At 33.5% G+C, this 72089-nt stretch overlaps 4 protein-coding genes, 1 long non-coding RNA gene and 2 pseudogenes across 5 annotated transcripts; 4 read left to right on the plus strand and 3 right to left on the minus strand.

The window, feature by feature from the left end:
- Positions 1 to 2343: 2343 nt before the first annotated feature.
- Positions 2344 to 7385, plus strand: LOC104895335 (protein GAMETE EXPRESSED 1). The gene is given in 8 exon segments (XM_057396057.1): positions 2344 to 2850; positions 4140 to 4466; positions 4468 to 4725; positions 5696 to 5822; positions 5904 to 6090; positions 6171 to 6318; positions 6757 to 6824; positions 6827 to 7385. Coding segments are annotated over 8 exon segments (1797 nt in total). The 5' UTR covers positions 2344 to 2374; the 3' UTR covers positions 7033 to 7385.
- A 332-nt stretch (positions 7386 to 7717) lies between these two features.
- LOC125498236 (cytochrome P450 89A2-like) lies at positions 7718 to 11408 on the minus strand (annotated as a pseudogene).
- An 8378-nt stretch (positions 11409 to 19786) lies between these two features.
- LOC104895333 (cytochrome P450 89A2) lies at positions 19787 to 21596 on the plus strand. The gene has a single exon (XM_010681803.4). It carries the CDS (start codon positions 19841 to 19843, stop codon positions 21389 to 21391), a length of 1551 nt encoding a protein of 516 aa, XP_010680105.2. The 5' UTR covers positions 19787 to 19840; the 3' UTR covers positions 21392 to 21596.
- A 5413-nt stretch (positions 21597 to 27009) lies between these two features.
- On the minus strand, positions 27010 to 28683 carry LOC104895334 (cytochrome P450 89A2). The gene has a single exon (XM_010681804.4). The coding sequence runs from the start codon at positions 28606 to 28608 to the stop codon at positions 27052 to 27054; it is 1557 nt and encodes a 518-aa protein (XP_010680106.2). The 5' UTR covers positions 28609 to 28683; the 3' UTR covers positions 27010 to 27051.
- Positions 28684 to 30402: 1719 nt separating this feature from the next.
- LOC125498901 (protein GAMETE EXPRESSED 1-like) lies at positions 30403 to 33983 on the minus strand (annotated as a pseudogene).
- A 4465-nt stretch (positions 33984 to 38448) lies between these two features.
- LOC130591734 (uncharacterized) lies at positions 38449 to 39814 on the plus strand. The gene is made up of 3 exons (XM_057395546.1): positions 38449 to 38629; positions 38806 to 39153; positions 39591 to 39814. The coding sequence occupies exons 1-3, from the start codon at positions 38449 to 38451 to the stop codon at positions 39812 to 39814; spliced, it is 753 nt and encodes a 250-aa protein (XP_057251529.1).
- An 18092-nt stretch (positions 39815 to 57906) lies between these two features.
- On the plus strand, positions 57907 to 60470 carry LOC104895337 (uncharacterized). The gene is made up of 3 exons (XR_008969778.1): positions 57907 to 57968; positions 58098 to 58223; positions 60143 to 60470. It is a non-coding gene; the product is annotated as an uncharacterized LOC104895337 (long non-coding RNA).
- Positions 60471 to 72089: the final 11619 nt, after the last annotated feature.

The following is a 72089-nucleotide window of genomic DNA, read 5'->3' on the forward strand; positions in this document are numbered from 1 at the left end:
GTAAATCAGATCAGATCAGTTCAGATCAGATCAGAAAAAATAAATTCAAATCAGATAAGTTCAGATCAAAAAATTTCAAGTGAACTAAACATAACCTAAATATACTTACCAAAAAGAAGATATTAGAATTGCATATATGAAAGTCGTTGTAAATCATTGGTAATTGGTATTATCATGTACGTAATTGTAAGATTAAGAACGACTATATAATGGAAGGTCAGTGCTTTGTAGTATATAATTATGCACGCATTCATTGAACATTAGTTGTATTATAATCTTATCCACCCTAGAGATGATGTTAACATTAGCAGTCAACTCAATGGTTAGTTTTCTAAGTCTATTTTATCCTGTTTCATACTCCCTCCGTCCCATAATATAAGTCTTATTTCTTTATAAGGTGTCTCAAAATATAAGTCTTATTTCTATTTTCAGTCAATAATTATTTCCAAAATACCCTCATGAAAATAGTTTAATTCCCAAAATATCATCATAATTTCAACTTCCAATGCACCATTATTAATGAAAAATGGAATCTTTTACCCCATTAAACTCCTCTACACATTAAACCATGCAATATTAAATGACAGTTTTTATTTTTTGTTAAAAAGAAAAAAACAATGCAAGTGTTTCTCAATAAAAATAAATTTTTTTATTCAAATAAAACAAGATTCCATTTAACCTTAATTCCCGCGTAAAAACATAATCATGACTTATATTATGAGACGGAGGGAGTATTATATTATGAATCATGATAGTTACCTACTGTATTATAAAAGATAAAATTTGCATCAACACCTTGAAGTATAGCACGGTTGTAACAAACGGTCCCAACTACAACTAATAGTCTGAACACCACAAAGTACGGACATGGGTGCAGTCCGTACCATAAATGAGGTCAGTGCTAGAAAAATGTATTGTTTAGAAAAAGTTTTTTTAAATAAATTGCTCTTATTAGAAATAAATTCTGTTACCAAATAGAGAAAACTAAAAACTTAGGTTTAATACCATCGAGAATTTTATTTTTGGGTTATTGAAAAGAGGGTAAATTTCCCATTTCAGATTTTGCAAAAGTAAATATTTACATGAGAAAGAGAAAAGAGAACACAAAGTAACCGTCGATTTTTCTGTTTCTCTTTCCCGCCAATAAGCCTTGCGTCTGTTCACAAATCTCTTAGTCATATTCACAAAATAATTTATTTATTAAAAAAAGAAGAGAGAAAGAGTAAGAAGACGAAAACTGATCAACCATTCTTCACATCTATATTCTACTACATCATAATCAGGTAATTAGCATCAAGCAATATCTTCTTACTTCTTTTTGTCCCTTAGTTTTTCTTTTGTATGGCAGTTTTTTTTTTGGCATTATATATGAATCTCCGTTTAGAAATAGTTGCACCGTTTCTATAGCATTTACTATTCGCATGTTACACTTTGATTGTTTTTGATGATTTATATTATAGAAAAAATATGATCACGTAGGATCTAAATGCGTCTGAACATATATTTCTTTTAGTATCAACTTTTTATAATTTTCACTTATTGATAATCAAGATATTAATGGTTGAAAACATACATTGACAAGCGTGAGAATATTGAAATAGTGCAATTATTTTTAAACGGGGAAGTATATGTATACCTTTTTTAGAAGTCTTTTGATTTTAACACCCGCGAAAATATGAATATTTTTTGCATTTTTGCAACTGCGCAATTAACTTTACAAGTTAAAAACAAGTACCAAATTGTTTACTGATTTTTTCGCTTTGCTTTGATGTTGTTCAATAGTTTGTCTAATCCTAGATCACTTGTATACTTAAGTAGCTTATTGTTAAGAAAATAATTCACATGTGAGTTAATTAGGCTCAGTTCTCCGACATTGAAGAATTAGAAAAAGAATGACGGACATATAGATTGATGGGTTACTCCGCTTATCGCCAATTGGTTTTAGGATGGGATTTCGACAACCTTGTATGTAGTCAAACTCTCCGTCAACTCGAAAAACTTAGTGACATAAAGATTATTGTGAGGTTAGAGAAGACAGAAGAATAAAAAACTAAAAGCTTGCATTTATTTTGCTGAATACGTCAAAATAAGTTGAATTAAACATGGACAATTGGACACAATAAATCTTTGGATAGTTTTTTTAACGGAGGTTTTTAATGTCAATATTAAAAGTTATTGCTTTGTTGAGATAATATAGACACAAGCAGCAAATGAAATGCATATGATCATGTAACATTTGGTAAGAATGAAACTTATGCAATGTATACTATAAATGCTTACTAATTTTAGATCATCATATACTTTGCATATATATGCAGGAATCATCAGTCTTTACATACAGATTGTGAAGTGATCTTCATCCACAAAATCGAAGATGGGAAATCATACTTTTATCTTGTTTCCACTATTATATCTAACACTTTCAACAAAAGTTCATTCATTTTCATGGAACTGGTTTTCTTCTTCTGATAAGCACCAAAATTCAAAGCATAATACAGCAAGTATAGATGGTTTAGTTGCTGAGTTTTCTATGGAAGCTTTGAATGATCCTAACGCTGTTGAATTACTCGAAAATGCGAAAATGAAGTTGGAAGGATCGAATCCATGTTGGTTTTATGCATATAAGAGTTTATTTTCTTCATGTACAGAGATTTTTGCTGAAGAGGAAAAGAGAAGTAGACTTGCTTGGCTTCTTAGTGATTGTTTTCAAAGAGATTCAGGGAGAAATTCTTTTCCTCCTTGTAGTATGAAAACTGCCATGGTAGATTGTCTTCGAAAGTTGAACAATGATGATCACAAGACTTACTTGGAGTTTTACCTTGAGACTAACTCTATTTGCCACCAATTACAGTTAAGTTATATTCCTTCCATTACAAGTTAATATACTCATCAGTGTTACTCCGACACCTTCATTTGCCTTCAAAATGGGGTGTCGTGTCGTTGTCATGTCTGACACGAATACACGATACTTTACTTGGATACTTCATTTTAAATTAAAAACTTGACTTTTTTCTACAAAATAGTCGAGTCGTACACTTAAACACCCATATCCGAGTAGACACTCAATTTGTGTCTGAGTAACATATAATATACTGCCTCCAATCTATTAGCATTGTTCTATTGGGTTTGTTTCATCAAGAAAACAACTTTTATGTTTACTAATAGAATGTGCGTTAAAGGTATTAATGGTAAAAGTTGTGTGTTGATTGTCAAGAGTGTGTGAGACTAATCAAACTCGAACCACGCACTCTCAAAAAACGAGATTAATCCCCCCCCCCTCTTCTTTGTACTTTGTATTGCTTTCGTGGCTCATATGGATCAAAAAAAACTATCTGGGTTTGTTTGTCAAGAAAACAACTTTCATGTTTACTAATAGAACGTGCGTTAAAGGTATTAATGGTAAAAGTTGTGCATGTGTTGATTGTCAAGAGAGTGAGAGACTAATCAAACTCGAACCACTCTTAGAAAACGAGAGTGTAATGTTTTGTTCTTAGCTTGTCAATACGACCATACCTTTTGAATTGATTTGTCTATATATATATATATATATAATATATATAGAGGTAAGATCATATGAGAATGCTCCTTACATGAGAAATGAGAATGTATCTCAACCACACGATTGGATTAGAGTTACAACACTTGTTCATTAGAGTTATACCCACCTAAAAAAATTTGGAGCCAAAAAAAAAAAGTTTGAATTTTGAATTTTTGTTTCTAATATACTTTTTTTTGGAGTTACATCACTTTTTCATTAGAGTTACATCACTTATTCATAAAAGTTATAACGCGTAAATATCATTCTCATTTCTCATGTAAGTATGCATTCTCATATGAACTCACTTCTATATATATATTATAATATATATATATATTATATATATATAATATATATATATAATTGTTTGGCCACTATTGAATTAAAATCAATTATAGTTGTGCATTGATCCTCAACTTATATTATGTGAATGAATTGACCAACTTATTTTCTTTGCTTGTACATTTTTCTTTTGAAGCATATTTTTAGTGAATCAACTAAAATGTATTCATTTGCTAAATGCTGTTCTGAAATTTCCTACTAACGCCTTGTGTTTTTAGTGAAGCAATAAGAGTGAATTTTCCCCCATTTCTTTTGGTAGGTCAAAGGCTTTTAAGGTTCAAGTTGAAAGTTTGGTGAATAACTTGAAAGATTCAGCATTATCTACAGAAGAAAAATTACAAACCATTGAAGAAAAATCAGATACTCTTCTACATAACTCAAACCAAATACAAGAATCAATAATATCCATTGATGAACAAACACAAAAAGTGGGAGAAAATTTGAGGAACATGTTAAATGACATAGGCATTGTAATGAAGCACTCAAAAGAGCTTAATGAGCAAGCTAAGGGTATTGCCTTATCACAAGGAGAGTTATTAGAAGGACAACATTTAATGAAGGAGAAAATGGAAGAAAGTATTGTAAAGTAGAAGAATCTACAGTGATTTAAGACAAGAAATTGAAGTATTGCAAAAGAAAGCAACTGAAGTTGAAAAGGAAGTTACTAGAGTTGGAGAAACTTTGTCTTTAAAGTTGCAAAATCTTCAAGGAAAAACTGATGATATTGCTGATATGGCTGGAATTTCAATAGAGAAGCAGCATCAACTTCTTGCTAGTCAGTCTGAGGCACTTCAGGGTCTTCAGTTTCTTACTGACTTTCAGTCTAAAGCTCTACAAGAAAGCAGGTAAAAAAAAAGCGGTGGGAAAAATTCACAAGAGAGAGTTCAACATTACGGTATTACCCATTTTCTTTTTTAAGTCCCAACTATGAATTATTCCCTACAGGTCCCAGGTTTACTATCTTGTGATTTTCGTAGAACCTGAGTTATTTATAACCGGTTTAGAAGGTAAGATTTTTAAATGTTTACCATCTTCGAACACTTTCAGCAAGTGACAAAGACTTATAAAACAGGGCCAACATTTAAAAATTTTACCTTTTAAACCGTTTATAAGTAATTCGGGACTTATAAAAATCACAATATGGTAAACTTGAGACCTGCAAAGAATAATCTATAGTTGGGACCTATAAAAAAAAATGGGTAATAGTTGGACCGTCTCTTGTGAATTTCTCCTAAAAAGCGACTCTTAAGATTATTTTTTTGTAACACAAGTTTTTATTATTTTCTCTTTGACATTTACTGCCACTTTTGCTTATTGATACTGATTTTTACAACTTAACTATTTTCCATTGTGTGGATTAAACCGTTTTCTACATACACCTAGATTATACCTGCATGTTCAGATGTTCTTCTATAAGTATGTTCTTTTGTTACACTATTCTGTTTTGTGATACATGTTATTTTGTGGATGAAATTTTCTTAACTCTATATTCTTTTACTTTGAATTGTATATGCTTTCAGGAGCATGATGCACAAGATATAATTTTCGGATAGTGGTACTTCAATAAAATTTAAAGGCCAGTTACATATGGTTCAGTCTGATGAGCCACTTCGAGGCCATTAATACAATCCGCAAGATAATACTCCAGACAGTAACTAGGAGGGTTGGGATTACTGATTATTGCTTACTGTCTTGTGTGATCACTGATGTTTACTGATCAGACTCTTTTTGTGCTTATAATTTTGAAAATAATAATGCCTAGTTTTTGATTACTTTGTCTGTAGAACTTACTGAATTCTGCATTTTTTCCACCAGGGACAGTTTACAGCAAATAGTAGGATTTGCACATGGACAACACGAAGAACTTAAGGAGCAACAGGAACAGCTACTGCAGGCTCACAATCTTTTGGCTAGCAATTCAAGATCAATGTTAAAAGCTCAGGTTTTATATATTGATGACCTCAAGTGAAAGATAATATTCAAAAGTTTATCAACTGAAATAATCTGGTTCTGAATTTCGTAGGAAACTTTCGAGACGAAACAAGCAAATATGTTTACTGCCATTGATAAGCTCTTTGCTCTCCACAATGCCATGTTGCTTGAGTCAAGGCTTATTAAAGCTTTCTTTATTTACTCCCTTCTAATCGTTGTCCTTTACATGTTCACCAGCACAAAACAAACTTACTCTGTAAGATGTAGTCTTTACATAGGTATGTAATACTTACGATTTTCAGTATGTATATATATACATGGTTTGATTATTTACTTTAACATCTCACATATTTTTCAGGTCTATGTATTGCATTTGCAATAGAGTGTGGAATACTGCAGTTTACAACTATCGAAACTGAACAGAAAACTCGACTTAGAACCATAGTGAAGTCACTTCTTGGTGTTCATTCTGTGATCCAGCTTCTATACTCGTTCGTTACTTACAGGTATGCAGAAAACAAGCAAAAATTGTCTTGCATCAGTTACACCGCGTAGCAATACAACCCTCTCACGAGTCACAATTATGCTAGAACCACATACACCCATGTAACTGATGCAGCCGAAAAATTTGGGGCAGAGAGCATACTACTATAAAAACAAGATTAGAAGTCACTTAAAATCACGAGTACGAATGCAATGCATGTACATAAAACTAGACATATGGATACATCATTTTTTGTTATACTAATCTCAGATTACTGGTACCTTCTTTGAGTTAGGATTTCATATTGAAACTTATTTAGTCTACCATACAAAAAAAAAAAAGTACATGGTGTTCAAAATTTATGCACCTTCATTCTAGGCGACTTTTCATCCGATCCCAAGTCTCTTTTGAGTTGCTATAGCGTATCGTTCAGATGAATTCATCTATTGGGATTTTGCAGGGACTATGAAGCACTCAATCATAAGATGCTAGCAACTTTGATAGACAAGGTAAACAACATTCAAAAAGTAAAACTATTTCTTCAGATGATGAGGAAGTGGATAGTGAAGTTGATTGGCTATCATGGGTGGAGACTGAATTGCCTGAAGATTTAAGCATTACTGAAGATCCAGACTATAAATCACCAGTTGAAGATGAAGGAAAGTCTCAAAACTCTATTGTGATTAGTGATGGAAGAAAGTACAATCTCAGGCATCGCAAGAATATGAAACGATGATTTTGTTATGTAATGGACTTGTATTGTTAAACTATTAGGATGTATGATGATCTCAATTTAGAGATGTGTTTAACAAGTAGTGTTTGATGCTTGAAATAGATGCAGCAAGTAGGCAAAAAAATAACGTTTTCAAACATGAGAAAAGCTATACATGTATATAATCAAAGTGCGGTATGTGAATAGTTTCAAAAGTCAAAATGAAATAACAAATAACAGAGGGACTGAGGGAGTATATGCTCAAAAAATAAAGAACCTCAAGTATCAACAACCAAAAATCCCAACATATATAGCATGTTTCCTAGCAGTCACTAGCAACTTTCCTGAACAGTGTGTAACAGCAGCAAAATCCATGATATGAGAGTATTATGATTATACTTCCTCCGTTTCATAATAAGTGAAACACTTACTATTTTAGAACGTTTCAAAATAAGTGAAATATGTCTTAAATGGAAAAAAGAAAGTTATAAATGACAAGAATACCCATCACAAACTTGTGTGGTTTGCTTTTCTCTCCTCCTTTTGATAATGAAAAGGGTATTTTGATTTTTGGCTTTTGAAAGTGATGTTTATTAATCTTGTGCCCAATCCCATGTTTCACTTATTATGGAACGGAGGAAGTATACTAAGAGAGAGTATTATGATTATACTAAGGACATGATAATTATTGAAAAAAAGGCAATTAAGATCAAGAATAACCACAATGCTGCAAAATGCAAATTTCTAGTAGCTTTTCCCGTTTGACGGGTAAATTACTAGGAGCTAACAGCTAATAAGCAAGATCAACTAAGATCAGATAGTAAAATAAAGGGCTATTATATTTACTTGTGCTAGGAGAAATTGGACATTGAGTGGATACTTCATCACAGTAGTGAATTCTTGCTTCTCAGATAAATCCACATTATCTCCATCCACAGCTTTCCATTCAAAGTTCCAGACTAGATTGGCCACATAATACTCCAAATGAAGCATGGCCAAGCCGAGTCCTGGACAAATCCGCCTGCCTGCACCGAAAGGCATCATCTTAATTTCCCGGCTTCCTGTAATATCAAATTCTTCACAGCTCCCCTCAGCAGATAAAATCTCTCAGGCTTGAATTGCATCGGATCCTCCCACACCTCAGGATCCATATTTATATCAGCAACCATAAAATTTATGATCGCGTTCTTGGGAACTGTGTACCCACCCAACTCTGCATCATGGGAACAGTATGTGGAAGAACAAAGTGACCTGGGGGTGTCGCCTGAGTCCCTCTAATACTATAGCCTTCAGATAAGGCATCTTTGACAGTTCATCTTCCGCAACTTCTGCAGCTTGTTTCCAACAACTCCTTTTATTTCCTCAAAAAGCTTAGCCTGAATTTCCGAGTACTTGACAAGATTGGCCATAATCCACTGCAGGCTGTCGAGGTTGTATCAGTTCCAGCATTAAGAAATTCAGAACAGAAACTCACCAGTTGTCTCCTCATTTAACTTTCTCTTGCTGTCCATTTCTGGGATCTCCATCATCAACAAGCTATCCACATAACAATTAACCAACCTGTTTGAATCTGAACGTCAGGGATTTTAGCCTCCTCCAGCAGGAGCTTCCGTGCTCTAATCTTAGGAACTAATATATTTCTTGTTTTTTCCTCATCTCAACAACTCATTCCAACGACTTCGCAGCAGAACTCGAGTCACTGAAGGCCACAGGTTAAGTATTTGAAAGCGATTAAAAGATGTCAGTAATGTGTGCTGAATTGCTTCAATCTCTTTGATCTGAGATTCATCTAGCTTGTCTCCAAAACACATGAAAACAAGCAAGCAGAACATAGCAAACCGAAAGTGATCCATCACCTTAATAGCATTATCATGATTACTACCACTGGATTCCCTTAGACTGTTGAGGAGGATTTCGAGAGCCCAATTTCGAGCATGACAAAAATCCTTAGCCTTAGAAGGGTGCAGAATCTGAGCAGTCAGATTTCGCCTAAATAGTCGCCAATTAGGCCCATAACTTGCTGAACTTATATTGTGCTGGTTACTGCTGATAATCATAGCAGTAGGGAGTGGCTTAGGACGGTCAGCAAATACAGCCCCATCATGTACCAAGGCCTGGTGAGCTAAAGTACGGCTAGAAATAAAGATGACTGGAAATCGACCAATAGGTAACGTAACAATAGGGCCAAACTTGGAGCAGAATCGTCTGAGTGCAGCTTCCAGTTCTGTTGATGATATCCCGAGCCATTGGATGCGGCTTATGATGGGAAAACCTCGAGGTCCTGGAGGAATTTTTGACTTGGATTTTGAGCATATCAAAGTAATCAAAGGCTTAAGCACAGCAGCAAGGCATGCTGTTACAATGATCATAAACCACGCCTCCATGTAATGTTTGTTTAGCAATATGTGCTTTTTCTTGTTTTATCTGTTAGAAAAAAAGATGTTTCTTCAGCCATAATATTTTGAGATGTTTACAGGACTATAACAAAAGGTATAGTATGTATAATGTATGGCATACAAGTTTCTTTAGTGATGCATCTCCATACAAACAAATGTCTTAGTCAGTGCTGATAACAGCATTGTGTATACTGCCAATGATGTTGGCCCAGGGAAAGAATATAAATCTAAAGTTCTGGTGAGAAAGAGGTAGCTTTTTTAAAGGAACTAATCAATCATACATAATTTTTGATAAGAGAACATCAACAACCACCACCACACAAAAAGGGGAGGGGGTTTACTACGTATGAAGCACGAAAACCTCTAGGACCTTATTCTTAAAATGTTCCGTTCTCAAATATAAAACTAGAGTAATGGTTAAGGTGTTATAAATCGTAACGAGTAAAATTACATTGAGCCATTTTCTTGATTAAAATAATGAATTTTATAGTCGTGACGTAATCGTAACTAACAATTTATTTTTGTGTGGGGGGAACTTTGTGTCAAACCAAAAGGCTCAAGTTTTGCTAGATGGAGGAAGCAAATGAAAAGAACTTTGAGTGAGGGTGAAAGTATCATTTTACCCTTCTAAATTAAAATTGTTATGGCTTTTATGCTTTTCCTATGACAATTATTCATCTTTTCCTACGAAAATTGGCCTCAACACTCTAAAATATAGCTATGGTACACCTAACACCACCAACTACGACTAGTAGCCTAAACACCACCAACTATGGAATGGGGGCTTTCCGTACCCTAAGGAGGCCGGTAACCTAAAATGTTGCCGAAGACGATGGATTTTTATGGTACAGAGTGCACCCCACGTCCCCACCACATAATTGGTGGTATAGAGTGCACCCCCATGTAGTTGGTAGTTTTAGGTTACTAGTTATAGTTGGTGGTGTTGGGTACACTCAAGCTATATTTCAAAGTGTTCGGCCCAATTTTGCCAGAAAAAAGCAAGAAATTAAATTTCTCGAAAGGAGCCTAATGCAATATTATCCATCAACTAACCCATACTTCCTCCCTTTTTTAAGAAAAAAGAGATAGATAGATATATAGATATAAATATATTACAAGGCGTGTATAACAATGTATACACGTCACGTGACATCTATGTTCTTTCACTAGAATTGTCCAATGAATACACAAAGTCATGTCAATTAACAAAAGTAAAATTAACTTGCAACAAGATTTGAACCCGTGACCTCTTGCAATTATATATGACACTATGACCGTCTCAACGAACTTTTAATCATACTTTAAGTGACCACATTATTATATTTATACCTTTTAAATATTGAAAAAAAAATGTATATTTAATTCGTGAAACAGTACCAATCCGGAGCAACGCTCGGACATACTAATAATCATATAAAAGGAGGAATTAATATGATAAGAGAAAGATAGAGAGAACTCGTCATTGACTTGAGTAATAACATAACGATACAAGTAATATGCAACTTTATAGGAGGGAAATTAATGATGTGAGTATAAAAACGATGAATATTTAGCTTGAACTAAGTACTCATATAATTAAAGAACAACATTTCCCTCAAACAGATGCGTCATAATAGATTAAAATCGATGGATTCAAATTAAAAACAAAAAATTTTATACTGTCTCACGTCAATCATCCACCTTAACGAGATTGCCAAACATAAGTTTTGTTATCCACAAATTTAGGAAAAACAAAAAAAAAAACTATAATAACGAGAAGATGGACAAAGAATTAAAATTTGATATTTGTTTCAAAATAACTAAATGTAATATTAGTATAAAGGATAAGAAAAGGATGAATAAAAAAAGGTTACCTTAAAAGTTTGAAGAAATTGAGAGCAGAACAGAGTGATGAGTTCCTGGCCTTCTCGCATATAAAAGTCACATAGAATAATAAGAAGAGGAAGATTATATATATATAATTTCTTCGTTTCGTTTTATATGCAATAAAAAAAATATCTTATATTTTACAAATAATATATTTTATTCAATTAAAATAAAAAAAATGGTTTCTTTTAGAAGAAGTCAATAAAAGCTAAAAAAAACATTTCTTTTTTGACAAGAAAATACTTTTATTTAATTGAAAAAATAAACCTAAAAAAAGATATATATTTTCTTTGGACCAGCAAACAAAAGTTAGTCTGTGTAGGATCAGTATAATACTCTTTTGTTGCATTTAAAACAAAAATAAAAAAAAAGCATATATATTCAATTCAGTTAAAATAAAAATAAAATGGTTTCTTTTTGAAGAAGTCAATAATGGCTAAAAAATACTGTACTTTTTTCTTTTTTGACAAGAAACAATATTATTTAATTGAAAAAATAAACCTAAAAAAAGAGATATATTTTTTCTTTGGACCCAAGCAAAGAAAAGGTAGTGTTTGTAGAATCACGAAATAAAAGGTAGATGGATAATTGGAGCATACGTCAGGAGTTGTTTCACTTCACAAATGTACAAAGATTAAAGATGAGAATTCGATTAAATTAAATTAAATAAGATAAAAATACGCATAATAAATTGTTTAGAGGGTGACACGCATAAAAAAAAAACTTACTTGCGATGAATGAGAAGCAAAAGGGATAAGATTATGATTGGTGACACTAATTTGATTTTGTCCTATTTTCCCAAGAGATGAAATCAAAATATTTTATTAAAATGTATGGATAAAAATTATATTTCCTTTATAATAAAATAGATGTTACACTTTTAAAAACACGTTTAATGTAATATCTATTTTGTTACGGATTAAATAGTTAATTTTAGTCCCTTTGTGTAGTTGTGTTGCATCCCTTCGTCTCGTGTTTTTTTAAGGCCCTTGAAAGTGGGAGGAAGGAATCGTGTTTTTCATCCATATGAGCCACAAATGTAGTACAAAGTACAAAAAAAGGGAATGGGTATTCAAACCCGTGACCTGTCGTTCACAACACCTCAATCTTAACCATTAGGCCAAAACATCCTTGATTAGGAAGGAAGGTCGTATTATGAGATACAAACCTTGTCACTAGACTATGTGCTACTTGGTTTTCCTTTCACGTGCTTACATTTATATGTTATACTACCTCCGTTTCAAATTAAGTGTTACACTTTGACATTTTGCACTATTCACAAATTGCACTTTGACTCTCGTTTGTGATTTATACGTGAATAGAAACATAGTCATGTGGGATCTTGTTAGATTCATATTAGTATTTTTATTAATATTTACTTTTTATAATTTTTACAAATACAACACTAAAGATATAGAGAACGTATTGTGTCGGACTCGTCCGATCATAATCTTTGGTCGGACGACTTTCAGGTGGTTCCAATTTTTTTTCAGTTAGTCTTAATTTTTTTTCAGGTAATCTTCATTTTGTTTTCAGGTAGTCTTCTTTTTTTTCAGTTGGTTTTTGTACTTCAGTTAGACTTACTTTGGGTTTCAGTTGGTCTTTATTCTTTTTCAGGTAGTCTTCATTTTTACACCCTGGATTAAGGCTAAGAACATGTATGATGTAATTAAGAGAGCAAATATAGACATATAGTATCTAAGAGAAAAGAGTGCTTACATGAGATGAGTTGGATGAGATAATTTTTTCATAAATAATGTTAAATGTAGCATGGAGATAATTGTGGAGGTCAAAAAAACTGGTTCGGGAAAATAATGTAGCATATAGTAGTGTTTGGGCTCATTTCTTGGACCAGCCCACCTAGGATAAAGTTACTAAAATGTCCCTGCATCTAGGGAAGCAAATCCTCCACTAGCTGGAGCTGACCAAAATACCCTCATTTATTGGGGCTCCTCTCCTCTATAAATAGGGGTTGTCTCACCAGACAAAGGTAAGCGATTCTAAGCTGTCAAACCCAGAACATCTCTCTCTACATTGATCCCTTTCTCTCTCTACCTCAATCATTTACTGACTTGAGCGTCGGAGGGGCGATCCCGGGACCACCCCCGGGGTAGGCTAACCTTACCTTTTGCAGGATTACGATGTACGGATAACGGAGCTCAGGCGTACCTTCTTGGGGCCCATATCAAGTTTCTCAACATACATCAACACTTGTGATCACCCTCAATTTCTTAGCAGAAACAAGTAGTATTATATAATTAAAAACATTGACTTTCCCTTTTAAAAACAACATTGACTTTGACATAATAGAATAAATATTAATGGAGATGCAAGATAATACAAGTACTTCTATATAATACAGTATTATTAGTGGCATTATTTGTCCATTGGGTGGGAGGAAAACTAGTATAAGTAGGGTTTCAAAGGGCATCTCTATATATCTTCAATAAAACCAGTACAAAACTTTTACTTTGATATTTTGCACATACATTACAAGTAATTTTATATAAAAATGGTAGCCAAGCCCCAGAAAATCAATGTTTTTGCAGTTCTTGTTTTTCTCGCATTAGGTAATTAAGAATATTTATTTTTAATCCTCATTTTATATTACTGTCACTATATATATATATATATATATATATAGTGACAGTAATATAAAATGAGGATTAAAAATAAATATTTACTAATAAATAATAAAAGATATCAACTCAAAGTTATTTGTTAATAAGTGTGAAAGTCAGAATATTATAATAAGTTTTTCATGAAATGTAACTTATTATGAGATGTCTTTACAAATTGATTTTTTATTCATCACTTCAAAATTACTTAAAATTTTATTCATCACTTTAAAATTACTTAAAATTGACCCAAAAAAATTGAAATTACATTTATAAGTTTTTCTTTATTTTTTCCTAAATCACCATCTCTTACCACCATCCACTTCCTGCCACCACCCTCATTGCCACAACCACCCACCAGCAGCCCCACTTTCCCTTACCCTACAACCCCACACCTCGCAAGCCCCACGAGCAAGCTGCAAAAACCAACAATTTTTTTGCCTCGTCCACCTCGGAAACAATAAAGTTGGGAATGTTTGGTGAAAACGGGATGATTTTAAGTAAGAGATAGTATCGTGTCAGACTCGTCTGACAAACCATTCTCGTTGGACGTCAGACACAGAGACCATATGAAAGAAAAAAAACACAAGTTGAAATAATTTACACACCAACTAAAAGAACGCTGAAGACTAAATGAAAGAAAAACAACACAAGCTGAAAGAATTTACACACCAACTGAAAGAACACAGAATACCAAATGAAAGAAAAATAACACAAGCTGAAAGAATTTACACACCAACTGAAAGAATACAGAAGACCAAATGAAAGAAAAACAACACAAGCTGAAAGAATTTAATCTCACTCTAGAATCAAATCCATTTATAACTTACATGTGCTTGAAATAACTTATACGCCTACTTTAGTGAAAACATAAAACATAAAACATAACTTACTTATAGCCAATAGAACTTAACCTGCGATTTAGTTCTACCTTTTTCTTAAAACTCATAAACATGTATTTTAGAAACCATATAGTACACAAATCACATTTTTAATACAACACAGGTTATAGGAAGAGACGAAAGAGTTATTAATGAGGTTTTTTTCTAGAGAATCAGAGGAGAAGAATAAAAATACCAAATAGAAATTAATCTCTTTAAATTTGCATCTAACATTACACTTGATAAAATTAGAAAAAAATGATCTTTAATTAGATTTAGGTTTTTTTACACGAATAAGTAGAATTCGATCCTTATATTTTGGGGGCCCTGCAATTACTCACACTGTACATGACTTAGCCGCCTCGATCTTTCATTCCCTTGTTGTGACGTAGTCTTATAGTACAAGATTTTAGTCGTTATGCAAACATAGTATTCTCGTGTTTATTGTCTGTAGTCGAATCTTAGTTGCATAACTTTTGTTTTTCTCTAAATATTCCATTTTATTGTGTGATTTGTGTCGGTAAAAGGTCGGTTCCACACCTAAACACGGTTTCTATTGACAAAGGCAAAGCTTATTGGTCTATCTTATAGAGTTTCGCTAAAATTCTAGACAATCCGGACTCATCCCTCCTTGTTCTGATTCTTTCTATCTTCGAGATAGCTTGTGGTACTCTTTCATTTACTCAAGTTGATAACTAAGTATTTACATTCCAATGTTTTATGATGTGTCAAAATAATGATAATTAGCTTAAAAAATTAGTGGATATGGACATTTAAACCATACTCTATTTTAGTCTTTTAGACCAACACTCAATTTTTTTTTTTTTGTTAGGGGTGACCAACACTCATGTTCGAGTTACATAATCCTTTGATTCAAAAAATAAAATAAGAGTAAGAAAATAATGTTCAACTTTTGTCTATGGTCTTCAATTGATCATTTTCTTGTAGTTGTACATTTGCAACATATAAATTGAATAGAGTAGAAGTTTTAATCATTTTTTTTTTGTAGGCAAAGCTCTTTCTATCAAAGTAGCTACTTCTTCAATTTCCTTCTAATGTCTCTAATTGGATTTTTGTTAGACAGAGAAAAAGTCAAATTAAAAACATTGAAAGAAAACGAAGGGAGTATTAGTAATGATAGAGAAGGGAATCTTAACTGGTTAATGCGTTAAAAGTACGCAACTTTTTATCTATTTTGAACTCTAATAATGCCAATAATTTGACCTAGTTTTATAATATTATTTCTACAAAGTAATTTTTTTCCTCATAAATTACTATATGAAATTTAGTAAGCTTATCTCTTTGGCTTCGTATATTAATTCCATGTTTATTATTTTCATTTTTCCAATCTAAGCAGTTGTTAGGACGATCGATGTGTCGATAATTTAATAAAACAACACAAAAGTATTGTTTTGAGGTTGGTATTTTGTAACAAACATAGTCATAAACTCATTACTTGCCGTTGCTCATTGGTGGGTGGATAACTATCTACAAAATGAGAGGTTAAGGATTTGAGAATCAAGAATCAACACAAAAGGATTTGATAATTACATCATACATGTTCTTAGCCTTAATCCAGGGTGTAAAAATGAAGACTACCTGAAAAAGAATAAAGACCAACTGAAACCCAAAGTAAGTCTAACTGAAGTACAAAAACCAACTGAAAAAAAAGAAGACTACCTGAAAACAAAATGAAGATTACCTGAAAAAAATTAAGACTAACTGAAAAAAAATTGGAACCACCTGAAAGTCGTCCGACCAAAGATTATGATCGGACGAGTCCGACACAATACGTTCTCTATATCTTTAGTGTTGTATTTGTAAAAATTATAAAAAGTAAATATTAATAAAAATACTAATATGAATCTAACAAGATCCCACATGACTATGTTTCTATTCACGTATAAATCACAAACGAGAGTCAAAGTGCAATTTGTGAATAGTGCAAAATGTCAAAGTGTAACACTTAATTTGAAACGGAGGTAGTATAACATATAAATGTAAGCACGTGAAAGGAAAACCAAGTAGCACATAGTCTAGTGACAAGGTTTGTATCTCATAATACGACCTTCCTTCCTAATCAAGGATGTTTTGGCCTAATGGTTAAGATTGAGGTTTGTGAACGACAGGTCACGGGTTTGAATACCCATTCCCTTTTTTTGTACTTTGTACTACATTTGTGGCTCATATGGATGAAAAACACGATTCCTTCCTCCCACTTTCAAGGGCCTTAAAAAAACACGAGACGAAGGGATGCAACACAACTACACAAAGGGACTAAAATTAACTATTTAATCCGTAACAAAATAGATATTACATTAAACGTGTTTTTAAAAGTGTAACATCTATTTTATTATAAAGGAAATATAATTTTTATCCATACATTTTAATAAAATATTTTGATTTCATCTCTTGGGAAAATAGGACAAAATCAAATTAGTGTCACCAATCATAATCTTATCCCTTTTGCTTCTCATTCATCGCAAGTAAGTTTTTTTTTTATGCGTGTCACCCTCTAAACAATTTATTATGCGTATTTTTATCTTATTTAATTTAATTTAATCGAATTCTCATCTTTAATCTTTGTACATTTGTGAAGTGAAACAACTCCTGACGTATGCTCCAATTATCCATCTACCTTTTATTTCGTGATTCTACAAACACTACCTTTTCTTTGCTTGGGTCCAAAGAAAAAATATATCTCTTTTTTTAGGTTTATTTTTTCAATTAAATAATATTGTTTCTTGTCAAAAAAGAAAAAGTACAGTATTTTTTAGCCATTATTGACTTCTTCAAAAAGAAACCATTTTTATTTTTATTTTAACTGAATTGAATATATATGCTTTTTTTTTATTTTTGTTTTAAATGCAACAAAAGAGTATTATACTGATCCTACACAGACTAACTTTTGTTTGCTTGGGTCCAAAGAAAATATATATCTTTTTTTAGGTTTATTTTTTCAATTAAATAAAAGTATTTTCTTGTCAAAAAAGAAATGTTTTTTTTAGCTTTTATTGACTTCTTCTAAAAGAAACCATTTTTTTTATTTTAATTGAATAAAATATATTATTTGTAAAATATAAGATATTAACGAAACGAAGAAATTATATATATATAATCTTCCTCTTCTTATTATTCTATGTGACTTTTATATGCGAGAAGGCCAGGAACTCATCACTCTGTTCTGCTCTCAATTTCTTCAAACTTTTAAGGTAACCTTTTTTTATTCATCCTTTTCTTATCCTTTATACTAATATTACATTTAGTTATTTTGAAACAAATATCAAATTTTAATTCTTTGTCCATCTTCTCGTTATTATAGTTTTTTTTTTTTGTTTTTCCTAAATTTGTGGATAACAAAACTTATGTTTGGCAATCTCGTTAAGGTGGATGATTGACGTGAGACAGTATAAAATTTTGTTGTTTTTAATTTGAATCCATCGATTTTAATCTATTATGACGCATCTGTTTGAGGGAAATTGTTGTTCTTTAATTATATGAGTACTTAGTTCAAGCTAAATATTCATCGTTTTTATACTCACATCATTAATTTCCCTCCTATAAAGTTGCATATTACTTGTATCGTTATGTTATTACTCAAGTCAATGACGAGTTCTCTCTATCTTTCTCTTATCATATTAATTCCTCCTTTTATATGATTATTAGTATGTCCGAGCGTTGCTCCGGATTGGTACTGTTTCACGAATTAAATATACATTTTTTTTTCAATATTTAAAAGGTATAAATATAATAATGTGGTCACTTAAAGTATGATTAAAAGTTCGTTGAGACGGTCATAGTGTCATATATAATTGCAAGAGGTCACGGGTTCAAATCTTGTTGCAAGTTAATTTTACTTTTGTTAATTGACATGACTTTGTGTATTCATTGGACAATTCTAGTGAAAGAACATAGATGTCACGTGACGTGTATACATTGTTATACACGCCTTGTAATATATTTATATCTATCTATCTCTTTTTTCTTAAAAAAGGGAGGAAGTATGGGTTAGTTGATGGATAATATTGCATTAGGCTCCTTTCGAGAAATTTAATTTCTTGCTTTTTTCTGGCAAAATTGGGCCGAACACTTTGAAATATAGCTTGAGTGTACCCAACACCACCAACTATAACTAGTAACCTAAAACTACCAACTACATGGGGGTGCACTCTATACCACCAATTATGTGGTGGGGACGTGGGGTGCACTCTGTACCATAAAAATCCATCGTCTTCGGCAACATTTTAGGTTACCGGCCTCCTTAGGGTACGGAAAGCCCCCATTCCATAGTTGGTGGTGTTTAGGCTACTAGTCGTAGTTGGTGGTGTTAGGTGTACCATAGCTATATTTTAGAGTGTTGAGGCCAATTTTCGTAGGAAAAGATGAATAATTGTCATAGGAAAAGCATAAAAGCCATAACAATTTTAATTTAGAAGGGTAAAATGATACTTTCACCCTCACTCAAAGTTCTTTTCATTTGCTTCCTCCATCTAGCAAAACTTGAGCCTTTTGGTTTGACACAAAGTTCCCCCCACACAAAAATAAATTGTTAGTTACGATTACGTCACGACTATAAAATTCATTATTTTAATCAAGAAAATGGCTCAATGTAATTTTACTCGTTACGATTTATAACACCTTAACCATTACTCTAGTTTTATATTTGAGAACGGAACATTTTAAGAATAAGGTCCTAGAGGTTTTCGTGCTTCATACGTAGTAAACCCCCTCCCCTTTTTGTGTGGTGGTGGTTGTTGATGTTCTCTTATCAAAAATTATGTATGATTGATTAGTTCCTTTAAAAAAGCTACCTCTTTCTCACCAGAACTTTAGATTTATATTCTTTCCCTGGGCCAACATCATTGGCAGTATACACAATGCTGTTATCAGCACTGACTAAGACATTTGTTTGTATGGAGATGCATCACTAAAGAAACTTGTATGCCATACATTATACATACTATACCTTTTGTTATAGTCCTGTAAACATCTCAAAATATTATGGCTGAAGAAACATCTTTTTTTCTAACAGATAAACAAGAAAAAGCACATATTGCTAAACAAACATTACATGGAGGCGTGGTTTATGATCATTGTAACAGCATGCCTTGCTGCTGTGCTTAAGCCTTTGATTACTTTGATATGCTCAAAATCCAAGTCAAAAATTCCTCCAGGACCTCGAGGTTTTCCCATCATAAGCCGCATCCAATGGCTCGGGATATCATCAACAGAACTGGAAGCTGCACTCAGACGATTCTGCTCCAAGTTTGGCCCTATTGTTACGTTACCTATTGGTCGATTTCCAGTCATCTTTATTTCTAGCCGTACTTTAGCTCACCAGGCCTTGGTACATGATGGGGCTGTATTTGCTGACCGTCCTAAGCCACTCCCTACTGCTATGATTATCAGCAGTAACCAGCACAATATAAGTTCAGCAAGTTATGGGCCTAATTGGCGACTATTTAGGCGAAATCTGACTGCTCAGATTCTGCACCCTTCTAAGGCTAAGGATTTTTGTCATGCTCGAAATTGGGCTCTCGAAATCCTCCTCAACAGTCTAAGGGAATCCAGTGGTAGTAATCATGATAATGCTATTAAGGTGATGGATCACTTTCGGTTTGCTATGTTCTGCTTGCTTGTTTTCATGTGTTTTGGAGACAAGCTAGATGAATCTCAGATCAAAGAGATTGAAGCAATTCAGCACACATTACTGACATCTTTTAATCGCTTTCAAATACTTAACCTGTGGCCTTCAGTGACTCGAGTTCTGCTGCGAAGTCGTTGGAATGAGTTGTTTGAGATGAGGAAAAAACAAGAAGATATATTAGTTCCTAAGATTAGAGCACGGAAGCTCCTGCTGGAGGAGGCTAAAATCCCTGACGTTCAGATTCAGAACAGGTTGGTTAATTGTTATGTGGATAGCTTGTTGATGATGGAGATCCCAGAAATGGACAGCAAGAGAAAGTTAAATGAGGAGCAACTGGTGAGTTTCTGTTCTGAATTTCTTAATGCTGGAACTGATACAACCTCGACAGCCCTGCAGTGGATTATGGCCAATCTTGTCAAGTACTCGGAAATTCAGGCTAAGCTTTTTGAGGAAATAAAAGGAGTTGTTGGAGAACAAGCTGCAGAAGTTGCGGAAGATGAACTGTCAAAGATGCCTTATCTGAAGGCTATAGTATTAGAGGGACTCAGGCGACACCCCCCAGGTCACTTTGTTCTTCCACATACTGTTACCCATGATGCAGAGTTGGGTGGGTACACAGTTCCCAAGAACGCGATCATAAATTTTATGGTTGCTGATATAAATATGGATCCTGAGGTGTGGGAGGATCCGATGCAATTCAAGCCTGAGAGATTTTTATCTGCTGAGGGGAGCTGTGAAGAATTTGATATTACAGGAAGCCGGGAAATTAAGATGATGCCTTTCGGTGCAGGCAGGCGGATTTGTCCAGGACTCGGCTTGGCCATGCTTCATTTGGAGTATTATGTGGCCAATCTAGTCTGGAACTTTGAATGGAAAGCTGTGGATGGAGATAATGTGGATTTATCTGAGAAGCAAGAATTCACTACTGTGATGAAGTATCCACTCAATGTCCATATTTCTCCTAGGCACAAGTAAATATAATAGCCCTTTATTTTACTATCTGATCTTAGTTGATCTTGCTTATTAGCTGTGTAGCTCCTAGTAATTTACCCGTCAAACGGGAAAAGCTACTAGAAATTTGCATTTTTGCAGCATTGTGGTTATTCTTGATCTTAATTGTCCTTTTTTTCAATAATTATCATGTCCTTAGTATATAATCATAATACTCTCTCTTAGTATACTTCCTCCGTTCCATAATAAGTGAAACATGGGGATTGGGCACAAGATTTAATAAACATCACTTTCAAAAGCCAAAAAGTCATAAAATACCCTTTTCATTATCAAAAGGAGGAGAGAAAAGCAAACCACACAAGTTTGTGATGGGTATTCTTGTCATTTTATAACTTTCTTTTTTCCATTTAAGACATATTTTACTTATTTTGAAACGTTCTAAAATAGTAAGTGTTTCACTTATTATGAAACGGAGGAAGTATAATCATAATACTCTCATATCATGGATTTTGCTGCTTTTACACACTGTTCAGGAAAGTTGCTAGTGACTGTTAGGAAACATGCTATATATGTTGGGATTTTTGGTGGTTGATACTTGAGGTTCTTTATTTTTTGAGCATATACTCCCTCAGTCCCTCTGTTATTTGTTATTTCATTTTGACTTTTGAAACTATTCTTTTTTTTTTTTTTTTGGTGAAATGCGGAATATAGATTAATTGTTAATGGCTAGAAGCCTTAGTACAAATTCGTCCCATAAGTTCAAAATATAACTAGGGGGGTTGGGGATAAGCCTAGTTACATTCACATTTAAGTTGTCCTTCCTTCCTTCTTTAGCAAGTTTATCCGCGACTTGATTTAGCTTCCTTGGGCAATATTGGACCTTCAAACCTTGGAAGCAATGGCTTTGAGCCCTGCACAACACAGTGACATTGTCAATAATAGGGTCAACTTTCGCTTGATGTTGGAGGATACTTGCGGCCTTCTTGCAGTCCGTGTATATACTTGGGTGGGTGACGCCATATTCATTTGCAACCATAAGGGCCCAGAGGACCCCCAGAAGCTCTGCATGAAGGCTGCTATTTGCATAGAGCCTACGTTGAAAACCTGTAATCCAAGTACCTGGAGAAACATAAAGAATACCCGCAACACACGAAGGTAAAGAAAGACTAACATAGGATGCATCGACACTAATGGTAGTCCACGGTGGGTTGGGGATGGCCAATTTAGTTGGCGGTGGTATTGGAAAATGTTTCAAAAATTCAGCAGCGCCACGGAAGGCTTTTTGTAGGTATACTTGCGGTGGGGGTGTGGGTGTTAACTCAAAAACCCTCCTATTTCTTTGGGTCCATAACTCCCAACAAAGGAAAGGGAAAATGATGCAAGAAGGGATGCCCTGAATGAGGTTCGTTGAGTTGAGATTATAATGCAACCACTCCTCAATGGATGTGTGAGGTTGGGGGTGAGGGAGAAAATTTGAGGCTAGCCACACCTCTCGAGCCACTGTGCAGTCACGAAGTATATGGGCGACAGACTCTTCCTCGCAAGGACAGACGGCGCACACCTCCGAGAACACAATGTTTCGGTTTTTTAGCATTGAATTAGTAGGGAGACGGTTCCACCAAACGAGCCACAAGAAGAATTTTAGCTTGGGATTAGTCGAGCATTTCCATAGCCAATCCAAATGAACGATGGGTTTTCTGGGTGAAGTGAGAGAGTTATAGGCCTTGACAAGGGAGAACTTTTCGTTTTCGGCAAAAGGAGAGATAGGGTGGTCTGCTTGCTGCAGTGGGTTGGGAGGAATAGGGGTCTCGAGGATGCGCGTGTAGATGAAATCAGGGAGAGGGGAAGAGATGCGACTAAGCTCCCACGAAAGGTTATTCCACAAGTCACAAAGTTTAAGTTGTTGATCATTTAAAGATAGCGGACCGGGCATAAGTTCTCGAAGGGACCCTATCCCTAACCAATTATCTTCCCAAACTGAAATGTCCTTTCCATCGCCAATAACCCATGTTTTATTGTTATTTAAGAGAGGCCAACCCATTCCTATGCTTTTCCAGATCTTTGAGCCATTTTTGAAAGGGATTACTTTGTTTGGGTGGATGTACTTGGCCCGTATGCACTTTGTAGCCAGGTTTTCCGTTCCTTGACTCAGTTTCCAGCCCAGCCTTGCCATATATACAATACTAAGGTCATGATGGGATCGGATGCCCAAACCCCCCTGTGATTTCGGAAGAAAGGTCGAGTCTTTTCCAACAAGGTGAAGGCGGTTTTTCGAGTCTTTCGCCCCCCAAAGGAAGTTGTTGCAAGTTTGGTCCAAGTCCTTTAGTGTGGTGACCGGAAGAGTCTGAGTTTGTAGATAGTAGGAGGGAATTGAGTTGAGTGTTGCATTTATTAGGACAAGTTTGCCCGCTCTAGAGAGATAATTGGCTTTCCATTGAGCGAGCTTTTTCCTAACCTTATCTACAAGAAATTGGACATCTCTTCGTTTTGGCCGTTTGTGTGACAAAGGGATTCCCAAATAAGTTCCTAAGTCCTTGGATTCAGCGACATTTAAGGTTTCCGCGAAAAGAGAACGATGTTCAAGGGAAGTGTTTGGGGAGAAAAACAGCCGGCTTTTTTGTTCATTTATTTTTTGACCCGATTCTCTACAGAAGGCAGCAAGAGTATCACGCACTGAGTAAGCTGTATTCTCATCAACTCTCCCAAAAAGAAGGAGGTCGTCAGCAAACAACAAGTGGGATACGGGCACTTTTTTTTTTCCAACCCAAAAGGGGGTCCAGTTTTTAGTGAAAGTTGCAACATTGATTTTATTGGTGAGGCTTTCGAGGCAGATATTGAAAAGGTAAGGTGATAATGGGTCTCCCTGCCTAAGTCCCCTAGAGTGACAGAAAGGTTCAGTTTTAATTCCATTAACCAAAACAGTAGATGAGGCTTGGGAGACACACTTCATTATCATTTCAATGGAATGGTTGTCCATCTTGAGATTACTTAGACATTGTTTTAGAAAGTGCCATTCAATTCTGTCGTAAGCTTTCTCTAGATCAATTTTGAGGACAAACCAACCATTTCTACCTTTCTTTTTATTCATCGAGTGAAGGATTTCAGTTGCAACAACAATGTTTACCTCTGGGCCCCTGCCCTTAATGAACCCATTTTGGTTATTCGAAATCCATTCGGGGATTATAGGTTTGATTCTCTGCACTATAATTTTTGTGACAACCTTGTAAATCGTATTGCAAAGACTTATGGGCCTCAATTGTTTAACATTGGAAGGATTATCTACTTTTGGAATTAGGCAAATAAGAGCGTTACAAAGATGGTTTGGGACCGTAGCCAAGGTGAACCACTCTACTATTGTGCTATGAAGCGCTGAAGACGTTGTGTCCCATGTTTTCTGAAAGAAGAGGGGGTGGAAGCCGTCCGGCCCCGGTGCCTTAAGGGGCTTCATAGAGAACAAAGCAGCATGGACTTCCTCTAAAGAGGGAGGGTGGCAGAAGGACAAGAAGGATGGGCTTTGCTCACGTTGGTTGGAAACATATTGACATGAGAGGGCATCGGAGGTAAATAAGCTGTAGTAGAAGGAGCGGATATGGTCACTCAAGTCCGACGGATTGGTAATTAACTCCCCTACATTATTTTCAAGTGATAAAATTTTACTCCTATGTCTCCTAATTTGAACGCTTCGATGGAAGAAGGCTGTGTTACGTTCCCCAAGAGTACCCCAGTCCATCCTACTCTTTGTAAGCCATAGCATTTCTTCCTGGTCAAGAATGGTAATAATCTCATTTTGTAATTCTTCTTGCAGCTCAAGGTGGAAACGAGAATCCGGGTTATTTTGGAGGACATTTTCAGTACCCCTAAGCCTACTCAAAGCTCTTTTTTTGCGGTGATAAATGTTCCCAAAGTAGACTTTGTTCCAACTAATAAGGTGTGCTCTCGTTTGATCCAGCTTATTATCTAAGTGAGGGGCCGAGTCCCAGGCTTTTTTGACAACAGATTGGAAGGAGGAGTCGAGCACCCACATAGGCTCAAAGCGGAAAGGCTTAGGCCCATTGCGAGTGAGTGGAGTATCCATTCGCAACAAAAGAGGGCAGTGGTCAGACGAGATTTTTGGGAGATGGGTAATTGAAGAATTTGGAAATTTGTCATACCAAAGGTCATTGACGCATCCTCGATCTAATCTTTCATGAATTGGGGCATTCTTACGCTTATTCGACCATGTAAACTTGGGACCATTAAAACCAAGGTCCAACAAACGACAATCATCTAACATTTTATTGAAGATATCAGTTTTAAGCTTTGATATAGGACGGCCCCCCCATTTTTCAGCCTGGCATGACACCTCATTGTAATCCCCTAAAGCTACCCAGGGTATATCAATCGAGACCGCAGTATCACAAAGACTTTGCCACAACAATTTTCGAATATTAAACCTAGGACTAGCATATAAAGCAGTTAAAAGAAAGGGGGGAAGAAGAGTCGAAGTTACCTCCACCAGAGCAAGGATGCTTTGAGAGTTTTCACTCAGGATTGTGAGTTGAACTCTAGAAGAATTCCACAGCAATAGAATTCCCCCCGCAAAACCAATAGGGTCTACCAGGTACCAGCTATCAAATGGTAGGGATCGGGTAATTTTTTGAGTAGTTTCACGGCTAGAATGAGTCTCAGCCAGTATAACAATGTCGGGGTTATGGTCTCGTACAATATGATTGAAGTTAGGCTTGAAAGTCGAACGTGCAATACCCCTAGAATTCCAATATATAACAGACATATTATAGGGGATACTGGGTTTGGCCATCAAGGCCTTGACAATCCGTGACTTTTTCTCGGCCCACGGATTTACTTCTTCGTTTGTCTGTGGGTCGATCCAGCAGTTTCGTTGAGGAAACGCTCTCATCAAGGTTTTGCTTGGTTTTTTTCTTTCTTTTCCCCCTTCCCAACTGATCTGCAGAGACAATTGGTGTAGCATCGGCATTATCCTCATTTCTATCATCGCATTGGCATGGCTGGCAAAAGTCCATTCCATCGACATTGTCTTGAGTCGATAAATCTTTCGGATGAAGGGCAGTAGGTTGGCTGGGTCGAGCCACGGGCCCAACCGGTGCATCAGGAGACGTTCTCCGTCCTCGTCCACGACTTTTTTCCTCAACATCCACATGATAAATATTTGGAGATTTGGAGGTAGGTGTATTAAATCTTGTGCTTGGGGAAGATGTGCCGGCACAATCTGTCCCTCCTCGTTGTACATAAGGAGGTTTAACAGGTGTGGAGGGATGGTTGTTGGGTTGAGAATGAAATTTTTCGTTTCCTGAAGGGTAATTTCTAGAAGGTGATCTCCCTCTTTCCATAGGTAGAACACATGTGCCTGATTCACTTCTGGTTTTAGGGGAAGAGGGGGGGTCTCGAAACTGCATGGGTACGTCCACTCCTGGAGAATGAGACGCGGTGGTGATGGGGAGTCGGAGGATACATGTATAGCTTTTCTCATGTTTGAAAACGTTATTTTTTTTTATAAATTTTACTAATCGATTGTTAAAGATAAATTGTAAATTTTACATCCCTTACTAATAGATTGTTATAGATATTGATGATTAAAGTTGTGGTTTAACAAATGCGAAAATGGAACTAATAACAAATGGAGGAACAGGGAACTGATAACAAATATAGGAATAGCATCTAAATCTTTAGCACATAGCTTGCCTAGGAGAGATTTGAGTATGAAGGGGATGCTTCATTACAATGGTAAACTCTTGCTTCTCTGCCAAATCAACCTCGTCTCCTTCTATAGCTTTCCATTCAAAATTCCAGACCAGATTAGCTACAAAGTACTCTAGATGTAGCAGAGCTAAGCCACGGCCTGGACATATCCTCCTTCCCGCGCCAAAAGGCATCATCTTTATTTCATGACTTCCAAATCCTATCATGTCAAATTCTTCAAGATTAATATCGCGGTCCATGATCATCCCCATGAATCTCTCAGGCTTAAACATCATCGGATCCTCCCACACCTCAGAATCCCAACCCATCTCAGCTACTGCAAAGTTAATGGATGCATTTTTGGGTATTTTGTAGCCACCCAATTCAGCCTCTTGTGTCACACTATGAGGCAATACAAAGTGACCTGGGGGATGCCGTCTTAGTCCCTCTAATACCACGGCCTTAAGATAAGGCATCTTTGATAGTGCATCTTCGCGAACTTCTGTTGCTACTTCTCCAACAACTCCTTTAATTTCTTCGAAAAGCTTATATTGGATGTTCGGGTACTTAACAAGATTAGCCATTATCCATTGCAAGGTTGTTGAAGTGGTATCAGTTCCTGCATTAAGAAACTCAAAACAAAGACTCACCAACTCTTCTTCATTTAGCTTTCTTGTTCCTGATGTAATGCTTTCATTTGTACCACAGGGGATTTCTAGTGTTAGCAATGTATCCAAGTAACAAGTACTTTCACTTTTAGTTCTGCTAATCTGTTTTCTTATGTAAGGGATAAGCAGATCTTCCTGTTTCTTCTTCAACTTGTAGAACTCATTCCAGCGACCTCGAAACAAAATTCTTGTTAACCAAGCTTGCCTAAAATTGAGTACTCGAAAGCGAGAGAACAAAGAAGCCAGTAACTCCTGAAAAGCCGCTTTGATCTCTTCAATCTGTGATTCTTCCATCTTATCCCCAAAACACATGACCACCAGCAAATGGAACATAGAAAACTGAAAGTGATCCACCACCTTGACAGGACCTGCACCCGATGATGTCCTTAGACGATTTAGGTGAATGTTGAGGACCCACTTGCGAGCTGAGTGGAAATCCATGATCCGAGCAGGGTGGAGGATCATGGATGTTAGATTACGACGAAGGAGGTGCCACAAGGGTCCATAACCTGCTAAAGTGATAGTGTGCTGGTTACTGCTGATTATCTTTGGAATATGAAGTGGCTTAGGACGGTCAGCAAATAAGCTTCCTTTCTGAACTAGAGCTTGGTAGGCTAAAGCGCCATCAAATATGAATATCACAGGGCGTGAAGGAGATGATGATAAGGTGACAATGGGACCAAATTTGGAGCTAAGTGCTCTAAGAGCTGCTTGTGATTCTACAAATGATCTTCTCAACCATATAATAATGGTAACAATTGGTATAGTTTGGGGTCCTGGAGGCAATTTTTTTGAGTTTGGTTTTGAATTTAAGGTAAGGTAAGCTACTAATGCTGCAATGAATGTTGTTACAATAATTATACACCATAGTTCCATGTTTGTGATCTAATTGTGTCTTTGTTGCTTACTTGGTACCTGACATCTTTCATAGGGGAGGCCTTAATATCTGATTCGGGAACTGTTGAGAATTATACTAGTCTAAATATGTGTACTGATGATGAAAGTCATTGTAGAAAAGTAAACCATCTTTCTGAGATATTTATTTTTCCTGTGATCTGGTGCTACTTGTAAGGCTCCACATTGATATACACCTTATCATCAACTCGTTCAGAAACACCAACCCTTTTTTAGCCTTTACTTTTGAGGTAGTGAAACCATCTGATAATCCAAAGCCTAGCTAATAAAGTCCGACTAATCAGGATTCGAGACAAGGAGGGCCAACTGGCGGTAAAGCTCTCCCGAGAACAGGATTATATTAGGACCAAAATCTTGTGATTAAGCTAGAACAAATTCTTACCAGCTAACCCAACACTTTGCTGCATACATGCGCGGTTTCTGACTTAATGTCCTGGTGCGTGTAAGGGGAACTCATCTGAAACATTGGTTATTAGTAACTAATCAATGTAGATGACAAAATAACATCTTATTCCAATCCTTATGATAGAGATCCCGTTCTGAGCAAGGCAGTTGAATTCAGTGAAAGCAGTCTCATTACTGTTCATTATCGACATAATCAGAAAACAGGCATTCTGTACATCAAACCATAAATAACAAAAAAGGTACATCATATGTGATTCAAAAGTTCAGACTAGAATGATCATATACAATATTAAGATGAATACAATCATCTCTTTGCCTACTTGCTGCATCTATTTCAAGCATCAAACACTACTTGTTAAACGCATCTCTAAATTGAGATCATCATATATCCTAATAGTTTAACAATACAAGTCCATTACATAACAAAATCATGTTATATTATTGCGATGCCTGAGATTATACTTTTCCATCACTAATCACAATAGAGTTTTGAGACTTCCTTCATCTTCAATGGTGATTTATAGTCTGGATCTTCAGTAATTTAAATCTTCAGGCAATTCAGTCTCCACCATGATAGCCAATCAATTCACTATCCACTTCCTCATCATCTGAAGAAATAGTTTTTACTTTTTGAATGTTGTTTACCTTGTCTATCAAAGTTGCTAGCATCTTATGATTGAGTGCTTCATAGTCCCTGCAAAATCCCAATAGATGAATTCATCTGAACGATACGCTATAGCAACTCAAAAGAGACTTGGGATCGGATGAAAAGTCGCCTAGAATGAAGGTGCATAAATTTTGAACACCATGTACTTCTTTTTTTGTATGGTAGACTAAATAAGTTTCAATATGAAATCCTAACTCAAAGAAGGTACCAGTAATCTGAGATTAGTATAACAAAAAATGATGTATCCATATGTCTAGTTTATGTACATGCATTGCATTCGTACTCGTGATTTTAAGTGACTTCTAATCTTGTTTTTATAGTAGTATGCTCTCTGCCCCAAATTTTTCGGCTGCATCAGTTACATGGGTGTATGTGGTTCTAGCATAATTGTGACTCGTGAGAGGGTTGTATTGCTACGCGGTGTAACTGATGCAAGACAATTTTTGCTTGTTTTCTGCATACCTGTAAGTAACGAACGAGTATAGAAGCTGGATCACAGAATGAACACCAAGAAGTGACTTCACTATGGTTCTAAGTCGAGTTTTCTGTTCAGTTTCGATAGTTGTAAACTGCAGTATTCCACACTCTATTGCAAATGCAATACATAGACCTGAAAAATATGTGAGATTTTAAAGTAAATAATCATAACCATGTATATATATACATACTGAAAATCGTAAGTATTACATACCTATGTAAAGACTACATCTTACAGAGTAAGTTTGTTTTGTGCTGGTGAACATGTAAAGGACAACGATTAGAAGGGAGTAAATAAAGAAAGCTTTAATAAGCCTTGACTCAAGCAACATGGCATTGTGGAGAGCAAAGAGCTTATCAATGGCAGTAAACATATTTGCTTGTTTCGTCTCGAAAGTTTCCTACGAAATTCAGAACCAGATTATTTCAGTTGATAAACTTTTGAATATTATCTTTCACTTGAGGTCATCAATATATAAAACCTGAGCTTTTAACATTGATCTTGAATTGCTAGCCAAAAGATTGTGAGCCTGCAGTAGCTGTTCCTGTTGCTCCTTAAGTTCTTCGTGTTGTCCATGTGCAAATCCTACTATTTGCTGTAAACTGTCCCTGGTGGAAAAAATGCAGAATTCAGTAAGTTCTACAGACAAAGTAATCAAAAACTAGGCATTATTATTTTCAAAATTATAAGCACAAAAAGAGTCTGATCAGTAAACATCAGTGATCACACAAGACAGTAAGCAATAATCAGTAATCCCAACCCTCCTAGTTACTGTCTGGAGTATTATCTTGCGGATTGTATTAATGGCCTCGAAGTGGCTCATCAGACTGAACCATATGTAACTGGCCTTTAAATTTTATTGAAGTACCACTATCCGAAAATTATATCTTGTGCATCATGCTCCTGAAAGCATATACAATTCAAAGTAAAAGAATATAGAGTTAAGAAAATTTCATCCACAAAATAACATGTATCACAAAACAGAATAGTGTAACAAAAGAACATACTTATAGAAGAACATCTGAACATGCAGGTATAATCTAGGTGTATGTAGAAAACGGTTTAATCCACACAATGGAAAATAGTTAAGTTGTAAAAATCAGTATCAATAAGCAAAAGTGGCAGTAAATGTCAAAGAGAAAATAATAAAACTTGTGTTACAAAAAATAATCTTAAGAGTCGCTTTTTAGGAGAAATTCACAAGAGACGGTCCAACTATTACCCATTTTTTTTATAGGTCCCAACTATAGATTATTCTTTGCAGGTCTCAAGTTTACCATATTGTGATTTTTATAAGTCCCGAATTACTTATAAACGGTTTAAAAGGTAAAATTTTTAAATGTTGGCCCTGTTTTATAAGTCTTTGTCACTTGCTGAAAGTGTTCGAAGATGGTAAACATTTAAAAATCTTACCTTCTAAACCGGTTATAAAATAACTCAGGTTCTACGAAAATCACAAGATAGTAAACCTGGGACCTGTAGGGAATAATTCATAGTTGGGAGTTTGGGACTTATAAAAGAAAATGGGTAATACCGTAATAGTTGAGCTCTCTCTTGTGAATTTTTCCCACCGCTTTTTTTTACCTGCTTTCTTGTAGAGCTTTAGACTGAAAATCAGTAAGAAACTGAAGACCCTGAAGTGCCTCAGACTGACTAGCAAGAAGTTGATGCTGCTTCTCTATTGAAATTCCAGCCATATCAGCAATATCATCAGTTTTTCCTTGAAGATTTTGCAACTTTAAAGACAAAGTTTCTCCAACTCTAGTAACTTCCTTTTCAACTTCAGTTGCTTTCTTTTGCAATACTTCAATTTCTTGTCTTAAATCACTGTAAGATTCTTCTACTCTTACAATACTTTCTTCCATTTTCTCCTTCATTAAATGTTGTCCTTCTAATAACTCTCCTTGTGATAAGGCAATACCCTTAGCTTGCTCATTAAGCTCTTTTGAGTGCTTCATTACAATGCCTATGTCATTTAACATGTTCCTCAAATTTTCTCCCACTTTTTGTGTTTGTTCATCAATGGATATTATTGATTCTTGTATTTGGTTTGAGTTATGTAGAAGAGTATCTGATTTTTCTTCAATGGTTTGTAATTTTTCTTCTGTAGATAATGCTGAATCTTTCAAGTTATTCACCAAACTTTCAACTTGAACTTAAAAGCCTTTGACCTACCAAAAGAAATTGGGGAAAATTCACTCTTATTGCTTCACTAAAAACACAAGGCGTTAGTAGGAAATTTCAGAACAGCATTTAGCAAATGAATACATTTTAGTTGATTCACTAAAAATATGCTTCAAAAGAAAAATGTACAAGCAAAGAAAATAAGTTGGTCAATTCATTCACATAATATAAGTTGAGGATCAATGCACAACTATAATTGATTTTAATTCAATAGTGGCCAAACAATATATATATATATATATATATATATATATATATATTATATATATATATTATATATATATATATAGAAGTGAGTTCATATGAGAATGCATACTTACATGAGAAATGAGAATGATATTTACGCGTTATAACTTTTATGAATAAGTGATGTAACTCTAATGAAAAAGTGATGTAACTCCAAAAAAAGTATATTAGAAACAAAAATTCAAAATTCAAACTTTTTTTTTTTGGCTCCAAATTTTTTTGGTGGGATAACTCTAATGAACAAGTGTTGTAACTCTAATCCAATCGTGTGGTTGAGATACATTCTCATTTCTCATGTAAGGAGCATTCTCATATGATCTTACCTCTATATATATATATATATATATATATATATATAAAACAAATCAATTCAAAAGGTATGGTCGTATTGACAAGCTAAGAACAAAACATTACACTCTCGTTTTCTGAGAGTGGTTCGAGTTTGATTAGTCTCTCACTCTCTTGACAATCAACACATGCACAACTTTTACCATTAATACCTTTAACGCACGTTCTATTAGTAAACATGAAAGTTGTTTTCTTGACAAACAAACCCAGATAGTTTTTTTTGATCCATATGAGCCAGAAGCAATACAAAGTACAAAGAAGAGGGGGGGGGATTAATCTCGTTTTTTGAGATGCGTGGTTCGAGTTTGATTAGTCTCACACACTCTTGACAATCAACACACAACTTTTACCATTAATACCTTTAACGCACATTCTATTAGTAAACATAAAAGTTGTTTTCTTGATGAAACAAACCCAATAGAACAATGCTAATAGATTGGAGGCAGTATATTATATGTTACTCACGACACAAATTGAGTGTCTACTCGGATATGGGTGTTTAAGTGTACGACTCGACTATTTTGTAGAAAAAAGTCAAGTTTTTAATTTAAAATGAAGTATCCAAGTAAAGTATCGTGTATTCGTGTCAGACATGACAACGAACGACACCCCATTTTGAAGGCAAATGAAGGTGTCGGAGTAACACTGATGAGTATATTAACTTGTAATGGAAGGAATATAACTTAACTGTAATTGGTGGCAAATAGAGTTAGTCTCAAGGTAAAACTCCAAGTAAGTCTTGTGATCATCATTGTTCAACTTTCGAAGACAATCTACCATGGCAGTTTTCATACTACAAGGAGGAAAAGAATTTCTCCCTGAATCTCTTTGAAAACAATCACTAAGAAGCCAAGCAAGTCTACTTCTCTTTTCCTCTTCAGCAAAAATCTCTGTACATGAAGAAAATAAACTCTTATATGCATAAAACCAACATGGATTCGATCCTTCCAACTTCATTTTCGCATTTTCGAGTAATTCAACAGCGTTAGGATCATTCAAAGCTTCCATAGAAAACTCAGCAACTAAACCATCTATACTTGCTGTATTATGCTTTGAATTTTGGTGCTTATCAGAAGAAGAAAACCAGTTCCATGAAAATGAATGAACTTTTGTTGAAAGTGTTAGATATAATAGTGGAAAAAGATAAAAGTATGATTTCCCATCTTCGATTTTGTGGATGAAGATCATTCACAATCTGTATGTAAAGACTGATGATTCCTGCATATATATGCAAAGTATATGAGATCTAAAATTAGTAAGCATTTATAGTATACATTGCATAAGTTTCATTCTTACCAAATGTTACATGATCATATGCATTTCATTTGCTGCTTGTGTCTATATTATCTCAACAAAGCAATAACTTTTAATATTGACATTAAAAACCTCCGTTAAAAAAACTATCCAAAGATTTATTGTGTCCAATTGTCCATGTTTAATTCAACTTATTTTGACGTATTCAGCAAAATAAATGCAAGCTTTTAGTTTTTTATTCTTCTGTCTTCTCTAACCTCACAATAATCTTTATGTCACTAAGTTTTTCGAGTTGACGGAGAGTTTGACTACATACAAGGTTGTCGAAATCCCATCCTAAAACCAATTGGCGATAAGCGGAGTAACCCATCAATCTATATGTCCGTCATTCTTTTTCTAATTCTTCAATGTCGGAGAACTGAGCCTAATTAACTCACATGTGAATTATTTTCTTAACAATAAGCTACTTAAGTATACAAGTGATCTAGGATTAGACAAACTATTGAACAACATCAAAGCAAAGCGAAAAAATCAGTAAACAATTTGGTACTTGTTTTTAACTTGTAAAGTTAATTGCGCAGTTGCAAAAATGCAAAAATATTCATATTTTCGCGGGTGTTAAAATCAAAAGACTTCTAAAAAAGGTATACATTACTTCCCGTTTAAAAATAATTGCACTATTTCAATATTCTCACGCTTGTCAATGTATGTTTCAACCATTAATATCTTGATTATCAATAAGTGAAAATTATAAAAGTTGATACTAAAAGAAATATATGTTAGACGCATTTAGATCCTACGTGATCATATTTTTTCTATAATATAAATCATCAAAAAATCAAAGTGTAACATGCGAATAGTAAATGCTATAGAAACGGTGCAACTATTTCTAAACGGAGATTCATATATAATGCAAAAAAAAAACTGCCATACAAAAGAAAAACTAAGGGACAAAAAGAAGTAAGAAGATATTGCTTGATGCTAATTACCTGATTATGATGTAGTAGAATATAGATGTGAAGAATGGTTGATCAGTTTTCGTCTTCTTACTCTTTCTCTCTTCTTTTTTAATAAATAAATTATTTTGTGAATATGACTAAGAGATTTGTGAACAGACGCAAGGCTTATTGGCGGGAAAGAGAAACAGAAAAATCGACGGTTACTTTGTGTTCTCTTTCTCTTCTCATGTAAATATTTACTTTGCAAAATCTGAAATGGGAAATTTACCCTCTTTTCAATAACCCAAAAATAAAATTCTCGATGGTATTAAACCTAAGTTTTTAGTTTTCTCTATTTGGTAACAGAATTTATTTCTAATAAGAGCAATTTATTTAAAAAAACTTTTTCTAAACAATACATTTTTCTAGCACTGACCTCATTTATGGTACGGACTGCACCCATGTCCGTACTTTGTGGTGTTCAGACTATTAGTTGTAGTTGGGACCGTTTGTTACAACCGTGCTATACTTCAAGGTGTTGATGCAAATTTTATCTTTTTATACAGTAGGTAACTATCATGATTCATAATATAATACTCCCTCCGTCTCATAATATAAGTCATGATTATGTTTTACGCGGGAATTAAGGTTAAATGTAATCTTGTTTTATTTGAATAAAAAATTTATTTTTATTGAGAAACACTTGCATTGTTTTTTTCTTTTTAACAAAAAATAAAAACTGTCATTTAATATTGCATGGTTTAATGTGTAGAGGAGTTTAATGGGGTAAAAGATTCCATTTTTCATTAATAATGGTGCATTGGAAGTTGAAATTATGATGATATTTTGGGAATTAAACTATTTTCATGAGGGTATTTTGGAAATATTATTGACTGAAAATAGAAATAAGACTTATATTTTGAGACACCTTATAAAGAAATAAGACTTATATTATGGGACGGAGGAGTATGAAACAGGATAAAATAGACTTAGAAAACTAACCATTGAGTTGACTGCTAATGTTAACATCATCTCTAGGGTGGATAAGATTATAATACAACTAATGTTCAATGAATGCGTGCATAATTATATACTACAAAGCACTGACCTTCCATTATATAGTCGTTCTTAATCTTACAATTACGTACATGATAATACCAATTACCAATGATTTACAACGACTTCATATATGCAATTCTAATATCTCTTTTTGGTAAGTATTTAGGTTATGTTTAGTTCACTTGAAATTTTTGATCTGAACTTATCTGATTTGAATTTATTTTTTCTGATCTGATCTGAACTGATCTGATCTGATTTACAAGATTTCTCTTTTAGATTTTTCTCAATATATAAGAAAAATATAGTCATGTGGGGTCTTGTTTGATTCGTCTCAATGAGTACTTTATTAATATTCAATTATTATAATTTTTACTAATATGTAATGAAAGATATTTAATAATAATAATGATTTTTTAAATATAAGCATGATCTGAACTGATATGATCTGAACTTATTTTTTCTGATCTGATCTGATTAGATTTGAAATAAGCAAAAATAAGGTGAACTGAACATAGGCTTAGGGCCTATTCTCTTCGGCATAAAATAGCTGAACTGAACTGAACTGAACTTATTGGAGCTGAACTGAACTGAACTTATTGGAACTGAACTGAACTGAACTGAACTGAATTAAATTGAATTGAATTGAATTGAATTAAATTGAATTAAATTGAATTAAATTAAATTGAATTAAATTGAATGTAATAAATATATAAATAATATTTTAAAAATAATATATGAATATTAAATAATAATTATAATGATAAGTAATAATAATGAATAATAATAATAGAATTTTGGATATTTTTAAATGATAGTTATAAATAAATAATATTAATAATCATAAATTAATAATAATAATTAATGATAATAATGATAATTAATAATTATTATTTTATATTATTTGTATTAATATATTAATACCTGATGATGATATATAATAACAATAATATCTAAGAAGTACATTAATATTACTATTTTAATAATATAAAAATATTTAGTAATAAAAATAATGATTGGGTTGGACCGCAAAAATTCATCATAAACCGTCTTGACACGATTTGATTGGTTTATGGGCTAAAAAAAGTGGTTTTATTTGTGCTTTGACCTAAACCATGTTCCTCCTAATAATAATAGTAATAAAAATGAGTAAAGCTATAATAAACAAAATAATATATAGAAACAATAATAATAATAATAATAATAATAATAATATACTTAATAGTAATGATATATATTTAAATAATAATAATAATAATAATAATAATAATAATGATATTAAGAGTAATTAGTAAAATAAATTATACCAACATAATAATATTTAACAAAATGGTTATAAAAGAATGGAGCTGAGCTGCACTGAACTGAACTGAACTGATTGGAGCTAAACTGAACTGAACCGAACTGATGGGAGCTGAACTGAAAATAAGTTGGGAGAAAGGCCCTTAGTAGAATGTTACAGATTTAGTAAGTTATAATAAATCAAGCATCAATTGTTATCACTTCTTCTTTTCACTTTTTTCTTCTTATGTACAGTCATATTAATTTCCATAAACAATTTATGTGAATGATCATCATAAACATACAACTTCCTCCATTGTGATAAGGATTGTAGGGCACTTACATGGAATGCACTTATAGACCACTGGACTTCCCAAAATGTTCCTCATCTTCTTGGAGACTTTAATGAGGTCTTGGACCCCAGGACAGAGGCAGTAACTACATCTCCCGGCGGGAGTTGCGGATTTCAAACAGTTCATTCAAGAAACTCTTCTGACTGAAATCCCTGCATCCAATGGTTGGTATACGTGGTTCAAGGGTAATGCCAGGAGCAAGCTTGACAGACTATTTCTCAATCCAGAATGGATCTCTATCCTACCCTCTCTCTATGTCATACTGCTAAAGCGGAGCATTTCTGACCATTGCCCTCTTTTGATCAAATCTAATGACCACAACTGGGGTCCCAAGCCGTTCAAATTCCAAAATTGTTGGTTGTCGCATCCGGGTGTATGAAGATAATAAGTGAGGTCTGGGAAAATTCCGCATCATTGTCTCTCGGGGAAAAACTGAAATTATCGAGACAAAAGCTGAGAGCCTGGAATGTATCTGAATTCGGCCATATTGACTCGAATATCTCCTCACTGGAAAGAAAATACACCACCTTGATCTTTATCGAATGACAGACCTTGAGCGAAAGCGAGATATCTGATAGAAGGCTCGCTCAGATGGAGCTATGGGGATGGATGAAACGGAAGGAATTGCTATGGGCTCAGAAATCAAGGGCAAAATGGGTGAAAGAGGGTGACAAAAACACGAAGTACTTCCATGCTTTAGCCTCCATCCGAAAGAGAAAAAACTATATAACCTCTCTTTTTACTAACGGCTGTGTTATAAGTGATCCTGCAGGTATCAATAATGAAGCTGTGACTTTTTTCAAGAACATTTTTAAAGAAGAGTTCGCAAATAGGCCAACTTTTGATGGCCTTAATTTCAGAAAGCTCTCAGACGAACAGGCAGACTCCCTCATCTCTCCATTCACAAGGGAAGAAATTGATAATGCCGTGAGCTCTTGCAATCCCCAGAAAGCCCCGGACCTGATGGCTTTAATTTCTTATCTATCAAGAAGGCATGGGATGTAATCAAAGAAGATATCTATGGTATACTTGAGGAATTCTGGACATCAAGCCGCCTCCCAAAAGGCTCGAATGTAGCCTTTATTGCTCTGATTGCCAAGATTGATAATCCGGAGGGTTTGAAGGACTACAGGCCAATCAGCATGGTCGGGTGCATATATAAGATCATCTCCAAAGTGCTGGCAAAAAGGCTCCAGCGAGTCATTGACACCCTAATTGGGCCATTCCAATCCTCCTTCATCGCAGGGCGTCAAATTCTAGATGGGGCCTTGATAGCCGGAGAACTCATTGAACAATGTAAAAGAAAAAAAATCAGCTCTACTATTCTAAGCTCGACTTTCATAAAGCTTTTGATAGTATTTCGTGGGATTTCTTGGCATGGGTGCTATCACAAATGGGATTCCCTCCCCGTTGGCAATCATGGATCCTATCATGTGTAAGAAGTGCGGCGGCATCGATTCTCATCAATGGGTCACCCACTATCCCCTTCAAACTTCACAGGGGCTCCGTCAGGGTGACCCCTTTCCCCTTTTCTTTCAATTTGGTGGAAGCACTCAGTTTGCTCATACAAAAAGCTACGGATTGTAGATTATGGCAGGGTATTGAGATAGCTAAAGGTGGTTTGATAATATCCCACCTCCAATACGCTGATGACACCATAATATTCTGTCCCCCGAATCTGGAGTACCTTCTCAACATCAAAAAGATGCTAATCCTCTTTCATCTTGCTTCAGGTCTCAAGGTAAACTTTCACAAGAGCTCGCTTCTTGGAATTAATGTGGATGATGTATGGTTAAAGAATGCAGCAAATCTTCTTCTATGTAAAGTGGGCTCCCTCCCATTTACATATCTCGGCCTACCTATTGGGGGAAACATCTCAAGGATAGATTCATGGAACCCAATAATCTTCGTATTGAAAAGAAGCTTGCATCATGGAAAGGGAGATTTCTCTCAATAGCCGGGCGCTTGACTCTTATCAAGGCATCAATATCTAGTTTGCCTCTTTATTATATGTCGATCTTTCCTATTCCAATGGGAGTGGTGGAGAAAATCAATGCACTCCAAAGAAGATTCCTATGGAGTGGGAGCCCGGAAAAATCGCCCATGGCCCTAGTGGCTTGGAGGACCTTGGAACTTCCCAAGGTAATGGGAGGCTTGGGCTGTGGCAGCCTGTTTTTTAGGAATTTGGGCCTTCTCTTTAAATGGGCTTGGAGATTCCTAACGGAACCAAAGGCCCTTTGGCGAAGGGTGGTGAATGAGAAATATGGTTACTCCCCTTGTTTTCAAATCAAGACCTGGTGAGCCCAAATCATGGAGGCCCGTGGCGGGCAATTTGTGCAGTCCTCCTAAAGTACCAGATGCCCACAATTTATTGCAAAATAAAATTCAGAGGAAAGTGGGGAACGGAAGGTCGGCTCTTTTCTGGCATGACTACTGGGCCTGCCCTGATCCGCTAAAAAAAGTCTGCCCACGTTTATTTTCCATCTCCACGGCACCCAAAGCATGCATCTCCTCATTCGGGTATTGGGCCGAAAACAATTGGACTTGGTCCTTTTCGTGGACTCGGGCTCTAAGGCCTCGTGATAAGGAGGAATTCTCCCTCCTCCAATCCATCCTAAAAAATGTGTACTTATCTCTTGATGAGGATGACTCATACTGTTGGTGCCTCTCCAAATCCGGAGGATTCACTGTGAAATCCATTACCACGGAACTCTCGAAATCCTCCCTTCTGGTTCATCCCGGCCCCCATCACTGAAGAATTTATGGAGAGGGCTCATCCCCCCTCGAAATGAAATTTTCACATGGCTCGCCATCCGTGGGAGAATCAACTCAAAGGCGAGATTAGCATCAATGAACATTATCCCGGCAAGCGACACAACCTGCATCCTATGTCACTCTCATATTGAATGTTCGGATCACCTATTGTTGCATTGTGTTTTCTCTTCCTCAATTTGGAATTGGTGGATGGATATATGGGGAATTAGGTGGGTTTTCCCTGGCAGATTATATGATGCGTTCCTTCAATGGACAATCCCCGGAAAATCCGCTTTCCTCAAAAAATTTGGTGTGCAATGTTCTCAATAATTATATGGTCGATTTGGAAGGAACGCAACTCAAGGATCTTTTGTAGCAAATCATGTACAATTGCTCAACTTCAAGATCTTATTCTAACTCGTCTTAGTTGGTGGATTAAAGGGTGGGGGGACCCTTTTCATTATTCGGTAGATGACATCATCAGAAATCCTCTGTGCCTTGATTGGAGGATCCAAAATAATCAAAAATGGTTCCGGGCCAGCCGAAACTCCCAGCTATTTGGTCCCCTCCAGAGACTCTCATCTAAAGTGGAATGTGGATGCGTCGGTTAACTCAGATCAATCGAGATCGGCCATTGGGGGTGTCCTTCGGAACTCCCAAGGTATCTTCATGTGTGTGTTTTCATGCCCAACTCCCCCTATTGAAATAAACTCAGCCGAAATATTAGCTATCTTCAGAGCAATACAACTCTCCATGAGTTCCGAATCTCTAAAATCTTCCAGGCTTATAATTGAGTCAGACTCCGCAAATGCAGTAAGGTGGTGCAATGAGAATTCCGGGGGGCCATGGAATCTGAATTTTCAGTTGAATGTCATCCGTAACGCGAGAAGGTGTTGGCTTGATGTATCCATTGTTCAAAAGGTAGGGAGTCAAATTTTGTTGCAGATGCTTTAGCCAGAAAAGGGATATTAAGAGAAGATGAATTTGTAGCCTGGTTCTAAGTCTTATTTACTGCCCATGATGTCAGTTTGTTCTGGCAATATTTATGTAGATTGAAAACTATTTTGATGTTTGTATGAGGTCTTTCCTCCTTGAATTTATGAATGACATACAAATTATCAAAAAAAAAAAAAAAAACTTCCTCCATTTTCGAATTACCTCCTTGTTAGGGTTAGACATACATAAGGGACTAAACAAGTCTATTTTGCATACTTTTTTTTTAACTGAAGTGATATGGCAAAATTTTCTCATTACATTTATGGCACCAAATTTAGGTAACTAAAGTTTGCTAACTAGTCATTTATAAATGTTTGAGAAGAAATTAGTTTTTTTTTACATAGATTGTATATAAAGATTAAGAAAAAGGTAGGTAAATCAGCAAGACATCAAACATACTATTTCCTTCATTTCAAAATAATCGCAACATACGTGCAACATAATATTTGAAGAGCTCATGAAAGGAGAGAAGTATCCATTAATAAAATAAGGTAATAGAGAACTCGAGAAGTGTTGTAATAATTTGAAAGTGTAAGGAATTGTGACTTGTGAGTTGTGGGAGCTAGATAAAAAAAAAGTTGATGTAAGTGTAATGAAGGGAGAAAATGTAGTAATTAAGAAAAAGAGGGATATAATCTATATCTATATATATATAAAGCTAAGTACATAATGCTTATTTGTCAAGCTAATATCAATTCCGCCAAATATCGTCTCCACAATTATCCTCACATTTTCAATGCCACGTGTCGTCTCTATCTCTAAATTTGCTGATGGGTAGACTCCAGAATCAATCCATGCATGTGCCATGGTCATATAATTTTGGAAAATTAAAAGTAATCGGATCAGTTATAGTAAATTGATTATAAAAGGTAATAATTTGGTTCCTTAAATCAAGGAAAGATTGATTTGGTTGAAAAAAAATTATTATATTTAACTTCCCTTTTCATTTGCCAAATCAATTGATTGTATAAAATGTCTTAATTAAGGACAAGATTGTTCAACACCAAAAAAAAGAGCAAGATTGTGTTCCTCGAGAGAAATGCAAGAGATTTTAAAACTTTCTGCAGTTATATATATACGATATTATTATGCAGAAATTTTCGAGGCACCATTGCACACACAAAATAAGGGTATTCCAGCAATAGATACAGAATAGGATAGAAAACTAGAGAGTGGAGCGAAAAAGAACATGCAACACTCAACAATTAACCATTGTCCGATCGCTGGTGGCAGAACTCTGGTGGAAGTACCGTGGCTTCAAGTTCGACAAAAAAAGCTGAGAAAAATATAGTTGTGCAAATGAAAATGAGTTGGACTTAAGAGAGTCCCAATTGAGAAAATTGGTTTACATATTAAGAAAAAGATTTTTTTGGTGAATAATCTGGAAGATCTAGGATGGTGGATTGATTGAAATCAGGTTCGTATCATTTGGTGAACTTCATTGAAGAAATAGGAAATGGATTTCTAAATATTATATGGAGAAAAGAAAACGGGACAACATTCTAAAGAATAGAGAGAGAAAAGGAGAAATTGTTTTACTATATATTTGTAATACTAATACTGAGTACTATAATAAAAAGCTTTTTCTAGGATAGTATAATACAAAGCTAGGATAATTAAAGAAATTTTATGTTATTGAGGTACACCAATAACTACGAAGATAAAATACTTAATTGATATATTGGGAATGATACTCATCTTCGCAGATAAAGTGAGGTAAATGAAATGAGAAATGGTAGACCTGTAACTTAATAAGTTACGTACTTTTATTTTTAGAGGATAAGTTATTGACTTAATCATTCACACTATATCAATCAAGCATATATTGAATCAATCAACCACCTTAAGCATTGTGAATTTTCGCCATAAATAAGACAAGTTAGGGAATGTTATCATTGGCATAAAACAGCTGAACTGAACTGAACTGAGCTGAATTTAATTAAACTGAATTGAATTTAATTGAATGTAATAAATATATAAATAATACTTAAACAATAATAATATGAATATTAAATAATTATAATGATAAGTAATAATAATAGTATTTGGATATTTTTAAATGATAGTTATGAATAACTAATATTAATAATCATAAAATAATAATAATAATAATTAATGATAATAATTAAATATACTAATGATAATTAATAATTATTATTTTATATTATTTGTATTAATATATTAATAAATGATGATGATTATATCATAACAATAATAAATAAGAAGTAAATTGAACTTACTATTTTAATAATTAGATTTAATAATATAATAATATTTAGTAATAAAAAGAATGATTTAGTTGGACGCGTAAAATTGCATCATAAACCATTTTGACGCAATTTGATTGGTTTATGTGCTAAAAAACGTGGCTTTATTTGTTTTTTTACCTAAATCAATTCCTTCTAATAAATAGTAACTAGAATTTTTTGCACGCGATGCGTGCTTGAATTTTTTTCGAAACAGAAACTTGATTTTCTTTTGCATAAGAGTCAAAATTTGAACATTAAACATACAAATTTTATTGTTTTTAGTTGCAAAATTTAATTGGTTTACTTTCTATCACTTAAGTCTCTCACCATTCTTTTGTTTTTTTTTACTTTTCAAAGTTAGATTCTATAAACAAATATAAATTTTATTGAATTTATTAATGATTTCTAATATTATAATTTTTTAGTTGATTTTTGAATTAAATACAATACTTCATAAATTGTAAAGAAAGTGCAGACTTTGATTTCAAGTCAATTTTTTCATAGGTTGTAGTTTGTAAGTGAATTTTCAAGTTTTTATAAAGTTTTCTCATTTTAGTGATTTGCATAACGTAAATTATGCAATTTTATGATTTTAGTTGACTTGTGAGTGATTGTTATAATTATATTTTTGGTATTTTTGTTTGAAGCCCCCTTTGATTTGTAAGTGAATATGTGATTTAGAATGGGAAGGGGGGCAAAATAGGCATTTCAAAAGAGGACACCATTGCTCCCCTCCTTCCCTTATATAATAGAGATAATAATGAGTAAATCTATAATAATAATAAAAAAAATAATAATAATAATAATAATAATACTTAATAATAGTGATATAAAAATAAATAATAATAATAAGAGTAATTAGTAAAATAAATTAGACCAACATAATAATAATATTTAACAAAATGGTTATAAAAGAATGGAGCTGAACAGAACTGAACTGAAAATAAGCTTGGGAGAATAGGCCCTTAGGGCTGTTCACTTCGGCATAAAACAGCCGAACGGAACTAATCTGAGCTGAACTGAATTGAACTGAGCTGAATTGAACTAAATTAAATTGAATTCAATTAAACTGAATTAAATTAGATTGAATGTAATAAATATATAATTAATATTTTTAAATAATAATATATGAATATTAAATAATTATTATAATATAATGATAAGTAATAATAATGAATAATTAATAATGAATAATAATAATAGTATTTTCGGATATTTTTAAATGATATTTATAAATAAATAATATTAATAATCATAAATTAATAATAATAATGATAATAATGATAATTAATAATAATTATTTTATATTATTTATTAATGTATTAATACTTGATGATGATTATATAATAACAATAATATCTAAGAAGTAAAATAATATTACTATTTTAATAATTAGATTTAATAATATAATAATATTTAGTAATAAAATATAATGATTGGGTCGGACCACGCAAAATTGCATCATAACCCGTTTTGAAGCAATTTGATTGGGTTATGGGCTAAAAAACGTGAGTTTATTTGTGCTTTTGACCTAAACCATATTCCTCCTAACAATAATAGTAATAATAATGAGTAAAGCTATAATAAACAAAAAATCCTACTACTAATTATAGATAATAGTAATAATAATGAGTAAGGCTATAATAAACAAGAAAAATTAGTTAAAGTTAAATAATGACCCTAAGAAGGTCCATTTTTTTAGGGCCGGTTTTAAGAAAAAAAAAAGAAAAATCCTACTACTAATTATAGATAATTCACAAGTCATAATCTTGCAGCACAAGGGTCGTAAGCCAGTTTTAAACAATTCTCATTACAAGATTCTAAATTTTTTAATCTCAAGGCCATAATAAATATTTTAACCTAAAATTCCGAGATACACCTCATTCACGAGTATGTTAAAATGTAAATATAGAAGTTTGAAACTGGTCTACAATTCAATTCTAAAAATCGAAAAGAATATGGAAAAAAACAAGTCATATGGTGATTAAGAAATAGAAGGCAAATCAAGACAAAAACATGCCATATTTAAAATAATTTTTTCACTTAGAGATTTAGAGATAACCTCATTCATTGTGATGAAAATCATGCTATATAAAACTTTGAGATTGTTCTTTAATACAACTTGGATAATCATATCATACAAAAAATAAAAATCTGTAATAAGAGAGAGGGGTTGAGCGAGACTGCAAAAAGCAAGGAGTGAAAGTTGTTGCATGATTGAGTACCATAAGTAGCGCACATATGAGCCTCTGAATAAAACAATGGGCAAAACAAAAGCTTCTTCATTCAACTATTTTTGTTTAAAAAAATACTTTTTTTTGCTAAGCACGTAATTATATTAATTAGAGCAAACATTACAACCTAAAACCAACTAAGAGGAAGCGAACAAAAAAAAGAGTTGGTTGGTCACATGTTTTATCATGACATTAGCTACATCAACCACTGAACATACGGGTCATAAGTCATTTTTGAAATTTATTTTTAATACACAATATGATTATGAAAACTTGAAATAAATCAGTTACTATTCAAATCATGATTTTATGAGAAACATCCTAAAATCTTAAATTTATAAACAAAGTATTCCCCCGCATTTTAATGTGTTTTTTGTTTCATTTACATATTTATAATTGTATATATCACGATTACAAGATTTTAAAAGTTTAACAATGTTGTAACGAAGGATTTTTATATGTATTATATAATTTCATATCTTATATTATTTTAATCTTAAATAAATAGATTCTAATAATTACGGATTTAATATATTTCGAATAAAAACAACTACATAATATACAAAACAATTGTTGTACATTATACACGGCTCCAAATCATTTCTACATAAACCTCTCGTGCATTTTTGCACGGGTGGAAAGCTAGTTATATATAATATAGTTGGCTTAGATAATCTTCCTAAATAATGCAAGAGGGATAGAATAGTAGATTAGGAGTTGACATCAATATATAAAAAGTTGACATGGAAGATAATTTAATATGAGTAAGAAGCATATAATTGAGTACGTATATATGTAAATATAATATATTACTAAAATATGGCATTTGGGTGGAAGGAAAACTAGTATAAGTAGGGTTACGAATATGTGGGTAAAGGACATCTCTTATCTTAATTCATTACAAATTTACAATCAGTAATACAATTACTCTACAAAATATATAAAAATTCATACTATAAAAAAAATGGGAGGCAAGCCCCAAAAGATCAATGTATTAGCAGTCTTGGTTTTTCTCGCATTAGGTAAATGTATTTTTTCTTCTTTTCTGAATCCTCAAAAAAATATTAAATTCATAAATATATAGGCATTTAATTGTTTGAATATTATCCGCCAATGACCACAGTCCACAAATATCTCTCATAATATAATAAATAAAAACTATAAAAAATTATACCTTTGGATTCGTCCTGAAAAATAGTATAATAATAACATTAATATTTTAAATTTTTTATCCACGTAAATTGAGAGTAATTAACGCTCAAAATTCGACCTCAGACATCATACTTGTCTTATATTTTGAAACGGAGGGAGTAATTGTTTTAATTAGCTAAATACTAAAACCTTACATTTGCAGTGCCATTAATGTTGGGTGGGCAAGTGCTAGGATGCAATGGTGCAGGTTGTGGCGCTTTTAACTGGTGTTGTGACGGCTTTCATTGTACCAATTCAGTCTTCGGAGGTGTATGTATACCAGGTAATCCAAATCATATTATCATAAGTTACCATAAGAGAAAGAGGATATTGTTTCAAAGTAAGAGAAAATGTAATTATTTTGTTTCCTTATTGTAATAATTTCGTTTTCTTATTTTGCTCATCTCACAAGTTTTTTTTTTCTCATTCTATGTTTTACTTATTTTATATTTCTTATGTGTCTAAATAAGTGCAACATTTGCATAGTATTTACTATTCACAATTTAAACTTTAATTAGCTTTGGTGATTTACATTTTAGGAAAAACATAGTCATGTGGGATCTTGTTAGATTCGTCTGAATGTGAATTTTTTTAATATCAACTTTTTATAACTTTTACTTATTGATAATTGAAGATATTAATGGTTAAAATAATGCATTGACAAACGTAAAAACAAGAAGTATTGCACTTATTTAGAAACGGAGGAAGTACTTTTGATCCTTTAAGATTTTTATGCTTAGTTTGCAACGTTTTTGCTAATTTTACATTTATTCATTTGACTTTTTGATGCTCATTTCACTTTTATGTTTTTCTCATTTAATGTTTTCTACTCATTTTATGTTTTTGCTCATTTTAAGTGGTTATCAAGAATCTCACAAAAAAATATAATATACTAAAATACACATGTCATCTTCTAAAAACTCTTCCAAATTATATACACAAAAGATTTCCAAGCATTTGCCCTACACAAAAAATCTTTTTTAGTTTTTATTTCCCCTTCTCTTGCAATATTTGACGGTTCAATTGGCTTCTCTTCTAACTACACATTACATAATATAAAACATTATTGTGTAGAGCAAACATGTTATTATATTATTATTTAATCAAGTCATTCTTGATAAAATATAGCACGAGTTTCTTAACCAAACATACAAAGTCATCTCGTCCATCAAACCTATCAATATATACATAGATATATATTGTAATTTTATAAGTTGACTTATGAATTTCATATATAAGTTATATTTCCTCCATTCTTTTATAATTACAACATTTTAACTTCTATACTTGTCGATACATAACTTTGACTCATGTTGTAAACATATTTCTTGTCTTCTTAACCTAATAGTATGATTTTTTTCCGATTGCGACTTTTTACAGATGGATGCAGAGTTCTAGGGGAATTATGTTCCGTCAATGACCCATGTTGTGAACATATTTCTTGTCATCTTCACCATGAGGGTCTGGGAGTTTGTGCTTAAGATAGCTAACGTCAATCTCCAGCAATATCAATCATGCATGATATATTGTTTACATATATATATATGCATATCTAAATAAACACTTCTACATAGATAAATTTAGGAAATATTCTTAAATCTATCATAACATATGTCAATTTCTTTTAATTTCGCTGCCAAAGCTCTAAATTCTGCCATATATGTAAAAAAAAATGATGTTAATAATGAGCAAAGATTGTTTTTCCTTTATTTTTTTGACTTGATGTAACGTGTTGTTTCCCTTTCATTTACATGTAGTAGGCTATCAGCTAGCTACGATTGGTCCAATTGTAATTCCACACTAGCATCAAAATGCATGATAATTATATGTTTCCGACTCATAATTTTGATTTGTTAAGATCTTCATGATCAATTATATATAACTAATATAAGTAAAATTAAAAGAAACTAATAATTTGAAATTACACATTGATATATTAATAAAATCTCATATGATAGTATATTTTTATCAAGTATTAGTAGAAAAAATATATACGGAGCTATAACAATCTTGTTATAGACTAAAAAATACAAGGCCTTCTTCATCTCTTCTCTCTAAACCCTAGCCTTCATTGTCAATTTTAAAGGGGCTTCCATCGGATCTTACCCGTGAAAAGCCCCAAATCTTTTTCCTTTTGAGTATTTTTGTTTGTTAGGTTATAATAATGTCTCCCTCGAAAGAAAAGGTTATTCGCATTCGAAAGACAAGAATTTTCAATTTCCTTCGAATGACAGGACTTTTCGAACTCTTTCGAGAGATAAAGTTTTATTTGCGTTTAATAGGGTCTCCAGTTATGCAGGGCTGTAATTAATTTATTGATTGGATTCGGATTACAAAATCAACACAATAATTTTCTTCCCCACAAAATTATGAAGCGACGACGGATCCACTTAAAAAGTTGTATGATACAACAAAACGAGGATATGCCTAATTGTTATATCTAAGTATTTGGATTCTCAACCATTCACCGGTTAATTCTTGTTTTATTTTGTTCAATATATTTTCAATATCGTTAATTGTAGATGTCGTATGGCTTTAATTGATGAAATATAGTGTCCTTTGGGATTTCTTTCAAAAAAACAAATTTGTTATAGACTTGGAATGTTTTACTTGACTAATGTTAAAATGGGTATTAATTCCTCACATGCGCCAAAGTTCAAATTAATTCCATAGGTACCGTCCATGTAGGACAGCACGCGAGAATTTTTTTTGTACTTAAGTAAAACCGCTACTTCGAGTAGTGGTTTCCTCTTATAAGCCACTGCTTGAAGTAGCTGTTATGAGAAAAATAAACCCGCTACTTGAAGAAGCGGTTATGTTTAATTGACCGCTTCTTAAAGTCGCGGTTTAGTACTGAAGCCTTCCACCTTCAAGGCCAACACTCAATAAATGTAAATCGCTACTTCGAGTAGCGGTTCATTAATAAAGACCGCTACTCTAAATAGCGGTTTATTGAAATTCCTAAATTTCTCCCATTTCACGATTTCATTCTCTAAAAAAAAAAATTCTCCCTCTCTCTCTTCCAACCTTCACATCGAAGCTCAGTCGGGCTGCTACGCTATGTATTGTCGACGAGTAGCCGCTGATTGCCGCCAACCGCGTCGCACCGTCCGCCGCACAACCATCCTCCACAAGAGATGGGGTTTGTGTGCATTCTGGCCGGTTATGGGAAAGTAACATTGACTTGGGTTTATTTGTGTGCATATAAATCGCTACTTCGAGTAGCGGTTCATATACGCCAGAACTCCAGCTGCTTCCCACAGAGAACCCAAGACTTTGATTGTATATTATATTGCTTTAGATGTTTCAACTTTTTGCTTGACTTATCAGACGGTCTCTGTAATCCCCCACATTTTTAAAAGATTTTCATAAATATATTAAGGTATTTATGTAGTATATATTTAAATCCAAATGAGTTTGGAAATGGTTTGACTTTTAAAAAGGGTTGACTATTTTTTAAAGTCAACTAAAAATATTTTGCATGGCTTAACAAACTTGTAATATTTTAATTAAGCATGTTTTAAATAAAGTTAATTATTAAAAGCATATTTAAAAGAAAACTTAATGGAATGAAAGCCCAAAAGTAATAAAAAGGGAAAGGATAATTTGATGACTAAAGTCCTAATAAGCCCATCTTGTTAGTCATCAAAGTTTTAATTATTGAAATTTCTTTTCCTAAGCCCAAAGGATTAGCCTATTTAAATATCCTAAAAACCCAATTATTTTGCCCTACATTCTATTTTCTCTCTCCTCCCTTGCACGTACTTCTGAATTTCTCTCTCCCCTCACTCGACATTTTCTCTCTCCTCTCTCTTTGTCGTGATTCATATTTTTCTCTCAAAAATCGTTTCTTCTTCGCTAAGTAACGTTTCTTGTTGAACAAGAAACGTCACGAATAATTTCTTGAAGCCGAAACCTGCTGCCCCGTCCTTGCTGCTGCCTCAGTCCGGCGCTGCCCTTCCTCCTCCGATTTCGGTTGTTTTCTTTACTTCTCCCTTAAGATTCCATTAAAGTCCTAATTTTTATTGTTATTTTATTACTATTTACATGATTATGATTTGAGTTATTATTTATTATGAAGAATTTAGTTTCGGTTTCATATGTATAAAAGAAAAAAATTCAGATTTATTATTTTTAGTTTTAATCATGAAAGATATGGTTTTTAGGGTTTTAAATCACTAGAAACCGTATATTTAGAGTATGAATATGAATTTTGTTGGAATACGATTTTTATATGCATTTAAAATATTTTCAGAAAGTTTAGAAAATTTTATAAATGCTGGAAATTCAGAAAGTTAGTATTTTAAGGTTTTAATGATTTTTAATCACTAGAATAGTTGTACTATACTAGGGATTAAAAATAACGAGGGTTTAAATTATAAAAACGATTTTTAAAGACGTTTAAAAAGGTTTGGGACGTTTTAAAGTTGCTGTATTTTTTTAGTTCAAGTATTTACTTGATTATTTTATTGTTGTAGGCGGAGAATTTATAGTAGGGGACTTTTAAACATAAAAGTGGCCTACCGTTGCGTTTATACAAGGTACGTACATAGTCTACGTGCTATATGGTTAGAAACATGCTTTAGGGATGTTTTTATTTTGTAGTATCATGTATAGGACCTTGTTGTTCATATATATGATTTACTGAAATTGCTTTACATGTTACTTGCCTGTGTGCTACATGTAAACTAAGAATATGTATGAGTAAGATTGTTTGATGGAAGTTTGATGCAAGCAGATAAGTTTAGTTTTGGTATTAATTCGTGAGTGAATTAATGTAAGTAAGTTGGAATCATGTGTTACATAGATTCTTTGAGATTATTTATTTATCTTATAAGAACCGTGGATCTTATTTGGTAATTTGAGTTATACCTATATAAAGGTACAGTTTACTGTTGGCTAGGTTCAACAGGCAAGTTAGAAAGAATAAAAGAAGTTAAAAGAGTCTTGAATGATAAGTTGTGAACTTGTTATTCTAAGATAAAAAGGATTTTGTGATTTATGTGATTTTAGTTATATGTGTTGTGTGCCTGGTTGGTGTCAACACAAGTATAAAAATGAATGCAACGTAAAGTGAAACGAGATAGGTTATAGACTTTAGACTGGTGCACGTCTAGAGTTGGACACTAAGGGTTGGGATACATAGTCCGCCGTGATATGTATTTTCCTAGGATTGGATTGATCACCTTTCCTTTTTAGCTCAAAGGTTCCTCGATATCGCAGGTCAATTGGAATATGTGGTAGCTCCCATATCTCCTACTTCAGTATAGACAACTCGTCCCATAACTATTCCATTTAAAGAAGAAATAAAAGTTTAGAGTCTAGTTCAGTAAGAGTCATCTGCAGTTTGTTATATGCTTATTATTATTTATGTTGTAGTATCATGTTTAGGATTATTTATGCCTGATATGTAGTACTCAGCTTTGCTGATTACGTCGTGTTTGTGTGTGGATCATGGCTTTGCCTATTGATCCTGTGATGATCCTTCTGGTGAGTAGAGTCAGTATTGCATTGACATTACAGGTTTGCAGATGCATTGCATTGGGAATCTGGAATGGAGAGGCTTATATTAATATAGTTGAAGTTGTTTTCGTAGGGACATCTTTACTAAGTTTGAGGTTTTAGTTGGTGTGCTTTAGTCGAAACAGCTGTCATTTATTTCATAAGTTTAATAAAGTTGATTTTATTTTAGTAATTGTTTTCCGCTGCAAAATTCTGAGTAAGCCGAAACGTTTTCACACGGGCGATAATGCCTGGGTAATTCTCTAGATTTGTTATAAAAGTATTTTCTAGAAAGAGAGAATTATCGGGGTGTTACAGTCTCGGCCAAGACTTTGATACTAATAATGTACTCATTGAAACGAACAAAACAAAACCCAAAATGACTATATTTTTATATATTGCAAAGAAATTAGAATATTCCCTATAATCTGTGTTGAAATTGCAAATGAAAAGCATTGTATAAAGGCAAAATTGGTCACAACACCCTGAACTATAGCGCGAGTGCACCAAACAGCCCCAACTAAAGCTTGTAGCTAGAACACCCCAAAGTACGGACGTGGGTGTATTCTGTACCATAAATGATGTCGGTTAGATTCCCTCCCCTTTCTTATTTTCTTCTTTTTTAAACCTAATTTTTTTACTTAAAACAAAAAAGGTGTGTACCTTGATTCATTTTCCCCTTCCTCAAGTGAACAAAAAGACTTTCTTCCCCAAATTTCCTCTTTGTTTCCAAGTGAATCCTAAATTCTAACAAAGTGAAATCTGTATAACAACAACGAGCTGAGCTTCATCTTGAAGTTTCAAGAAGAATTCAAATACCAAATTAGGTGATGGTAGGATTTACTAGTCGACATTGATTGTCTGTAGTAGTCCAAACAACTTGGAAGTTTAACCACAATCAAGGAAAACGCTTCTATGATTGTCCAATATCTAATACTCGACTAATAGCTGGTGAGAATTTCGATCACCGACCTCATTTATGATACGGACTGCACCCATGTCTATACTTTATGGTGTTCTGACTATAAGTCTTAGTTGGGGTCGTTTGGTGCACCCCTGCTATACTTGAAGATATTGAGGTTAATTTTATCTTTTATAAAACAGTGGGTAACTATCATGATTCATAATATAATATGAAACAGGATAAAATAGACTTAGAAAACTAACCATTGAGTTGACTGGTAATGTTAACATCATCTCTAGCTAGGGTGGATATATAAGATTATAATATATTATCTGCTAAATGAATGCGTGCATAATTATATATAAAGCACTGACCTTCCATTATATAGTCGTTACTCGTTCTTAATCTTATTACGTACATGATAATACCAATGATTTACAACGACTTTCATATATGCAATTTTAATATTTTCTTCTTGGTAAGTATATTTACTAGAATGCTACGTACAAATCTAGTAAGTTATAATAAATCAAGCATCAATTGTTATCACTTCTTATTATCACTTTTTTCTTCTTATGTACAGTCATATCAATTTCCATAAACAATTTATGTGAATGATCATCACTAAACATACAACTTCCTCCATTTTTGAATTACCTCCTTGTTAGGGTTAGACATACACATGGGACTAAACAAGTCTATTTTGCATACTTTTTTTTTTTTTTTACTGAAGTGATATGACAAAATTTCCTCATTACACATAGTAGTTGGTCATAAATGATGGTAACGGGAATGAATTTGTGTGTAAATTTGTGAAAAATATCATTGTCCATTCCCATGGTAATGCTAATTTATCCTAATGTATCCATTTTTCTTCTTGAATTTTCATTCCCATCAATACCACCTTGTAGGTGGTAATGAGTGGAATGAAAATTGCTTCTCCTTGGAGACAAAAGCACAAGTTTATGGGTGAGATTGCTTGCCCATTGAGAAAAAATGCTTCCCCATGGAGATTTTAAGGGTCCTTCCCTAACAAAATTACACTTAAAATTCATTCCCATTACCGCAATTCATTAACAACTACCAAACGTGCCGTTATGACACAAAATTTAGGTAACTAAAATTTGCTAACTACTCATTTATAAATGTTTGAGAAGAAGTTAGGTTTTCTTTTACATAGATTGTATATAAAGATTTTTAAAAAAAGGTAGGTAAGTCAGCAAACATGGTATTTCCTTAATTTCAAAATAGTTGCAACATGAGTGCAACATAATATTTGAAGAGCTCATGTGATGATAGGAGAGAAGTATCCACTGATGAAAGAAGGTAATATAGCAGCTATTTTGAAAATTACTAGCTCAGTTGGTTAAAGTTTTCCTTCTGATTTCAGGAGATTTTGAGATCGATAAATTCTCATTATTTGCCCTTGTGGCTCTCTAAACACACACAAAATATAAAGGTGTTATCTGTATATTGTGGATAAAGTTGAATAAAATAAAGAGTTTTTTTTTGTTAGAAATAATCTTTTATAATCACCTTTTTGCGAAAAATTACCTGTAAAATATTTTTTTGCAACTTACAACCTTAAACAATTTTTTTTTCGAGATGAAACCTTTTTTTCATTTTCAGTCATTGACAGTTAATTTTTTGCCGTTGATTGTGATTTGATTTATTTCCATCTCTCTTACAATTTATTTCCTTTCCTTTTCTACCCTAAATTAAACAAAAAAACCTTTTTGTATTCTTACTCTCTCCCTCAATTATCTCTCTCCATAACACCCTACTATGCCACCCTATGCAAGAGTAGGGCATCATCATCTCCCTCTGCAGTTGCCATTGAAGGTGCTGCAAACTTTTTGTTCAGTTTAGTTGTTGGAATCAAGGCTTGAAAAGCGAGCCTCCTTTACTTTAAAAGTCCCACATCACTTGTGGGAGGGATACTCCCTTTTTTATATATTCCCTCCCTTCTTATTCTTATTGAGTTGGATACTTGAGATATTTTTGTGGTTGGTTATCATGTTTGGACTTGGGCTTGCTAACACGCGCTCGCGTCGTCCAAATCGGGCATGGGTTATGGGAATAAAGCTAAGCTGGAGCTAAATTTTTGGACCCGCGCCTGAGTGTGTGTGTGTAACAGATGTGTAGACTGTAACGTTATTTAACGTTAAGTTATTTATGGCAATCCCTTAATATCTTCCTCGAATTTTACTTTTTTCTGTTTTTTAGTCTGATTTCTTCCTATAAAATCAGTGCCTCACTTATCACTTCAGACACACATAAAATCATTCTTTTCTCACTCGATCTTCTTCCTGGGTACGTGCTAATCTCCATAGACCTACTTTGTTAGTTGTGACAGTTTAGGTTGATGTGTTAACCTTGGGGAGCTTTTCGGCCAGTGTCGATTACCACCGTTGTCGGGCCGTAGTTGCTTTCTAGTTAGTGGTCTCCTACCACGACACAACCTTGAAATCAGTTTCTTCCTTGCCATTATTGCCTTTGACAGTTTCTAACATTATATTGATTATAGAATTTGCAAGCCACAAACTTTCCCCTTAAATTATGATGTCTCTAAGAAGTCCTTGTAGTCACCGCACACCATGCATTCACATTTCACCATTGTTGAAGGAGAAAAGAGATTTCATATTTGGTGAACAAGAACCCTAAATATGTTGAAGGGAAAGATAGATTTCAGATTTGGTGAGCAAAAATGAATTGGGGAGCTAAGGGTTTTATAAGAGAAATGAGAGGGAAATAGAGCTAGAAAATGGAGGAAAATGAATTCTAAGGAGATGGAGGTAAACCAACTCACGGTCAGCGCAAAAAGTTAACGGTCAATGACGGAAAAATAGAAAAGGTTTCATCTCGCAATATTTTTTTTTAAGGCTGTAAGTTGCAAAAAAAACAAAATTTAAAAGATTTTTTTTCGCAAAAACGTGACTATAAAAAGTTTTTTCTAACAAAAAAAACTCTAAAATAAGTTGAAAGTAAAGAAGAGAAGAATTATACTTCTTGCGCACGTTTCATAAAGTTAACTCATATGATGAAGATTCAATATTTAAGGAGCTATGAGAAAAAAATCAACTAGCTAAATAAGGTAATCTTGCAATTATTTTGAATTTTCTAATAAATGGAAGTGTTGAAATCAATTTGAACAAAAAGAAACTATAAAAAGGTTAGGATTTCTATGAAGCAAAAGGTTGATGTGATCATAATGTACATCAGTACATTATGTTAACGTTCCCAAATACAATACATAGAGCTAGGTGCACCAAAGACTTTTTCAGCTAATGCTCATTTGGTGACACTTAGAAAAAGACTTTGCTATACGCCTATACCCAGAACTAATTAAGTACACCCTGGATTAAGGCTAAGAACATGTATGATGTAATTAAGAGAGCAAATATAGACATATAGTATCTAAGAGAAAAGAGTGCTTACATGAGATGAGTTGGATGAGATAATTTTTTCATAAATAATGTTAAATGTAGCATGGAGATAATCGTGGAGGTCAAAAAAACTGGTTTGGGAAAAATAATGTAGCATATAGTAGTGTTTGGGCCCATTTCTTGGACCAGCCCACCTAGGACAAAGTTACTAAAATGTCCCTGCATCTAGGGAAGCAAATCCTCCACCAGCTGGAGCTGACCAAAATACCCTCATTTATTGGGGCTCCTCTCCTCTATAAATAGGGGTTGTCTCACCAGACAAAGGTAAGCGATTCTAAGCTGCCAAACCCAGAGCATCTCTCTCTACATTGATCCCTTTCTCTCTCTACCTCAATCATTTACTGACTTGAGCGTCGGAGGGCGATCCCGGGACCACCCCGGGGTAGGCTAACCTTACCTTTTGCAGGATTACGATGTACGGATAACGGAGCTCAGGCGTACCTTCTTGGGGCCCATATCAAGTTTCTCAGCACACATCAACACTTGTGATCACCCTCAATTTCTTAGCAGAAACAAGTAGTATTATATAATTAAAAACATTGACTTTCCCTTTTAAAAACAACATTGACTTTGACATAATAGAATAAATATTAATGGAGATGCAAGATAATACAAGTACTTCTATATAATACAGTATTATTAGTGGCATTATGTCCATTGGGTGGGAGGAAAACTAGTATAAGTAGGGTTTCAAAGGCATCTCTATATATCTTCAATAAAACCACTAAAACTTCTACTTTGATATTTTGCACATACATTAAGTAATTTTATTATAAAAATGGTAGCCAAGCCCAGAAAATCAATGTTTTTGCAGTTCTTGTTTTTCTCGCATTAGGTAATTAAGAATATTTATTTTTAATCCTCATTTTATATTACTGTCACTATATATATATATATATATATATATATATATATATGCATAACCATATGTTTTTTCTAATATATAAATTTAAACCCTTTGCAGTGCCACTAATGTTGGGTGGGAAAGCGCTAGGATGTGGTGGTGCAGGTCAAGGTTGTGGTGCTTTTAACTGGTGTTGTGACGGGTTGCATTGCTCGGATTCACTATTCGGAGGTGAATGTCTATGGGGTAAGCAATCGTAATTTGCAGGATCGTATTGATTTTCATATTCATTTTCTTTCTTTTAGTACTACATAAACGACTAAGGGCATGTTCTTTTCGGCATAAAACAACTGAACTGAACTGAATTAAATTGAATTAAACTGAATTGAATTAAATTGAATGTAATAAATATATAAATAATATTTAAATAATAATAACATGAATATTAAATAATAATTATAATGATAAGTAATAATAATGAATAATTAATTATGAATAATAATAACAATAGTATTTTGGATATTTTTAAATGATAGTTATAAATAAATAATATTAATAATCATAAATTAATAATAATAATAATAATTAATAATAATTAATTTATATTATTTGTATTAACATATTAATACTGGATGATGATTATATAATAACAATAATATCTAAAAAGTAAGTTAATATTACTATTTTAATAATTAGATTTAATAATATAATAATATTTAGTAATAAAAATAATAATTGGGTTGGACCGTACAAGATTGCATCATAAACCGTTTTGACGCGATTTAATTGGTTTATGGGCTAAAAAACGTGGGTTTATTTGTGCTTTTGACCTAAACCATGTTCCTCCTAATAATAATAGCAATAATAATGAGTAAAGCTATAATAAACAAAATATTATATATACTCCCTTCGTTTCCTAAAGATCTTCTCACTTACTGTTCCTACATATACCAAGGAAAATCAAGTTGTGTGGGGAATGGTGTGAGTAAAGTAGGAGAGAGAAAGGGGTTAAGATAAATAAATAAATAAAAATGGGTTAAAGTAGGAGAGAGAAAGAGGGTAAAATTGAATTAATAATGTAATGGTGGACCATATGATAGTGACATGAGAGGATAAATAGGGAAATTTGTTTTGCCAAATTAGGAATAAAGCAAAAGAGGGAAGGTCTTTTGGAAACACCCTTAAACGGAAAGAGGGAAGATCTTTAGGAAACAGAGGGAGTATTTAATAATAATAATAATAATACTTAATAATAATATATAAAAATAAATAATAATAATAATAATAATAATAATAATAATAATAATAATAATAATAATAATAATAATAATAATAATAATAATAAGAGTACTTAGTAATATAAATTAGACCAACATAATAATAATATTTAACAAAATAGTTATAGAAGAATAGAGCTGAACTAAACTGAATTTAACTTAATTTAACTTAACTTAACTTAACTTAACTTAACTGAGCTGAACTGAACTGAACTAAGCTGAACTGAACTGAAAATAAACTGGGAAGAACAGGCCGTAAGCATAGTGATGTTGATGGGATTTGATTATCCCAAGTCTTTAATTTTATATCATATTCACCAAACTTTACATAATTGTCCTTGATATAATTATATATTAGTATTTAAAAACAACTAGAAAAAAATATGATAGATTGAAAGATAACTTTTGCTAATATGTTTTTTCTAGAGCTGATCAACTCCAGCCCATTCGATTTTTGGGCCGCTTTGGGCAGATTTTTTTGGCCTGTGACTGGGCCTGACCCGGCCCGACTTTTTTTTTTGCTTTGGATCGGGTTTTGGGCAAGCCAAAAAAACATTTCAGTCTATTTTTGATCCCGACCCGATGTTGACCCAAAAAGCCCGCTCATTTTGGTCCGGAATAGCGGGCTTTGGGCATAAAATTTTTGACTCGATCCGACCAACAGACAATTTTTTTAGTCGCGATCCAGCCCAGTCCATGATCACCTCTAGTTTTTTCACAGTTGAATTTTCCGTTAAAACCTTTTTTACTTTCTTTACTAGAGTCGATATAATTAGGGGAAATTGGAAAATGAACATCAATGATCCAAAACTATTTTTGTGGTTACCATAATCTTACTGTCTTTCTTCCACATATAATTACTTACTTTCTTATTGCAACTTTGTACAGATCGATGCAGGAATCTAGGGGAGGGATGTTATAATAATCCTTTAAATATAAACGAAGCATGCTGTGACCAATATATGTGTAATTACATAATTGAAGGTGTGGGTATTTGTACGTCGCGATAAGACAAATTAAAACGCCAATCTCCAATAATATCCATGATGGTTCATGCGTATCATTTCCTTTTTTTGCTAAGTAATCCTGCCTATGTCAAAAAAATGTAATATAAATAAGGAGCAAAGATTGTTTCTGCTCTTCTTTTTCGATTTGATGTAATGTACTGTTTGAGTGTGTTCCTTTTCATATAAATATGGTACGTTAGCCATGAGTATGACGGGCTAAATTGTAATTTTCGCACTGGATTTTTTTTATTTATTAGAAAATTAAGTCAGTCCAAGGGCTAACCTTTACAAGGCTACTAGCCTGTAGGAAACACCAATACATTGGCTGGTAAAGCATGCATAGCATGCTAAGGAAATACCCCAGCATAATGCTGGGGGTAAGAATTGAACCCCTGACCTCAGGGGCCAAGGGGGAGCGCTCTACCCACTTAAGCTAACTCCTATCCTTATTTTCACACTGGATAAATGCGGGATACTCATACTCCCTTTTTTTTTGTTAAAGTATAAACTAATTAACACTTGTATACTTTCTTCGTTTTATAATAATTGTAACATATCCTATTGACATAATTATTTTTTCTAAAAACTCATATGAAGAGGAGAGAAATAGATATTGATTACAATATCGTTATGATTATATAGTATTATATTTACATTATTATCTATTATTTTATTACTCATATTACTATTGGCAGCTAATGTTATTATTAAAAAAATATTATAATCATGGTCAAATAAGGTTAACAATATATAATAATCATCATAATTATAATATTTTGCAATTCGTCTTTAAATAACTAGATATAACATGTTTTCGTTACTAATAACAATGAAAGATTAATTAATTTCTTACTAGTGTTTTATGAAATCAAAGCAACACTATTAGATATATTAGTGGTGAAAGTTGTGTATAGGCAAGCATATAAATAATATTTTCTTTGTTAAAATATTAATCATAAGAGAAAACTAATAATTACTATTTTTTTGAAGGATAAATTTTAATAATTATTATGTTATAATAAATTTTGAGGGATAATATTTATGTTAAGGGTAATATTTATGTTATTACTCATCAAAGCTTTTGTTAAATAGGGTCAAATAAGTTCCAATTAGGTTCAATAATTCCAATTAGCTTTTTATATTACAGTAATTACTATTTTGGCTGGTCTCACATCTATTGCAACAATTCCAATTTTGGTATAAAAAGCAACTTTAATTGACGATATTCCCTTACTTTACCTTAATAAAACATCATTATTAATTGCTCATTTTGCCTTATAAAATTGCTTTTATTTTCTAAGGGTGATTTCTCTCTTACTCTAGTTAATTAAAGAGTTACTTTAATTTTATGCTAAACTACTCAGTTCCAAGTCCTTAAAAAATGTGTCCAAACACATTGTTGTAATAGAAAAAGAATGGAGGTAGTATTAGTTCGACCAAATTTTAATCGCATTGGGTCACCTTTGGTTTTTACCACTTAGTATAACCTTCAATTTTGGTTGTTCTTGGGGACATTTTTGGACTTCTCCGGGACTCGTCATATTTTCTCCTGAAACATATTGTGTCGTTGCGCGGGTGTTTGGTACTATTTGTGTTGCCTCAAAAAGCCTCTAAACACCCCATTTATTCATTTCTTGTGAAACCCAAAATTATCTCGCAATAAACGTAAAGACATCCATATATTTGTTCCAAGCCACATGACTCCTTTCCAATTACCTCCTATATATCATCACATGGCGTTCGGAGCTCGGGCCCCGAGAAAGTCCGAAAGCGTGTATTATAACCTTCAATTTTGGTTGTTTTGCGACATATTTGGACTTCTTCGGGTTTGGTCATATTTTCTCCCGAAAAATTCATATGAGAGCCGACGTGACTTGTAAGGTTGCGCGTGTGCTTGACACCATTTTCATTGCCTCAAAAAGCCTATGAACATCCCATTTGTTCATTTCTGGAGAAACCCAAAATTGCCTCGAAATGAACGTAAAGGTATCCATATATTCATTCTAAGCCACATGACTCCTTTCCAATGACCTCCATGGCCGTAGGAAGCATCACGTGGCGTTCGGAGTTCGGGCCCCAGAAAGTCCGAAAGCGTGTATTATAACCTTCAATTTTGGCTGTTTTGAGGATATTTTTTGACTTCTCTGGGCCTGGTCATATTTTCTCTTGAAACATTCCTAGGAGTGCCGATGTGACTTATAACGTTGCGCGGGTGCTTGACACAATTTGCATTGCATTAAAAAGAGTCTAAACATCCCATTTGTTATTTTTTTGTGAGGCCTAAAACTGCCTCTAAATGAACGTAAAGGTATCCACATATTCGTTCCAAGGCACATGAATCTTTTCCAATGACCTCCCATGCCCCTAGGAGGCATTCTGTGGCGTTTGAAGTTCGGGCCCGGGAAAGTCCGAAAGCGTGTATAACAATCTTCAATATTGGTTGTTTTTGCAATATTTTTTATTTTTCCTGGCCTGGTTATATTTTCTCCCGAAATGTTCCTAGGAAAGCCGACATGACTTGTAACGTTGCGCGAGCGCTTGGCACCATTTGTGTTGCCTGAAAAAGCCTCTGAACACTCCATTTGTTCATTTCTCGTGAAATCCAGAATTGTCTCGAAATGAACGTAAATGCATCCACATATTCGTTCCAAGCCACATGACTCTTATCCAATGATCTCACATGTCCCAAGGAGGCATCTTGTGGCGTCCGTAGCTCAGACCCCCGGGAAAGTCCGAAAGCGTGTATATTAATCTTCAATTTTGCCTGTTTTTGGGACATTTTTGGACTTTTTCTAACCTGATCATATTTTCTCCCGAAACGTTCCTAGGAGAGGCGACGTGACTTGTAATGTTGCACGGGTACTTGACAACATTTGCGTTATCTCGAAAAGCCTCTGAACACTGCATTTGTTCATTTCTCGTGAAATCCAAAATTGCCTCAAAATGAACGTAAATGCATCCATATATTCGTTCAAAGCCACTTGACTCTTATCCAATGACATCACATGTCCCTAGAAGGCACCCCGTGCCTTACCATATCTCGGGCCACGGGGAAGTATGAAAGCGTGTATTATAACCTTCAATTTTCGGGCCACATGACTCCGTTTCAATGACTTCACATGTTCCAAGGAGGTATCCTGTGGCGTCCGTAGCTCGGACCCCGGGAAAGTCTGAAAGCGTGTATATTAATCTTCAATTTTGGCAATTTTTGAGACATTTTTGGACTTTTTCGGACCTGGTCATATTTTCTACCGAAATATTCCTAGGAGTGTCGTCATCACTTGTAACATTGCCCGGGTACTTGGCCTCATTTGCATTGCCTCAAAAAGCGTCTAATACACCCCATTTGTTCATTTCTCGTGAAACCCAAAATTGCCTCGAAATGAACGTAAAGGCATCCATATATCCGTTCTAAGCCACATGAATCCTTTGTAATGACCTCCCATTCCCTTAGGATGCATCCAATGGCGTTCGAAGCTTGGACACCGGGAAAGTCCGAAAGCGTGTATTATAATCTCAATTTTGACTGTTTTTGGGACATTTTTGGACTACTTCGGGTCCAGTCATAGTTTCTCTCGAAATATTCCTAAGAAAGCCAGCGTGACTTGTAACGTTGCGTGGGTATTTAGCACCATTTGCATTGTCTCGAAAAACCTTTGAACACCGCATTTGTTCATTTCTAGTTAAACCCAAAATTGCCTCAAGATGAACGTAAATGCATCCATACATGTATTCGTTCCAAGCCACTTGACTCATTTTCAATGACATCCCATGTCCGTAGAAAGCACCCTGTGCCGTGTGGATCTCGGGCCTTGGAAAAGTATGAAAGCGTGTATCATAACATTCAATTTTGGCTGTTTTTGAGACATTTTTGGACTCATTCGGGCTTGGCCATATTTTTTCCCGAAATATTCCTAAGAAAACCGATGTGACTTGCAAAATTGCGCGGATGCTTGGCATATTTATGTTGCCTCGAAAAAGTCTCTAAACACCCCATTTGTTCATTTTTCGTGAAATCCAAAATTTAGGATTAAATCACTATTGTTTTAGAGAAATCTGTTGTAATTTTGTTTATTACCGACAAAAGATGTATATAATAGGTCATATATTATAGAGTTAGGTTAGAGTTTTTAGTTGGGACAATACATTTTATGACTGAAAATCATTGAGGCAGGAAACTCGATGTTCTTTCAAAGAAATTTTGTCCTCTCGAGTTTCGACGATGGAAAACATTATCTTCATTAGAGTTTCCATGCTAAATAGATTTTTAGATTTTTTTTAAATATGTTTATTGATTTACACATCCTTACTTCCATTTATGTAGTTCTGTAAGTAAGGTTTTCTTTTTCCATAATGCAAAGCGCTGGCCTGTGGGTTTATTTTTACCAAGAGGGTTGATTCTCTGGTGGCTTTTTATTATATTATGTCTTTTCCTAGATGGTAATTTAAATTTTTATTTTAGATACTTAAAACATGATTAAAAGTTAATTGAGATGGTAATTGTGTCATGTTATAATAACAAGAGGTCACGGTATCAAATCTTGTTGCAAGCTAATTTTACTTTTGTTAATCGATCGACATAACTTATGTATACATTGGACAATTCTAGTGGAGTATCAAAGGTGACACGTAGCGTGTATACAATTTTACACACGCCTTTTAATATATTTATATAGATTATATTTTTAATTAGACATAAATGAAAATAATAAATGTTAACATTTTGAAATATATATCGAGACGAATTCAACAAAATCCCACATGATTATGTTTTTACTTATGTATAAATTATACTAGATAGTCACATTAAATTGTAAAAAGTGTCAAAAATCAAAATGGTTAAACCAAAAAAAAACTAAGGAAGTATAACTTCGTTCAAGAATCACAACTAATAGTAGAAAAATAAAAGTTAGAGAAAAAAGGTGAGAGAGCAGTGGCTTTCGAGTTTCGACCCCCCTTCTAGATAATAGGTCCTGGGTTGAGACTCTGGAGAAAGGAGATTGTGTGGGCTTAATGGTCGGGTCGAGTTAAAACCCTAAGATAAAAAAAGTCGAAACCCGGCCCGAGTAGTACCAAAACAAAAAATAATAATTAAAGATTAAAAAACGGTGACTGTATTTGTGAAGTTGTAACTTGTAAGCTTGTAATGATCTCAAGATGGCAATGCACATAATGCTATATTACAACCAGGGAATTTTTTTAGAAAAAAATGTTGAAAATGACAACTGAATGAAGCTATGAAGAAAAAGAAAACATAATGTGTTATTAGATTGTTGGAGAGCAAGTGCAAGTACTGAATTAGTCTTTTTCACAAACACCTCTAAGGTGATTTGAGCATCTTAATCTTCCACAACACATAGCAGGTACGAGAATACCACATTCTACTCCTTCTTCACGACCAAACCCGCAACCAAAAGCTTTTACTGCAAAAACTCAAAACTACATTTGTCAAGTATTATCATATATAATAGAGATTTGAATGTCATGTTCATAAACGATGGCGGAACATCACGGGAACTGGTGGGAGTCCCAGCCCCGTCAACTTTTGAATTTTTCTAAAAATTAAGGTTGAAAAAGTAATTTCTTTTAATAAAATAGCTTAATTTTTATATTTGGTCTCCTCTAAAAATGCAAATTAAATTTTTGGCCTTCTTAAATATTTTTCTGGATCCGCTGCTATTCATAAAATGAAAGTATGTACTTGTTTTCTAAGAGTTTATGCAGTAATTAAGAATTTAAAGATCAAAGTTGTGCTTTGGCGAACGTAAAAATCAAAATATTAAACTTATTTAGAAACAGAGGAAGTATAATATTTGAGGCAACTTTAGATGATACATTCTTTTTGAAAATTCGGGTAAATAATCCCTTTCAACCCATTTGGTAGGTTTTAATAAATAATAGTAATGATAAGTATAGGTTTATTTGTAAATAAAATGTTTATGATAATGGACCTTCAATATCATACACTTTGAGTATCCAGCATCTATACTTTATGAAAATATGCATTGAAACAAAACCAACAAAATTTTATATGATCATTATTAAAAAAATACGGTCAAAATAAGGTATATAAATAGTGCAAAAGTCAAAGTGTCATGCTTAAAAAAAGCGATGAAATACATATGAATGGGTAAAATGAACTTGAGAGTTGAGATCATTATAAAATGAAGGACCAATTTTGATCTCAGATCACCAATTAATACTCCCTCCGTTTCAAAATATAAGTCGTTTAAGGTTTTTGCACACAAATTAAGAATTTAGTTAATTTTAGTTGGATTTGCATGGGTAATAGGAATTGACATTAAATATTGTATTGATAATACAAAATAACCTATAAGTTTATCTTGATAGTATAAAATTGCATTTAATCTTACATTGGTATTGTAGAATGCCTTATATTATGAAACGAAATGTTTTAGCTAAAATGCCTTATAATTTGAAACAGAGGGAGTATATCTTAGGGTCATTCTCTTCACCTTTAAAAGAATTTTTTAGGGATGATTGGGTCTAGATGTCTATTAAACCTTTAAAAGCTCCTCATAAATATGAGGTAAAATCAAAGTTTGATTAGGTGCGATAAATTATGATAAGTTCGATTCAGATAAGTTACGCAAAAAAAATGGTACCTTCCCCTTTCTCACAAGTGCCTCCCCAAATTGAACTCGAACACAAAGTACCAGAACAACACCCGTGAAGAAGGTTACAATGTTCCCCTTCATCCCTGCATTCATCGCTTCCTTGCACTTTCCCTCCGAACATAAATAGCACTGAAAAAGGTTTATATTACAACATTTAAAAGAGTTAGCCAGGAAGGGGCAAATATGAGCAAAAATAATGGAGACTCTGTACAAATTTTTTAATTGGGCCCTTCATTTGTGGTTCAAAAAGATAAAAGTATAAGATTCGTATTTACAACTGGCTAATGACGACTATCTTCAAAAGGTTAAACAACAAAACTTTGATGAATTTCATGTTCTCGTTATTTCTTCCCTTGTACTTTTACTATTGATCCCATTAAACAATTAAAAATAAATATATTTTTAGACCCTTATATTTTGGGAGTCACATTCCATCGTCGTGATTATATGGGCCGAAAACCACCTTGCAGTTAGCCACGAATAAATGAGCTAGTAGAAATTCAACAAATAACGATAAAAGCATTATTTACCGAAAGCAAAGACGAGGATGATCTTGTAGGAAACTAGCTTGCCCTCCATTTTTTAACGATTAAAGTTTTGAAAAAATAGAAATAATTAGTGTTTAATCATAATATATATAATGGCGAAATCTCAAGCAGCAACTAATAATAACACATCTATCTGTATTTGTTTTCCATCCACGAAACACTAATATCATACTTTTTCTCTCGTCATAACTAATAATAACATATTCTATCTGTATTTGTTTTCCTTCCACCAAACACTAATATCAAACTTTTTCTCTCGTCACAACTAATAATACATATACTATTTATCTTGATGTCATTAGTTTAATTGGTAAAGTAAAGACCAATTTTCTATCACCCTTGAATTCAGATTAGCAAATCAAAGCAATGTCTCCTTGTGTAATATGGATTCCAAACGTTCATGATCTGGATGTGAATGAGTCGAGTTACTTATACCTCATTCTATTAGTGAACTATCTCTCCAGGTTTGAGAAAGCGGGTCTGCTAAATATATCGTGTTATTGCTTAGCTTCAATCCATATTGCTAAATAAATTTCACTCTTATAACTTTGAGTTACTTGAATACGTACTTTAAAATATGAAGGTTTCATATTCCATAACAACGAAAGCACTTTTCACTCTTAGCTTTCATATACTAGGGGATTAAACTTATACTTAGCAAATTACAATAATTTTCATCATGGAAACAATCAATTGTAAGCATATTCTAGCACAGCTCCAACTCCATTGCTTCAAACTTGATGCGAATAGTGTAGTTAGATGTCTTGCATCTTTCAAGTGGAAACCTTCACAATCTAATTTAGGGGGTGTTTGGTTCACTAGTTTTAGGTATGATGTATGGGTTTGGAATGAACAAAACTCATACCTAGTGTTTGTTTAACTTATTTCTAAATTTTAAACCCATACCTCAAACCCATAAGGCATGGGGTTTAGAAACCCGTGGGGGGAGGTGGGTATGGCTCATACCTTACCTTTAGGTATCAAATAAAAGAAGATTTTTCATTTCTAAATGCAACCAAACACAAGTTATTAAGTATCAAGCTCTAAACCCATACCACCTTGATTTCATTCCTGATTCCAAACTCATACCATTATATGAACCAAACGCCCCCTTAGTGATATAAATTTATGTAATCCAAGCACAATAAAAAAAAATAGAAATTGTATAGTTTAGGTTTTTATCATGTGACCTGGAGTCCATATACTAAAATTTTAACCACTAAATCAAGTTGTATTTAGTGTTATCATTTTAAAATACAATATTAATAAATAGATTTCTTTTCCTTATATCTCTATTGCATAAGGGAAGGGGGGAGCAACGGCGTCCTCTTTTGAACCGACTATTTTGCCCCCCTTCCCTTTCTAAATTACAAAAGGAAACTCAATACCAAAATGGGGGTCAAACAAAGCCACCGGAAATTAATTTTCAACAATCACTCAGAAATCACTTATATGAGGAAACTTTACAAATCACTCATAGAATTGAGAAAATCACGTTGTAAAAATCACCGAAATCACTCAAATGATCAGGAAACTTTACAAAAATAAAAATTAACTTACAAACTAAAACTAATACACTAGGACGTCAATACATACAAAACATTCACAAAATTCACTTACAAATCATTGTTCTTAATAACCATTCACAATTACATACTCACAAAAATTACCTATAAACACAAATTTGAGAAAAACATAAGATTTTGACAGTGATATCACACATTCGTCCATCGGCGATTTGCGAACTTTCAAATAGGTACAATAATTCTTTTAATCTTCAAAGTTATTTCACATTAGTCGACTGTTATGTAGTTGAAAAAATGGAGATAATAGCAATTAGTTGAAAAGGGCTTTTATATAATTAGACTTAAATTTGATTCATTTTCATATAAAATCAGAAAACAAGATGTGTATGAAATTTGATTCATTTATGACACTGATGAAAAAGTTACAAATTTAGTTCTTTTAAAATAATTCCAATATAAATTTTTGCCCAAAACTTTTGCAGAATATCCATGTTCAGAAATAAATTTTGAAAAACAAAACAATATCAAACCTTTTTGCGAACAACTTTTGCAAAAATTCATTTTTCAGAAAAAAAAATTACATTAATTTGCGAAAATCATTTCATGCGAAATCAGATTGTGTACGAAAATTTTAAATTTCATTTCACCTTAATTGAAACTCAAAGTGTTCAAATTTAGAAAAGGAGAAAAATTAAAAATGACCATTTCATGCGAAATCAATTGTGTATGAAAAATTAAAATTCCTTTCAAATATAATTGAAATCAAAGTGTGAACATTTAGAAAAGGAGAAAAATTAAAATGATGAAAATTCTTAAATATATCAATTTGTGAAATCAGAATTTAGAAGTTAGACAAGGAAAAAAAACTGAAATTGTATTATACTTTTCGGTTACAATTTTGGGATCATAGAGAAATTACTGAAATCCATATCAAAAACTATTATAAATTACAAAAATGAATAAAAAAAAAAAGAACATGACGACATTTAGTAAAGAACATCATATGATTATAAAAGAACATGCGATATAAGACTTGAGAAACAAAAAACTATTCAAAATCACAAAAATGAATAACAACATAAAAAGAACATGGAAGAATCTTATTCACAAAATGGAGGTGAACTTAAATACTAACTTGCATTTTCAGTTTGTTTACTCATTAGTATTAGGCCTAAAAATATCATTGCATGCATCGCGTGCACAAAAGGCTAGTAAGAACATAACTCAAGCCTAATTAGTTAACAACTCTAAAAAGAGAATTGAAGAGGAAGAGAGGAGAGGAGGCGGCTATCTAAATTTCTACATACATGCTCTCAAAATGGAAATTACTTTGTCTTGCCACAAATTGCTATAAAAAAAATACTTCTATACAGAGGCGGAACATCACGGGGACCGGTGGAAGCCGCGGCCTCGACCAACTTTTGAATTTTTTTAAAAACAAGATCGAAAATGTAATTTTTTTAAAAATAAAATAACTTAATTTTTATATTTGGTCCCCTCTAAAAATACAAATTATATTTTTGACCCCCTCTAAAATATCTTTATGATTCCGCGCGTGGTCCTATAATCCTAATTTGAGAAACAACTTTACATTGAGCGGGAATGCCAAATGTGAATAAGTACTTTTTTTTATTATTCGGTAATTAATTGGCCCGAACAGGCTCAACCCTCATGAGTTAGGGGGTAAGAAGGGGATTCCAATCCATAAGAAAACTTCCAACAATTGGAAACTGAAAATTTATACCGAGAAGCATAAATCCACATAAACACCCCAAATATAGAATTGATGAGAATCGAATTCCCAAGTCCCAACCATGAGGTTGGGAGGTGGGATCTCCAACTCCCACATGATTCTTTTTTTTTTTTAGGTGAAATGCGGATTCATAGATTAATTGTTAACGGCTAGAAATACAAATTCGTCCCATAAGTTTAAAATATAACTAGGAGGATTAGGAATAAGCCTAGTTACATTCACATCTAAGTTGTCCTTCCTTCCTTCCTTAGCTAGTCTGTCCGCGACTTGATTTAGCTTCCTTGGCTCCCACATGATTCTAATTAAGTACTTGATTTACATTAGCTCTAGACTTGGCAAATCAATTGGCCACGTAAAAAGAGCCAAATTGTGAATATGTTAAGCTGTCAATCAAAATGATTAATTTTAAATTAGGGGGCCACCGTAATGATCTTTCATATCAGCTTTTCACCTCTTTAAAGATTCAATTTGACCTTTGGCTCTCCACGCCTTCAACTTGACTTTCGATACGCAATTAAATTATTGTTTGATTGATATAAAAAATTAATGAGAAGGTAAAGTTGATTAATATAAAAAAATTAATGAGAAGGTAAAATTAAATTACTGTTTGATTAATTTTTTAGATAATAAGATGAGGTAAAGTTGTTTTATTGATAAAAATGTAAAAAAAATTACTTTCGAGAAAGTTTTATTTCTAACTTTCCACAAAATGGAGAAAGGTACTTATCATGAAAAGTTTTTCTTCTCATGACCAACCAAATTACTTTTACCACTTCTTAAGAAATGAAACTTCAATAAATATCACTTTTTAAGAAATAACTAGTTATTAGGCCTGGGCTATGCCCCAGGTAAGAAAAATTTTCATTTATTAATATAATACTTTATGACAATAACACTAAATACAACTTAGCCTAGTGGTTAAAACTTTAGTATAAGTACTTGAGGTCTTGGGATCAAATCCTATACTATGCAATTTCTTAATTTTTTTATTGTACATGGATTACATATTTACATGAACTAAAACTCCTTAGGGAGAGTGTCACGTGATACAGTTTCTTGTTTTCGCACGCCTTTTAATATATTTGTATAGATAATTCTTACATGCAACCAAACAAACCCTCGAACAAGCCCTAAAACCACTTGAGTTTCTAAACACAAATTAAATCTACTTGACAAGCTAATTCCTATAGCATTACCAAGAGTTTAGATGCAAGTAAGTAAATCTTAGTTACTCCTAAAAGCTTAATTTTACTAAAGCTTAGAAACTGAAACATAGTGCTTGATTGGCATACAACAAATAACACGGCCAGTTGGGCAATACAAATTCTAATCACATGCGTCAATATTTCACTATTCATATGTT

The sequence above is a fragment of the Beta vulgaris genome, chromosome 6, assembly GCF_026745355.1.
Source record: "Beta vulgaris subsp. vulgaris cultivar EL10 chromosome 6, EL10.2, whole genome shotgun sequence".
Classification (NCBI taxonomy): domain Eukaryota; kingdom Viridiplantae; phylum Streptophyta; class Magnoliopsida; order Caryophyllales; family Amaranthaceae; genus Beta; species Beta vulgaris.

Coding starts and splice junctions, on each gene's coding strand:
- LOC104895333 (XM_010681803.4), top strand. CDS start 19,841: ATGGAGGCGTGGTTTATGATCATTGTAACAGCATGCCTTGCTGCTGTG.
- LOC104895334 (XM_010681804.4), bottom strand. CDS start 28,608: ATGGAACTATGGTGTATAATTATTGTAACAACATTCATTGCAGCATTA.
- LOC130591734 (XM_057395546.1), top strand. CDS start 38,449: ATGGAGCTATGGGGATGGATGAAACGGAAGGAATTGCTATGGGCTCAG. Junction 38,630..38,805: donor TGTTATAAGTGATCCTGCAG/GTATCAATAATG, acceptor TGCAATCCCCAG/AAAGCCCCGGACCTGATGGC. Junction 39,154..39,590: donor CGGAGAACTCATTGAACAAT/GTAAAAGAAAAA, acceptor ATCTTGCTTCAG/GTCTCAAGGTAAACTTTCAC.